Here is a 71,888-nt window from a genome sequence, read left to right as displayed (position 1 = left end):
CTATGCATCTCAGGCAGTAAAGCATGACACAGTAATACCAGGGTCAATTAGGTTTGATTCCCAGGGATTGTATGAATCAATTAAAATCTATATCTTCAATCACTTTAAAAAATATCTACCAAATGTTTAAATAGCACTAGATATATTTATATTCTGGTTATTTAATTAAATCCTGATATTGATTTCTAACATATATGACCAAGATTTAATTATCATTTCACGAGTTAACGCTTACATATAATTAGCTGAGGTATGGTATGCATATTTGGCGTGCTGTCCGGGGAAGGGCTCCGAGCTCGGGAATGGCCCGAACCTAGAGTACCCCCCCTTCCCCATCTATTTATAAAGTGAACTCAAAGTGAGGAGATGGGGTGTAGGAGGGATGCTGATAAACCGTCAATGGATAGAGGTAAGTCAGCGATATTTATACTATGGGATTGATTACTTGATTATGGTCCACCTGTGTTGATTAGGCTAAGTATCTGACGCGCTCCTCCCGAATCTTGTTAATAAAACATCTTTTCACGAGTTCACGCTTACATATAATTAGTTGAGGTATGGTATGCATATTTGGCGTGCTGTGCGGGGAAGGGCTCCGAGCTCGGGAATGGCCCGAACCTAGCGTACCCCCCAAAAAGCAAATGAACAAGAGGACAGCCGCCAGTTTAAAGAACGCCCCCCAAAAATAGCATTGAGTACTGGCGGGGGCTGATTTATATTTTCTGAGAAGTCGTCTTGTTGGCAGGCCGGAAGAGCCTACGTACTGCGGTGGGAGCGACTTAGGCGTTGGAAGGGTAGGCCTTACTGGCTGCTGGTACTGAACTACATGGATGTGGGCCCCTGGTCGGCCTAAGGCTGACCGAGAGGGACCGAGAGGGCTCCGACTGGAGATTTGAGACTCAGGACAACGGACGTCTGGGTCCTCTCGGTTTGGCAGATAAAAAGCTTTAGGCTGGCCGACAAGGAGGACTCTGGCGACATCCAAAGGGAGATCCCAACTCACGGCATCAGATGGATGAGACTCGCTTGTGGCCGGCAAGTATAGAAACCCGACCGGGAGAACTCTTGCCAGACGTCTGAAGGGAGCGCACGCATCAGACGGGTAAGGCTCGCCGGATGGGGAGAGAGAAAAGGAAAACCCAAATGAGAGGGCTCTCGCGGCATCCGATGGGGCATCATACTCAGAACATCGAATGGGTAAGCCTCGCCAGGCAGGGTTAAAAGATGTGAGGATAGCTGAGAGGGTTTTTTTTTTTTTTTTGCAGGATTTGGCGAGAGGTCGAGACTCGTAGCGTCGGACGGTTAAGCCTCGCCTACCGTCAAATGGAAAGGTAAGTTCGGTCGCCGGGAGACTCTTACCGACGTCCGAAGGGAGCACACACATCGAACGGGTAAGCCTCGCTGACCATAGAAATGGAAAAGGTAAGGTTGTCTAACCGGGAGGCTCTTGCCGGCGTCCAAAGGGAGCACGCGCATCGAACGGGTGAGCCTCTCCGGATGTGAGATGGAAGAGGTAACATTAAGTAGCCAGGAGGCTCTCGCCAGCATCCAATGGGGACTTCCGACTGGGTAAGCTTCGTAGGCTATAGAATGGAAAAGGTAAGTTTGTGTGGCCATGAGGCTCTCGTCGACGTCTTATGGGAGTTCGCTACTTACGGCATGGGTCGGGTAATCCTCGACGACCGTTGGATGGAAAGAGGGTTTGTTTGTGTGTTTGATACTTGCTGCATCGGGCGGCGATGAAAAAGATGGAAAAGGTAAGGTTGTCTAGCCAGGAGGCTCTCACCTACATCCAATGGGAGCCCTGACTCCATGCATTGAATGTGTAAACCTCTCCATACGTAAGACAGAACGGCAAGAAAGGTAGCCAGGGGCTCTCACCTACGTCCGAAGGGAGTGCGAGCTCCTGACAATGAACGGGTAAGCCTTGCTGGCCGCAGAATGGAAAAGGTGAGGTTGTCTAGCCGGGAGGCTCTCGTTAGCATCCGATGGGAGCTCGAGCTCCTGGCATCGAAGAAAGAGAAGCCTCGCCGACCATAGGATAGAAAAGGTAAGGTTATCTAGCCGGGAGGCTATGGCCGGCATCCAGTGGGAATTTTTTTTTTTTTTTTTTAACTTGCGATACTGGATGGGTAGATGGGTAGTCCCATCAGAGGGAAAATTGAGATTGTTTTATCTGCGAAGCACCCGTTGGTGTTCGGCAAAAGCTTAATGTGCGGTATTGGATGGGTACATCTCGCCATGAGAGGGAAAATTGTTTTAGCTGCGATGCACTCGTTGGTGTTCGATAGGTACGTGTCGCTGACTGAAAGGAGAATTATTTTTATTTTTTTTATTTTTTTTAATCGGGTTAAACGGGCATTAATCGGGTAAGCTTCGCTGGTGGTCGGATGGAAAGGCCAAGATTGCTTAAGCGGGAAAGCTCTTGCAGCATCTGAGAGGAGTTTAATGCTCGCGATGTCATACGAGTAAGCTTTGCTGGTAGTTGAACGGAGAAGGCAAAGGTTGGCTGAACTGGGAGCACTCTTGCAGCACCTGACCGGGAGTTCAATACTAAGAACAATTTGGTTGTCTACAAGGGTAGACACTGTGAGGCTTACTTGGATAATTGTTTAGCAAATCCAATGAGCTGCTTCTGATAACGAGTCAGAAAATCTTGGTGCAGTCATTGTATTCGAAATTAAGCGTACGAAAAATAAATTGAATTTCCTGTGCCAGTGTACCCCGCATAGGTGCCATGAATCAGCGATATGATGATTGTCGAATCGTCATATTGTCAGCACATGAGATCGATGGTACATAATCGTGCATGGGTGGAGTAAGAGAAAGATTCTTTATTCTTGTCATAGCTTACTATTTGCCATTTTAACCATGCAGTTGCACGAAAAAGAGCCTATGGAATCACCAATAATCGAAAAATATACTTTCAGACATACTGATAAACTGCCATTAAATATAAAATACTATATTTAAAACAGTTAGTTCATGTAGTTCATGAGGAGGTTCAGTTAAAGTAAAATGAAATACCTTATATCTGCAAACGATGTATGTCTATTTGTGGATTGCGACTTCTTCGCCGCCTACAGGCTCAAATCATCCTTTGAGAGCACGGGCGAGTGTGAAATGCAGTGCTGAGATGGGATAACGGAGCAGTTTGATAGCCGAATTATGGTAGGCCGCCTAATAATGATAATAAAAAAAGGTGATGGTAAAAAGATTGCATTTATATAGCACTTTCAACAGACCCCATGGCCATCCAAAGCACTTTACAAGTTGCCTCACATTCACCCATTCACACTACTCATTCATACACTGACGTGTCAGCCATGCAAGGTGCAATCCAGCTCGTCAGGAGCAGCTGGGGTTGGGTGTCTTGTTCAAGGACACCTTGACACTTGGTCAGGTGGAGCCGGGGATTGAACCACCAACCTTCCGGTTTGTAGACAACCTACATGAACCACTGAGCCACTGCCACCCTGCATTAATAGAAGAATGAGCCTAATATCGTCTTGACTATCATCGATATGTGATACTATCACCGCAACCTAGGATGCATGGCATAACTTTGAAGCGGAGGTGATGTCGGTGTGATGTGTTTTTTTTTTCTTTTCTTTTTTTTTGTGGGAGCAGACACTGCTGCGTCAGTGAGGAGATACAGAAAAGGCTCCTGCGGGAGCAGACACTGCAGTGGCAGTGAGGAGATACAGAAAAGGCTCCTGCGGGAGCAGACACTGCAGCAGCAGTGAGGAGATACAGAAAAGGATTCTGCGGGAGCAGACACTGCTGCGGCAGTGAGGAGGTACAGAAAAGGATTCTGCGGGAACAGACACTGCTGCGGCAGTGAGGAGGTACAGAAAAGGCTCCTGTGGGGGCAGACACTGCTGCGTCAGTGAGGAGATAAAGAAAAGGCTTCTGCGGGAGCAGACACTGCTGCGGCAGTGAGGAGGTACAGAAAAGGTTCCTGCGGGGGCAGACACTGCTGCGGCATTGAGGAGGTACAGAAAAGGCTCCTGTGGGGGCAGACACTGCTGCGTCAGTGAGGAGATACAGAAAAGGCTCCTGCGGGGGCAGACACTGCTGCGGCATTGAGGAGATACAGAAAAGGCTTCTGCGGGAGCAGACACTGCTGCGGCAGTGAGGAGGTACAGAAAAGGCTCCTGTGGAGGCAGACACTGCTGCGGCAGTGAGGAGATACAGAAAAGGCTCCTGCGGGAGCAGACACTGCTGCGTCAGTGAGGAGATACAGAAAAGGCTCCTGTGGGGGCAGACACTGCTGCGTCAGTGAGGAGATACAGAAAAGGCTTCTGCGGGAGCAGACACTGCTGCGGCAGTGAGGAGATACAGAAAAGGCTCCTGCGGGGACAGACACGGCTGCAGCAGTGAGGAGATACAGAAAAGGCTCCTGTGGGAGCAGACACTGCAGCAGCAGCAGTGGGGAGATGCGGAAAACAGAGAAGTAAAGGGGAGCATGAGAAGAGGAGGAGAGATAGCTGCTTGGGCCGCCTGTGGAGCTTGCTTTGGCTGCTGTAGATGTTGGCTGCGGGAAGAGTAAAAGGGTTAGTAACATTTGATGGGGCAAGCTAAAAATGAATGGGTACCCTACTATGTTGCCAGCTTAGCAATTGGTTGTTAAATTACTAAATAACTGTCACTGCAACAATGTTGTATCAAAACATTGGTCAAATATCGATGCTAGAGTCTTTAAACTTTCAATTGATGCACAGTTTGTCCAGATCAAGTAAGAGAGTGATGTTTAACGTGCTGTGAAAGTGAAATAATAATAAACTGGGGCCGTCAGCGATGCTTGCAAGCAAAGGAGTTAATTGCAGTTATGTGCTATTCATTTCCAAGTGGTTTCTAAAAATATTTACTTGCCTGCTTTTCGTATTACGGTCCTAAAAAGGCAACAGAAAATTTACTCAAACTTGCTGTCCTGCGTCAAAACACGAGGGCAGTTGCGTTTTAGATGAATTTTGAGTGATCACGCCAGTGAATGGTGAAATAGGTCCCTAAATAAATTGGTCCTGCCAGAATAATTGCATGAAACTTAAGTCTGTATCATCTTTAGGTTTAAACATGCACAGTAAGGCAAATGTAATGTCTTTGGACATTTCAGTGTGGATGAAGACTCTAGAAATAATGCCTTGGCTTCGTGGTTAAAAGTGGCATCGTCATCCGACAGGACTACGTCATGACGTCATTTAACAAACTTTAGCCGCGAACCTGCTTTTAGCGTCTTCGCCTGAAAATGTATTGATTTACGACGCGCGGTCCGCGCCGCTAGAGGAAGCGGCCTCAAACTGTGCCTCATCCGGAAAAGCCGCCTGTTGAGCTCGGGCTTGCACGGTCTATTGGCCACGTATGTGACTCGGCGAGAAGAGCAGCTGTCGCGATGACGCTTAATGGTGCTCAAAAGAATATAGAAATAGAATCACTATGAATCTGAACTGAATCAAGAAATCTTTATTGGTTTCCCTTCGTAAGAATCAGTGTAATCAATCTGAAAATTTTCCTGTACAGCAAGAGAGAAATTCTTTCATATGTAAACAAATTGTATATGAAAACTGAAAACTCCCAAATGAATCGGAATCAAATAGAATCAAAGTGAAACTGAAATGAATCAGGGAATCTGTGTCAACATCCAGCCCATCAATATAAGTTATCAAAACTGAGAGCTCTACACTTTGAATAGCTGAAAGTATAATCAAATTAGCCAAAATACAGTATATATTAAATTCACACTTAAAGTGTTAAATTGTGAGACCACATCCAATTATCTCTAAGAAAACAAGAATAAGTTCCCACCATGAATCCTCAATATTAAATTATAATGCAAGTAGTGAGCAAGCCCTCTTTTTCACAGTACAATTCATCTCTGATAGCAGTTCTGCGAGAGAAAACACACATTTGTGCCTGAAGCAGGCGGGACTTTCACCTGGCCATTGTCTCGCTCAGCGACGGCTAATCCTTACGTCGTACATGTCACCTCTGCTCAGTTAGGGGATTATCGGGTGGAGCTATTTCTGGTGAAACAGGACAAGCTGCTCCATAATCTTAGTCGAAGCTTGACTAACCCCAAAACAGTGGTCACTGAAGACAAGCACACAGGTCTTAACCCACTGCTTTTCAGAGCACAAGGTGACTATTGATTTAATGTGCTTTTCACAGCCGTAATGCTATAGGTGCTAGAACACCTTTCAATAATTGCCTCTGAGCTTGAATAGAGCGGATGTTCTTGTATAAACCAAAGAGCGCAAAGGATTATGAATGAATGCAAGAACAGCTGAATGAAACTAATGGATGAATGAGAAGAGCTTCTCAAAGCTCTCACTGTACTCATGCAATTGTCTTATTCATAGTTTTTTATGAGAAATATTAAACTTAGATATTCTCTACACAGCCTTAAAGGGACACAAAAAGTCAAATAAGCTACTGATCTGCATAGAGATTTTTTGTGGTCTTTCTGTGATTTACAATCACTGACCTTAGCAGAAGCTTCTTAGTTTCATAAAGGCATGTCTTCTGTTATAGGCATATGTGTCCCACGTGGTCTAACCAAAACAAATGCTGGCCAGAGTGGAGGAAAGTGCCTTTGCCATTTGTTGTCCATGATGTGGAAGTCATTTAGACTCTGCAGCCTCCCTCCATATAGGATATTACTGTAATTACGATATTGGCTGGGCTGGGTAATGTCCGCAGGAGAACATCTCTTTAAGCAGGGCAGGGCAGAGGGTGAACCTCAGTGCATGGCAGCACATTAGTGAGAGTGCTCACAAAAGCAGATTAATAAACCGTGATTTGGACCTCACACCCTTTCTCTCAAATTAATAAAAGAAGGGTTGGGAATTGAGAAACAGGGCTTATTCAGGGAAGGAGCTAAAGGTTCTTGCACATGCATTCTTATCCTGAAATGTGAATAAAACACTACTAAAATACAGAGTTTTTTGAAGAAGATGAAGAATAAGAGCCAGTGCTCCTACTATACTAAAAAATAAATGAAGAAGCCTAATTTTAAAAGTGTGATTTATAGACCTGGAAAAGTCATGTAAGTTCATAAAATGAGGATTTTTTTTACATGTTGGATTTTTCTTTTCTTTTTTTTACATTTTATGAATATACATTTTTCTAGTTATGACACCTATGTACAGGCTCGAAAACAGGTTGAAATTGTGAGTAAAACTGTGAGGTAGAAGTGGAAATAACCAGTAAAAACCATACAAACAAATTGAAAAGTCATTGGGCCTTGAATATCATAGTTATGTCATGACAACACTTGGAAGATTTTAGCACGGTAATGGATATGAAAGTTTTAATTTATTTGGCCTTGGCAAAATAGGTCTGCTACGCTGCTGCTGCTGCTGCTGCTGAATTGCTGCTACTGTGGCTGTAGTTGTAGATTATTGCTGCTGCTGCAAAGCAAGTACAGGAACTTGCTACTGGCAATACATATGCCAATTTGCTGCTGTATTTAGGTACTGTTGTTGCACAAATAGTATATATAGTAACCTGTTTTGTTCTTTTTCTATTGTTTTCATTCTTGCTGAAGGTAATGATTAGGAAGTTTGACCTATAGGGTGCAGACATTGTACATAACTGACCGATAATTTTTTGCGAGAAGGTGGTCAAAGCAATGCAAATACACATGCAGGTAATATAGGATGACTGCAATGAGCACTTCAATAGGTAAACACAGCCAAAACCTGGACATTTTGGTGAATTTTGAAATTTTGAAAAAAGAGGACATTTGGTCATCCTGAAGCCAAAAATGTTGAGAACCACTGTTGTAGACTAATTGCAAAATTGAAGACTCATTTCAATTGTTTTTTTTATTTAGTCATATACAGTATAAGTATAGTCAGATTTTGCAAAAAACATTTAGGAGCTGATTCTTTTTAGTGAGTCGAAACATGCAGAGTAAGTGCAATCTGATTTCTGAAGGAATGACCCAAATCATTTTTTTGCAACGAATCAAGCACATACTTAGAACTGTGGTTTTACTTGATGATTTAAGTAACATTATGGGTTTTGTCAGTAGCATTTTACAAAAACAATTCAATATTTTGTTTGTTTATTGTTGTTTGATGCACTCAAAAAAGCATCTTACAACATTTACTATAAATTAAATGAAAAGAGAATAAAGAGTTTGATAATGGTCAAATAATTATCATAATGAGTCACGATAAAGAGTAATGACTTAACATAATGAGAAATGAATGCATTATCTGTAATTTGGTGCCACAAAACGTTCATTACAAAGAAATATGAGATGTCTAACAAATGTACTTCAGTCATAATATGTTGAGAGCTACATCAGAGACATTTTTAAATATGGCAGGTTTGCAATTCAACACGTGTTTCAACATTGCTTGACATCAGGATCAATATTGAGTACCTGACGATTCTCTTCCCTCAGTACACAGATGAGGCGATGACACTGGTGCATATTAATGGGCCATCTGTGACGCTGGAGAAAAACGATGGTCAATTTCTATTGCAATGTCAATATCAGGGTGGCGCCATTCTGGCCATTTAGTGCTAGCCTATAAACAAAAGCAGCCAAACGTTATCAATTACGTTCAGCTTTATGTGGGAATTAATTTAAAGGTAAGTGGTAAGAGCACTTTCAGTAAGACTGTGTGACTTATTAAAGTGTTTGTCACCCCTGCCATTAGCAGCAGATTGCCTTAAAGGACAAATGTTGATGTAATGTTGTGGGAAAACCCTCTGTCACGATATATATTCCACTATGTGAAGCCAAGAAACACTGAGCATCTGCAATGCAGCCCCAGAGTCAGCCTAAAGTCTTGTATAACAGCAGCTGAGCAGCGAGAAACCGAAAAAAGAAAAAAAGAAAACAAAGCTAAATTAATAATGATGGTGGAGCCCACCAGCAGCAGGAGGGTGTTGCTGCAATATTGATGCGATCTGAACAGGAACAGAGTTGAATTCTATGTTTGTGTGTACAGAGGCTTAGAAGCATCATGAAAAGCTTGTTATCGGTGTACTGTATCCTGTTACCTGCTTATTAAGCTACATAGGGCTTCTTTTGACAAGGCCAGGGCATTTACATGCAATATCAGCTCACAGACACAAAAAAACTGGACAATATTTCTCTCTGGTTTTGATGTTAAATAATAAAAAGGGATGCACACATTAAATAACCTGCCAGGATACAAAGGTAAATATGTTTACATGGTGAGTTCAATCATGGTAATGATCTTATTACAGATTACAAATGTCAATTACCTGGTGAAAATAACATAGTTTGAGGTGTTTTCTCACCCTCAAACATTGTTGGGGTATTAAGAATAGCAAACAATGAAAAACTGTACATGCAAATTATTTTACAAAGATTATTTGCATAAAAACTTAATTTTGCAATATTTGCTGCAAAGTTTCTTCTAAAAGTTGCACTTGAATTATTGATTTATACACTTGAATATACAATAATCCACACAAGTACTGAATATCAATTTATTTGCTTGGGTTGCAATCCATATGCACTATCCTTAAAATGAGCCATCAATTTTTGTAAAGCATATCGCTGGTTTATATAACCCATAAAATGCTGAATTATTTATACAGAGTAAATGGATGAAACTGTTGATATACTGTAACAACTGTGAAAAGTGTTGAGGCAAGTAAGTAGCAGTTTGTGATTAAATACAAAACTTGCTGCTAAGACAGAGACATTTATGAAGGTTGATTAAGATGAACGATGGTGTCTAAGCTGTTTCCTCTGATTTACTCTCTTGAGTCTTTTGCACAGACCCAGAATGTTCCTCATCAACTCTATTCCTCACCTATTATCATTCAGACACACAGTGGCCGTTTTACTCAAATGGGTTTCTCACAGGAGTGAAAAATGGCCACCTGGGACAATGATTATTGATGCTAATGAATACAGTTTTGACGTGGCAGTTTGTTTCCCCTGTTCATTCACACAAAGACACTAATCAGAACAAACCCCTCATCAACAAAAGTCACATACACACACCCACAAGAATTCACTTAGCAGTCACAGAAAATGAGAGGAAATGAATCAGGTTTACTGGCACATATAGACTTATTTTTTGTGTTTAAAACAGCAGAACACAAAAACACATTAGAAGATCAGATTAGTAACTTCATGATCATATCTGATTCAGTCAGTGGCTCTCTAATGTTGGGTCACGACCATCAAATGGGTTGCAGGTCTTTTTCTCTGACAACAGGGAAAACACTGAAAACTGGCAACAACAGAATGCGATTACATATTAACAAAATAAAACAATTATAAAACAATATATAAAATATATAAAACAATTAGATAAAACAATTATCTTTTAAGATTAATATTAAATTATATATAAGTAATTCTGCATAGTTACACTGCTAAATGTGATGAAAAAATATGATGAAATTTTTTTAATTATTTAATGTCACATTTTGTCTTTTTACTGTAAAATACTGTCAAATTTAAAGTAATATTTCTTGAAGCCCTGCATGACACATCATGTGAGCATATTTTATTTAAAGGTTTTAAATCATTTATTTTGATTTTTGTCATTAGTAATGCACATTAGGTGTTTTGTGTTACATTTTATGTCATTAAGTTGATGTTTATTGCATTATTCTAGTGTCATGTGTTAACCTGAAGGAGTTTTGTCTTTGTGTGTATGATCCATCTATATAATTGTGTTTTATGATTAATTATCAACACTATAACATTTTATGTTAAGCGTTTTATTGTGAGTTTAAGGATTCTGAGAAAATAAACTCTCAACTTTATAAAACTGAGATTATAAAACTCATGCTTGGTTGACATCAAAGGCTGTGCCTTCAGAAAAAAAAAAAATTCTTCTGTTGCTTGAATCAGCCAAAATGGACCAATCATGTCCTCATCCTAAAAACCATGAAGGAGTTTAATTAAGGTAAGAAAAAACAACAGCAACAACTCTAGACATGAACCCTGAGCCCAGAAGGAACCACCATCTCCTAATCCTCTGGAAGACCTAAAACATCCCTAATCTAAACCCATTACATAACACAGTGAAGAAGAACATCTGAGTCGGGAATAAAGTTTTCAACAAGAGGTATAAATTTATGATGATAATTCAGTTCTGAAATGTCCTTGCAATGTGAATTATTTTAAAAAGAATCCTTAAGCATTATTTATAACATAAGATGCTCATTAATAAGAGATTTGTCCATTTAATTAAATGTACAACCATAATGCATAAGGCAGAAATATCCAGTGCCACTCAGAACATGTGAAATCTTGTCTTCTAAAAGTATCATGACCAATAAAAATCAGTAATTTCGAGTTCTTCAAAGCCTCCTCTTTTCAACTCTTAATCAAAGTTTCTTTCCTTTCCAGCAACTGTTGAATCTACAGAGACTGAAGCTATTATCAGAGCACAAGTGACATGCACAGAGCTGCCCTCTTGCTATTGAAGATTATGGCTGGATGTCACCAAGCACTACATTTGACTACTTTCTTATGAAAAACATGGTGAGGATTCATTTGAGTATGCATAAATGTAAATCAGAAGGCTCGCTATGCAGCAGACACCTACAGTACACCAGACTAGTCCATTTGTTTATGGCAGTAAATCTTGTTAAGGTGATGCTTTAGTGGAGTAATTGGCTTGATGTCTTCCCACGACTCTGGTGCCAAACTGTGACGCTCCGCTGATGCAGTACCTCTAGAGAAATTCACTGAGGTGGGTTAATGTGCTCAGAAAGGAATCTTCTTGTGATGGGTCCCATGACTCATCTTCTCTCTGAAAGGAACTTTGTGTTCAGATCAATATTCAATATCTTGTGTGGATATAAGAATGTGTTTCAGTAGTGATTTTTTACTGGGAAAATCATATCTCTTTACAAGCAGAGTGAGTGTAACATAATCATCTATTATGCATGGGAAGTAATGCACTCTTAGCCTATACACTGAAAAAAAATAACTTTGAGGTGTTGGAAAATATATTAAATTTACCATATTAAAAATCAAGAAGAACAACAATTTTCTAAGTAAAATGTACACATGTAATTCATATAATAAATTAATGGATGAGAAGAGTAGCTATTTTTGTAGTATTAATATTTGTTTTATAATCATTGCACATAAATCTAGAGATATTGAGTCAATTTTAATCTAAAAGTACAGCGCGCTTGAATCCGCGCATGTGTGTTTGGACCCCCTCGCTCTGAATCAGAGGGACGGTTGGGCTTGTCAAGAAGGCGACGCATGGTAATTTTGATTTTCTGTTTTAGATTTCTGATTTGTAATAAATTGGTCCATGTGCATTTAATTTGATTCTTGTTTATGTCTTTTGACTAATTATACATTAATGTTTATATTAATCACATAACCTTAAAGTTATCTTGCATGTGGTCACAGTGATTGATATTTCAGCGAAAATATTTTTAATAGTTTAGAGATTCACAAAGCAATGTTTTTGCGTAAGAACTTGAAATTAAGAATTTTGCAGTTTGATGCTGTTTACTCAGAGGACTTCACTGTGAAATCTGCTGTACAAGGATCTCTCACCCTTTCACCATATTCACCATCACATTTCATTAGGAAATGTAAGTGTTGTGGAGTAAACGTGTTGCACAATGTATTTTATATTGCATGATCACATTTTATTGCTGTGTTTTCTTTTGTGTGAGTTGCTGTGTTTTCTTTTGTTGATTGCTGTGTTTTTGCAGGCAGTATTCCTATAGCCACACCTCTATTTTGTGATAATTCAATGAACTAATCAGTGATGGATTTTGGGGTGGAGCTGTGAATATGTTCCCCTATAAAAATGTAACCGTGACTGAGACTGGTGGCAGCATTGCGCATCTGTTAACTGAAGTCAACAGCGAGAGTGAGAGAAGGAGAAACCACGTTGTGCTTGCATCAGAGAGTGAGTGTTTCACTTGCATTGAGACGGCTTATGGCTATTCGAGATTGCAGCACATTGTAGACGAGTAATCACAAAGTCGGTGATTCGCGGAGCACTATTGGAGGAGCAGCGTGTGAGACGGGTTGATGACCGTATGTGAGAGACTACCGCGAGTGCTGAGTAGACGAGTGAATGATTGACGTGGTTCTTCTGCCGTGAATACATTGGACTGGATAGCAGGCTTGCTGTCCAGTCATGCTGTGAGTACATTCTGATTTCCACTTGCGGGGTGCCTATTAAATCCAGATTATTGCCTCCTAACGGATGAGAATGAGCCTACGTTGTATAATTTTGAGTGACTTTTGAATCGGCCGATATTTTAAAGAAGTTCCAGTTTTATTTAATAAACTCATAAATGGGTTATACGTGAATTGATGTGAGTTGGGCGTCGTATGCTGGCAGTCTCTCTTTTCTGTGTTCCAGCATCGGGCTGATACTGGCCTCTATGAAGGACTCAGCGTGAACGGACGTCGGCTGTAACATAGATGTCTAGTCAAGACTGAGTTGAACTTTGACGGTCGCTTGGATTGGAGATCTGGACTTGGACTTGCTGCCCTCTTTTTATTTGATTCATTTTTCTGGCAGACAATTTTATTGTAATAAACTAGTTTTTCTATTGCTATTTTTGGGTGTTGTTTTCCACTGTTCCCTTCTCCGTTAAAGAACCTGGTTTTAATATTGAGTTCCTGGGGTCTCAGTTTCAACTCTAGGTGGAGTAGTCGGCTACAAAGTTTAAATGTATATCTTAGAGTTCCTTGGCCACTGACATAATTTTGGCGTAGTCGGCAGGGTCGGATACGGGAACGGTGGAACAGCACTTGATAGAATTTTAAAAAAAAAGGCTTAAAAAATGATGATGCCAGTGTTTCCTGGTGCCCCTTGGGTGCCAAAGTTTACGGGTACTGATTGTGATTTGAAGTATGGAGACTGGAAAGAACAAATGCAAGGGCTTTTAGAAGCCCAAGAAGTACCTGAAGCAAAGAAAGTTAAAATTGTAATGGGTGCCCTGGGTGGTGATGCAAAGCGGGAAATAAGTGTTTTGGCTGATGGAGATAGGGATAAGGCCAATAAGATTTTTAAGCAATTAGACACTTTGTATGCTGGAGAAATACCTCTTCCTGTCCTTAGGTCACATTTTTTTCAGTTGCAGACAGAGGCAAGATGAATCTTTTAAGACATTTGTGTTGCGATTACGAGAGCTTTATTGTAGGTTGCGGCGACGTAGTCCAGAAGGGGCCCTTGTGGAAGATCAACTAAAGGAGCAGTTGCTGTTGGGGTTGGAGGATGGACCTTTTCTGAGAGCCCTGAGAACGTATGCACGCCGAAACCCAGAAGGAACATTCGCAGATCTGCATCAAGAGGCTTTACTGTTGGAAGCAGAATACAGTCAACCAAGGTATGAATTGGCTTGTGCTGCGGTTAGTGGGCCTGGTAGGATTGATTCTCGCTCACAGGGGACTGACTGGAAAGCTGAATTAAAGCAAGAAATTTTGGAGTAAGTTAAAGGACAGATGCGAGAATTGACACAGGAAGTGATGAAGGATCTGAAGTCGTCTAGTCCAGTGGCGCAAGTAAATCATGCACAACCTAATTATGTACCTTTCCAGCCACAAAATGTTTCTTCTGGGCGACGAAGGGGGCAGTCTTCCTCGAATATGTGGGATGCAGAGGGGAGGCCGATCTGCCGGCGCTGTCAACAGTCAGGACATATAGCAAGGTATTGCAAGGAAATTGTGCTGCCTAATGGAGATTTAAACTAATTTGCCCTGCTGCAGAGGTCCAGGCGGTGGGGCCAGTAAGACCATTAGAAAATTCAAGGACCATTTCTTCTTTCATTGGTGAGTGTCATGATTCAGGACATTGAGTGTACAGGACTTTTGGACACTGGGTCTCAAGTCACTCTGATGCAATGGAGTATGTTTGAGGAGAAATTCCCTCAGTATAAGATGGGCCAAGCCCCTGTTTTGACGTTAAGAGCTGCAAATGGCCTTGAAATCCCCTATATTGGGTATGCTGTGTTTGATTTTAATGTTGCTGGAGTCCAAGTTCCAGAGCGGGGTGTCGTCATTGTAAAAGATGAATTTTCTACGAACCCTTTAATAATTGGTATGAATGTGATCTCACAATGTTGGAGTGCTCTCTTTCAGAATGAGGGGCATTCTTCATCGTTGTTTCAGAGTACCCGAGAACGACAAGCATGGCAGCAGGTTACGGCAGTTTGTCAACGTGTTGCGGCACGCATTCATGAAGATGGCTCACTGGGAAATGTGTGGCTGGCTAACAGACGAGGTGTACGTGTTCCACAAAGGAGTGAAATCATAGTCTGGGGACGTGCTCGAATGGGTCTGCGACAGCGTGATTACTGTGGACTGGTGGAGCCTGTGTCTGAACAACCTGTGGCTGCTGCACGAACAATTGCCATGGTAAGAGATGGTAAAATGCCTGTGAGACTCTGTAATATACATCCATACAGTGTTTTTGTAGGAAAATATCAGAAGCTTGGACGGCTATATGAAGTACATAGCCCTGATATTTATGGATGCAGAGACCTTGGATTAACGTTGGATACTGAAGGCATTGTGGAGGTGAGTCTTACTGAAGCTAGCCCCATTGTAGAAGATGGATTTTCCCCTGGTATATGTCAATTGTCTCAAAGATCTGATTTGACCACACAGCAGTGCCAAGACCTTGATGCGCTCTTGAGAAAATGGTCTAAAGTCTTTTCTGAGGGTGAAGAGGATGTGGGGTACACAGAGGTGGTACAGCATAGAATTCACACTGGAAATGTGCCTCCCATTCGGGAACGGTTTCGACCATTGCCTCCTATGATGTATCAAGAAATGAAGGCCTTGTTGGCTGACATGTTGAATAAGGGAGTCATTTCGGAGAGTGCTAGCCCATGGGCAGCCCCAGTGGTGATGGTGAAGAAAAAGGATGGGAGTTGGCGATTCTGTGTGGATTATAGGAAATTGAACGCCATTACCCACAAAGATGCTTTTCCTAGAGTTGAGGAGACTCTGACCACTTTGAAGAGGGCTGAGTGGTACAGCACTCTGGATCTGGCAAGTGGATACTGGCAGGTGGGTGTAGACCCAGAGGATCGTCCCAAGACTGCCTTCGCCACCCCTTTGGGGCTATACGAATTTCAGCGTATGCCTTTTGGTCTGTGCAATGGACCTGCCACCTTTCAGCGGTTAATGCAGCGTTGTTTAAGTGGCTATCTAATAGACTTTTCTCTGGTATACCTGGATGATATTATTGTGTACTCATTTGACTTTTCTACCCATCTTAGCCACCTTGAACAGATATTCCAGCGACTGTCCCATTATGGGTTAAAATTAAGACCTGACAAGTGCCGGCTCTTCCAACAGCAGGTGAAGTTTCTTGGCCATGTGGTGGAAAAGGCTGGCGTACATCCTGACCCTGAAAAGACAGCAGCAGTTCAAGACTGGCCTACCCCTATAACAGTCCGGGAGGTGAGGGCCTTCCTGGGCCTTGCAGGCTACTACAGGCGTTTTATTGCTAATATTTCCAAAATCGCTCAACCTTTAAATGCTCTCTTGGTTGGCATTCCGGTAGATAAAAAGTCTGGTACACGTCAGATTGAGTGGACTGCTACATGCCAGGCTGCATTTGAGACCTTGAAGTCCTGCCTAACGAAAGCCCCTGTACTAGCCTATGCAGATTTCGCTTTACCATTTGTTCTGTATACAGATGCCAGTCACCAAGGGTTAGGTGCAGTCTTGTCACAAGTGTATGACGGACGGGAGCATGTGATCGCTTATGCTAGTCGAAGTCTTCACCCTGCAGAGAGAAACGATGCAAATTATAGTTCCTTTAAATTAGAGTTACTAGCATTAAAGTGGGCTGTAACAGAGAAATTTAGAGATTACTTGATTGGATCAAAGTTTACAGTGGTTACGGATAACAACCCCGTGGCCCATTTACAAACCGCTAAGATCGGGGCTGTGGAACAACGCTGGGTGGCCCAACTAGCCAGTTATGACTTTATAGTGAAATATCGGGCGGGGAGGGAAAATGACAATGCCGACAGTTTGTCCCGATTCCCTGTACCCCCAACAGAGCAAAACCCTGTACCCCCAACAGAGCAAAACCAGTTTACAGAGGTCCAGCAGATTGATGCCAATGGAGGTGCCACCGCTCTTGGTGCTTTGGGGATTGAGTGGCGAGAGGCACAACAAGGGGATGAGGATCTTCAGGTGGTCATGCGGTATGTAAGGTCTGCCAGTGTACCAACTACCCTTGAGAGAAGAGCATTACCCCTGATTACACCGCAGTTGCTTCGCGATATATCACGACTTGTAATCCATGATGGAGTGTTGTACAAAAAGATGATTCATCCAAATACCCATGAGTATCAATTGCAGATTGTTTGTCCCGCTGTCCAACAAGAGGAGGTGTGGAGGCGATATCATGAAGCATTGGCCCATGCAGGTGTTGAACGTACACTAACCAAAGTGCGGTCCCACTTCTACTGGCCCAAGATGGAGGAGATGATGCGAGGGTTCCATTCTGGGTGCGTCGCCTGCAGCCTGCAGAAGGGTAGGGATGGTCATAAAGCGCCCCTTAATCCTATCTCAGTGTCATGTCCATTAGAGGTGGTGGCTTTAGACTTTTTGTCTTTAGGACGGCCTAGTGATAGCTACCAAAACATATTAGTTATGGTAGATATGTTCACGCGTTATGCATGGGCAGTCCCAACAAAAGATCAGACTGCCCAGACCACAGTGGGGCCCTTTGGACTCATGTGGTGCAGACTTTTGGTTGCCCCTTGCGTTTCCATTCAGACAGAGGACCAAATTTCGAGTCAGAGTTGGTGCAGGAGTTTTGCCAGATATATGGGACGGTCAAAAGTCGAACTACTTCCTATCACCCTGCAGGAAATGGTAGGGTAGAACGAGTTAATCAGACTTTGTTAAATATGCTCCGTACTTTGGAACAAGAGAAACAGGATAGGTGGCCTGACTTCCTCCCTGAGCTGATGCAAGCCTACAACAACACTGTACATAGCGCCACAGGTTTTGCTCCATCATACTTGATGTTTGGCCGTACAGTGAGGATCCCTGTAGATTTGGGGCTGGGTGTAGTGGTTGATCAGCAGAAGTGGGATCATAGAGGGTGGGTCCAAGATCATTACAAAAAGTTAAAGTGGGCCTACGCTGTAGCTAAGAGTAAGATGAATCATGTTGCTGAGAAGATGAAACAGACTTATGATCGTGGGGCTAAGGATGTACCCTTGTTAGATGATAAGCGAGTTTGGGTTAGGGACCGAAACAGGCAAGGTCGTGGAAAGCTATGTGGCTGGTGGGGTCCAGTGCCCCATGTTGTAATAGGAACATTGGGAGAGACGGGGTTGGTGTATCGGGTAAGACCTGAAAAGGGAGGGAAGGAAAGGGTTCTGCACCGTAATGCACTTAAATTATGTGCTGCTTCTGAAGTGGAAGTTTTAGCACCCCCTAGTACTCTGAATACTGTGCCTATAGTCATGGCTCAGGACCCTGTACCATATAGTGTTTGGGTTGCTCCGGCTTCTGAACCTGTAAATATGGGAAATGAGACTGTAAGACGATCTACACGTACAAATGTTGGACAGCGACCCATGAGATATAGAGAGTGAATTGAATAACTTTTGGCAGGGACTGCTTATAATTTACTGTGGGGGGGTGTTGTGGAGTAAACGTGTTGCACAATGTATTTTATATTGCATGATCACATTTTATTGCTGTGTTTTCTTTTGTGTGAGTTGCTGTGTTTTCTTTTGTTGAATGCTGTGTTTTTGCAAGCAGTATTCCTATAGCCACACCTCTATTTTGTGATAATTCAGTGAACTAATCAGTGATGGATTTTGGGGTGGAGCGGTGAATATGTTCCCCTATAAAAATGTAACCGTGACTGAGACTGGTGGCAGCATCGCGCATCTGGTAACTGAAGTCAACCGCGAGAGTGAGAGAAGGAGAAACCACATTGTGCTTGCATCAGAGAGTGAGTGTTTCACTTGCATTGAGACTGCTTATGGCTATTCGAGATTGCAGCACATTGTAGACGAGTAATCACAAAGTCGGTGATTCGCGGAGCACTATTGGAGGAGCAGCGTGTGAGACGGGTTGATGACCGTATGGGAGAGACTACCGCGAGTGCTGAGTAGACGAGTGAATGATTGACGTGGTTCTTCTGCCGTGAATACATTGGACTGGATAGCAGGCTTGCTGTCCAGTCATGCTGTGAGTACATTCTGATTTCCACTTGCGGGGTGCTTATTAAATCCAGATTATTGCCTCCTAACGGATGAGAACGAGCCTACGTTGTATAATTTTGAGTGACTTTTGAATCGGCCGATATTTTAAAGAAGTTCCAGTTTTATTTAATAAACTCATAAATGGGTTATACATGAATTGATGTGAGTTGGGCGTCGTATGCTGGCAGTCTCTCTTTTCTGTGTTCCAGCATCGGGCTGATACTGGCCTCTATGAAGGACTGAGCGTGAACGGACGTCAGCTGTGACATAGATGTCTAGTCAAGACTGAGTTGAACTTTGATGGTCGCTTGGATTGGATATCTGGACTTGGACTTGCTGCCCTCTTTTTATTTGATTCATTTTTCTGGCAGACAATTTTATTGTAATAAACTAGTTTTTCTATTGCTATTTTTGGGTGTTGTTTTCCACTGTTCCCTTCTCCGTTAAAGAACCTGGTTTTAATATTGAGTTCCTGGGGTCTCAGTTTCAACTCTAGGTGGCGTAGTCGGCTACAAAGTTTAAATGTATATCTTAGAGTTCCTTGGCCACTGACATAAGCAGTTCTTGTCACTTGTTTAGCAGAGTGTCTCTTTTCATTCAGGACTGAACTGACAGATCACAGCCTGGACCAGTTTCACATCCCTCATTATGACAAACAATGGTTTTGACGTAATCATGTTGACTTTCAATAAGTGTTAATCTCATCACTACATCCTTTTATGCACAAATACTTTGTAATTTGTTCGGTTTACAAAGTTATCAGTCTCAGCCCTAAATAATTAAATGAGGAATGAAAGAGGATTTGAAATCAAACCACATCTTATGGGCGAGTCCCTGATGTGCTGTGCAATATATGATCCAAGACCATCTATTTAAGAGGCTCATGATCAAAGAGCAGAGCACAGCATAGGCTCTATCTATGTAAACATCAAACACATTTGCACCAGTCCTTCGATTTAAGTCCAATTTGAGACCAGCTTCACATGGGAGCGATTTTAATTCATGTGGATTGCCCTAATTAGCCTCTTTGTGACTGTCTTAATTACCAGGATAAAAAACCGGGACACCCCAGTCTGAATTAGCGTCATGCTAGTGGATTCTGAGTTTTATTTTTATGCAGCAAGGTCAAATGTTTCCGTTCTGCTCTCCTTGCATTAATGAGACTGAATTTGCATGTGTATTGAATCAGATCTGACAGATTATCGTTCCTCTGCTAATGTCTGCCTTTGGTATCCAGGGAATATTTTTTCAAAACAAAACTCGAGACTCCACTATTAACATATTATAACAACAAAGTAACCAGAGGATGGAAATGCCACAACTTTGCCAATTCCCAATGGGAAAAAAACTATTTTACGTTTACATACACATTTACATTTAGTCATTTTGCAGACTTTTTTATCAAAAGCGACTTACAATTGTCTTTTTTTTTCAGGAGAAAGTATGGAAGCCGGTTATCACCTTAGAGTAAAACTTCAAAATCTAACAAATAAGATATATAAGTAAAGTTGAAATGACAAGAAAAGAAGTCACACTGTGAAATACAATGTCATACAAATTTGAAAGATAAAGTTGCATTAACAATGAAAAGTCACAATCATACAAAATTCACTATTACTAGAAATAATCTCTAAATATAAAGACAAAAAAAGTTGCCACTGTGAGATATACATTTGCAATGACAAGAAAAGAAGTCATACTGAAATTACACACTGAAAGATATATATTTCCCACATAAATTTGAAATTTCGACAAAAAAGTAGCAATAACAACAAGTCACAATTACAAGAAATGTGCAAGTACAAGAAATAAAGTCCAAATATAATGACAAAAAATAAAGACAAGGTTGCAGCTATGAAACATACATTAGCAAAGACAAGAAAAGTAGTCACTGTGAGATAAATTTGGTCAATTACAAGAAATTTTGCAATTACAAGGAATAAAGTCTAAATATAATGATAAAAAAATAAAGAAATGGTTGCAACTGTTAGATAAAAGTTTGCCATGACAAGAAAAGTAGTCACGCTGTGAAAAATAAATTAGCACAAAATTGCAATTACAAGAAAAAGTTGCAATAACAACAGTCACAACTACAAGAAATTCACAATTACTAGAAATCATTTACAAAAATAAAGATGAAAAAATACACCAAAAGTGTGCCACTGTGAGATATAAATTTGCAATTACAAGAAAAGAAGTCATATAGTGAAATGTCACACTGTAAGATATAAATTCGCACATAAATTTGCAATTATGAGAAAAATTTGAAATAACAACAAAAGTTACAATTACAAGATTTTTTATTACAAGAACGTCTAAATATAAAGCAAAAAAATTATAAAAAGTTTGAACTGTGAAATATGAATTCTCAGTGACAAGAAAAGAAGTCACTGTGAAATATAATGTCATTCTGTGTGATATAAATTCGCACAAATTCACCATTACAAAGAAAAAGTTGCAATAACAACAGAAATTCACAAGAAATAAACTATAAATATAATTATAAAAAATAAAGAAAATTACATGAAAATTATGAAAAAATCTCAAGATATAAGAAATAGTCACAATTATGAGAAAGTTGCAATTTCTAGAAATACAGTCTCAATTATCATATATGAAGTTGTATCTATCAGAAATAAAATCCCAATTGTGAGACCCTAAAGAAGAAATTATGTAAAATAAGGTTGCGATTATGAGTAAGTTTTGAAATATGCCACATTGTGAGATATAAAGTCTCTGAGTTTCCATACATAAGTGAGAGACTGACGATGACCAAGAATAGAAATGAAAAAATTACAAATTCATAAAAATTTATTGAACAGCAATAGATGTTCTATGTACAATGAATACATATGGCTTTACACACCATATTTATGAATTTCAGTTGCATCCTTGGTCCTCAAAAGAGATGAGAAAACATTCAAAACCCTCTGAACTTCAGAATTCCCAACATTGCCTGAAGCAGGGGATTTGCTGTGTTCCCGAAGTTTGATGACCACGTAGCAAGAGTCAAAACAAACATGACTTGACAGAGCTGATGTACTTAAAGCCGTATGCCTAACAGCATTTGGCAGCTCAGGAGCCTTAATTAAATGGAGATTGAAGAATGAGAAGCCTCACCAAAAGGATTGAGCTTCCATGGCAACAAAGTTGGGAAGGTTTAATTTATGTGTGAGGATTTTCTCTCTCTCTTTCCCCACATTATGGGAAGTCTCAATAAAGCACTGTGATATTGTAATAAAGAGTAGTGATGACAATGCTTCTGTTGGAAGGTCTTGTCACCCAGGGCTACTCATCGGTCTGAAGCTACAGCTCATCAGGCACTGTGTATTTGGTTATTGGTATGGCCTAAATATAGCACCATGGCCGCTAACAGATGAGCGCAGACAAATTGTCCCTGGAGAAAAGAAGCATTTACAGAGGCATTCAGGCAGTGGACATCTAGCAGACATGCATAAAATGGAGGAAAACAAATTTGGGTTTGAATTTCATTTAAAAGCCATATTGTTGAGAGATTTTCAAATCCAACATAATGCCAATCATTGATTAAACGGCCAAAAGAATGAATCTCAAACAGTGCTGCTCACGCTTTCTGAAAATATATTACTAAGACAACAAATAAATCAGTGAGTGAATGTCTGAGGCCTCTAGAGAAAATGCTTTTGTTTCTATTTTTTTTTTCTCATTTCTTTTTTTTATCATTGTATTTATGTTATTTGAATGATCAGCATGACAATTTTAATAAAAAGTTGCAGGATTTATATTGACTTATTTTGGGTTACACGTTATTTTGATGGTCCACTTTAGCGCTTTAGGCTATAAGTAACTTTGCAAATAACTCTCATTAGAGTATTAGTAGACTGCTAGATAAGAGTTAGTAGACGAAGCTGACATGTAGTTGCAAAGTTACTTATAGTTAACCAAATATTTAAAGGAGACCATTAAAACAAAGTGTATATGTAAATTTATACAACAGTTCTCTCGTGTTCTCGAATCTTTTCCAGCAGTGCTATATTCTACTCGTAACAGCACTCCAACCTTTTCACTGTTTGTACCACTCCACTAGTATTTCTCACAGCGAGTGTCATGCCGAATGCCTAAACGCACTATAAGTTTAAAAATAATACTGTTTTTGTGTGTCACGTGTCAATGTAGTTTTAAGGGGAGAATACGCTTCAGATAGGCAGTTTGCTAATAAAGATAACGTCCATTTGAAAATACAGTAAAACAACAAGCTTTTAATGAAGCAACTCAATGTTTATTCGTTCCTGTGGCTTCGTGCCTATGGCCAAATCACAGCCGTACTGATATACAGTCATATCGCACTGATACTCATGTAAGTCGCTTTGGATAAAATTAGCTTGTATACTGACTCATTTGTGAGCCACTTTGGGTAAAAGCATCTGCTAAAAGCATTTACTGTGTAGGGTTAGGGTTAGGTTTAGGGTAACACTAACCCTCTGTTTTAAATTTTCCATAATCTTAAAACCTTCTTTTTACTTTCAGGTTCAAACTGGTCTCTTTTTGGAGCCTACTGGATCTCTGAACTTCAGCACCTCATTTAAATATGATTTTGTAACACTATTGACCTGCTGATTGTGGATGGATTTGTAGATTGTAATGCAAATATAACAATCGCTCAGTCTAGCAATGCAGCATCACTTGTGAAATACTATGTTTAGTTTAACATTTATGTAAAATTCCCCAAGAGTGGCCCCATAGCAAAGGTATGCTGGAGGTCTTTATCTCTGACTCATGTTGACTCACCATGGGAACTGGTCCTGTTTGGGTTAAGTGAGATAGGAAGGGGGATTTTGATGTAATGCATTTGACATATTTTATTGGCATCCCTCATATAGAGGACTAAACATGGTATTATTTACATTACACAGTGTACTGTTAGCCAGTACTTTCTAGAGGGTCCGTCTAAACAGATTCTGTGAATGAACCTCACACCATACGATCTGGAAGCAGCCCAGTGCACAAGTAGGTTGCCATGGTGAGCAGTGGAAAGGTTCTCCCCATGGAGACTGACTCAGACAAATTTGAATCGGGCAAAAAATCTGTTCCATTGCTGTTTGAAAGATGTTGAGTCTGGGGGACTAATTAATTTACAACAATGCTTTGTCTTGTGAAGAAGAGAAAATCTACTTTAGCCTGCAGCAGGATTAATCTAAAAAACTAAAAGCTTAGAGTGACTATCCATGTATAAACGCAACATAAGTCAACAACTCTGCCAAAATGTAAAACTAAAAGGTAAAAAAATGTTAATGTCAGTATATTTTAATCTATAATCCTCTATATGCTATCTATATGCTACTCCTAAATACTGACAAAATTATGTTTTAGTAGAAACACATTACCATTCAAAATTAGTGGGGTTTCAAAAAAGACCCCAAATGTATTTGTTTATTTATTTTTGAAAGAAATTAATGCTTTTGTTTAGAAAGAATGCATGAAATTGATCAAAAGTGACAGTTAATGCATAATGTTACAAATTTGTTTCCACATGAACATTAGTTATAACTGTTTTCAACGTTGATAATAATAATGTTTCTTAAGCAGCAAATCAGCATAATATAATGATTTCTGAAGGATCATGCAACACTGAAGACCGGAGTAATGATGCTGAAAATTCAGATATGTCATCACAAGAATAAAATACATTTTAAAATATATTCAAATAGAAAAGAATATCTCTCAATATTACTATTTTTACACTAGTTTTGTTCTGGTAAAATGGAGCAAATACACAGAAACAGTATGGGGTATTTACAGTCAAATTCTCTGCTGAATATAAAATAGGTTAATAGTCAGTTTCCATTTTAGGGAGATAAAGGTTCAAATATGATTCAAATACACATTTTATAATTTAAAAAAAAATCATGATTTTATACGAATTAATGTCTTTGGCTTAACAACCACCTGCCTGCCTTTGGAAATCAGGTTTAATGGGGTATTGCTACTAGTAATGATGTTATGGGTGGTTTCTCCATTTGACTTTGTATGTATGAGAACATAACTATTTTCAGTTGAGATATACATTGAGGCCTATTAAAACAAATCAGGAAATGTCTGAGAACAAAACTCACTCAAAGTGAGTTTATCCTGTGGTTCTTAATCATCAAATGTGTAAAACTGGAAGACTGATCAACATCCAGTTTCAATATTAACTCTCTAATGACTCAGTTTGAAGATTCTAAATGATGGCTGGCTTAAGGAGCATAATCCGCGTGACCTTAGAGACATGTCGTGTCTGTGCACCCAGGGTCCCTGTTATTACATTACTGTAATAAAGTCACAGAGTGGGAAATGAACATGGCCATTTGAGGCCAGCGGTGCAGCCTGACGGAGTGGAGATCAACAGCGTTGGGGAGGGACGCCTGTTGTTCAGGATCAAACTGACAGAGACATCAAATAACCCTGATTTCCGGGAACAAGCATTTCACACATAGAGCGAAGTGTGACTCAACAATTAAAATGTCACTGGGAGGTGAACAAGTGACCTTTACAGCACATTTTGGTTCTAATAAAAAGCTACTAAAATTAGGCCATCAATATAACTGTTGGAGGACAGGCGCAGGCGTACATCTGGAGGCAGTTGGCGTCTATCAGCTCCTTCCTTTATGAGGCCAAAGAGACCGTTTGGGTTTTATTTGTTTAGCGCTACTCTCATCTCATTCCTGACTTTGGATCATCATATTAATATGCCAGCTATAAAAAATGTATATAAAAAGACAATGTCAAAGACAACATTTGGCAAGTGTCACTGGCTTTGAGATACAAATGACACACATCTTTACGATTTTAAAGACAATACAAATGTGTCTTACAAAATCTTTCTCTGTAAAACATCCACCATCATGACAGATGCAAATGAAGGAATTCTTCCATGTGGATGAATGTAATCCTGGGGCACTCGATCAACTAGCTGCTGAGCGTAACATCTGGAGATGTTGCTGACGGCTGCAGTTAACTCCTGCTTCATGAATAGATGTGGAGAGCGATTTGAAATCGGTGAATGTTGTAATGTGTTTTCTGGCCATTTAACAACAGAGAGAGGTATTGATAACTCAGGTAAGTTAACCAGAATTTTCACTCAAATTTCTGAAAGATCTACACAGCATGTTTATTTAGATTGAGTGGAAATCACTGCAGAATGGATGCACACTGGAGACCTAAAAACCCAGAGCAAGCCACCCACCACTGCCCGTCCGCCCACAGCCTGACCGCAGGGTTACATCAAGGTGTCAGCGATGTGTCCCAGTCAGGCTTACTTTGCAGTTCAGTTACACTTTACAATAAGTTATATATGTTAAATATTAATTCATGCAATAATCAAACCGCTTGCTGTAAAGTATTTCTTGCTACAAAATCTCATTATAAAACATATTGTAAACATATTTTCAGAGAGTTCTCTTAGACTTTAAAAACCATGTGTTCACTTATAAAGATGTTGATTAATATAAAGAACCCTGCTCTTGTGAGGAGCCCAAGTTAAGTTATGCATGATTGCTTTAATGGTGCTACTTGGGCTCTGGTTACTATGGATACAGCAGTAAGCTGTTTCTAATTTAATAAATACTGTAAAGATTGACCATAGATTGCTCGCGCCGAGGGACAACCTCATCCTGTTGCCATGGATACCTCCTGCCGACCACTAAGTCCAGGTTCAGCACCAGAGAGATGTTGAAATAAATAAATGTACAAATTTGCATTATAATAAAGGATACAAAAAAAGAGTTTTGATGTTACATGAAAAGTCTAATAACCATCATATAAGCTTGTAACCAAGACCACAGTGTTAATTAATTACACAAACACCTTTCTGCCTCCATGAGGCTCAATTCAGTTCCACAATGATGTCTGTGAAAAAAAAAAAAAAAGAAATTGCTGTTCTTTTTTTAGGCACAGGTAGAAGAATGCGTCTAACTGTTGCTTTTAGTCACAACGGAAAATCAATGGCTGGCAGTGTATGAGCTTATTGATTATATCTGTATGCTTGCTGAAGAAGACATTTCAGTAGAGCTGTCGCAAAGGGAGCGAGGCTTTCTACCAATATTTGGCTCTTTCCAGCTCACTGTCATCTATTCTGGCCTGTCATCCCAAACTGATGGCTCTGGCTGATCAGAGGCATTTTGGTGAAGCTTGATGGAGCCGTCAGGACTCATTCACTCTCAAATTAGTCTATTGTTCTTGGGCTAGGAGTCAAAACACTGGTCTAACGAAAAAAAAGCAAGGAAGAACTGGAAGAACTAGGACTAGGAACTAACTACTTTTTTACACACATAGCTTGGCTGATGGTTGGCTTTTAAAGGATTCTGGGTATTTCTCATCCAGTCAGGCTGGGAGACTAGCTTAGACCAGCATAAAACAGCTAAAATCTAGCAAACCTTAGACTGGTTTAAGTTTTTCTTTCATTAGGGATGCTAGTAGATATGCATGCAGAAATATTATCTCTTGATTAGAGGAGTAAATACATAAAATAATGTATTACTCAATTGGTAGTGTTCCTGTAGCTCAATTGTTAGAGCACTGCACTGTCAAGTGCAAGGTTGGGGGTTCAACACATGATATGTAAAAATTGATAGCCTGAATGCACTGTCAGTCACTTTGGATAAAAGGGTCTGCTAAATGCATACATTTAATTTAATTTTTAAATTTATTCGTAGTAGCAGTTTAAAAAAAACATATTTCTAGTAACAAGTGATGTGGGAAGACGAATTGTTGAATAAAGTTGTTATTTTTCTGATTCTTGTTTATCTAGATTTAGAAAAAAAATTTTGGATTGTTTATTTTTTTCTTTTTATGAATGTACATTTATAACACTTAACTTTGTATTATATTACCTTTGTACCAAATGACACAAAAAAACTAGTCAATGCTAATGCAAGGGTTTTTCTAATGAAGCGCCTATGGGAGGGACGGTAAATTTGACATCTTTTCTAACTGCAGCTATGCAGTCTCTATCACTTTGTTTTCCTTTTTTTTGTTTGTTTGTTTGTTTTTAAGTTGTAAAAACACTGTTGTGGTGTTTTTCTTTTGCTATCTGAGCAAATGGGAATGGTATATATATATATATATATATGGGCCTATATATTTGTGATACTCTCCCATTCACTGCTTTCGAAGTTACAGAGCTTAAAAATGAGTAGCTTGTAATTTGGAAAAAATACAAAGTTGCCTCCGTGCTACCAAATCTCTGATACAGATATTTACAGTACTCATTAAAATAATATTAACAAGAGGCACCACTTTTGAGCACATTTTTGTTTACATTTTGATTATTTGTAATTATTTATCTGTAATTTTATGATGGCGTATGTTAATGTAGAGAAAATCATAAAGAATAGGGCGAAAACAACAGCAAATTCCCTTTACAGCCCAATTCTGTGATCAGTCGTGGTACTGGATTATCATGATGATTAACTCCCTGGGGCCATACCCCGTCCAATCTCCCATATTTTCCCTAATGAATTCCCGCAGATGTTGATAAAGACTAATTATTGTTATTAGTTCAAAGTCTGGCAATTACCTCATTATTGCCTCATTACAACAAAGCCCAATTCATTGGCTGCCATCAAAGGGCCATGAGGCTATCGATTTTAGACAGGATATTAAACATTAGGTGTATACAGAACCTGCTGCCTTTCTGATGAGAAGATGATTTCCTGTGGAATATATTTGCTAAAACATTGGTCTGAATACATATAGACACATCAGCAGTGGAGGCTGCATGATTAACTGAAGCGAGGCCATGCTGAGCAAGAAGGCGACCCTGCATTGTGGCAGGCAGATCATATGAGTTCATGGCACTTTTCGTCATCTGTCTGAACCAGGTTTACAGTAGACGTGGCTTCAGCTCACTAGCTCGTAATAAATCGGTCTTAATCTTTCACCCATCAGATCACAGCTTGTTCAGTCTTATTCTACACAGGATGTTAGGGTACAGCAAACTGCCAAATGTACACAGTACCGCTAACATCTTGCAACTAAATAAATGCTTTTATGCCTGCATTGTGCATTTTTACAGCCACTCTAATTAGCCAATGTCATAACAGAGCAGCTGTCAAAGGTATCTATGTAGTGAGCTTTGGTTTGTTTGGATTTGTGTGCATGCTGACCTAAGGTTATTCTAAAAAATTCCATGCTCATTATTTCAACATAAAATGCTATTTTAATGTCTCTGACAAAACAGGCATAATCAAAAACCACAAATTTGCCTTGACTTGTTCCACTCTGTGAGACCCTTATCAAGCCAGTGCACAATGACCCAACTGCAGAAGTACAGGAAGGAAGTAAAAGTGTTATGAATTTATTTTCCTGAGTGCATAACAGCAAGCAAACAAAACAGTTTCAGTATCACCATCGATTTGCAGGCAGAATTCAGTTTTTGTGAGCTTTATCACACATAATCAGTTTGAAGTGCCTCTATGGGAAATGCATCCAACATGCATCCTCATTCATTTAAATTTGTCAGAAGAATTGAAAATTATGCCACAGCAATTCTACCTTTTGTTAAAGGAATAGTTCACCCAAAAAATATCATTTGATGAAAATGTCCTCACCCTCAGGCCATCTGAGTTGTAGATGAGTTTATTTCCTCATCGGAACATATTTGGAGAGATGTATGCAGTGAATGGGTGCCGTCAGAATGAGTGTCCAAACTGCTGATAAAAACATTGCAGTAATCTATAATATGACTCCATCAATTAATGTCTTGTTAAGGGAAAAGCTGCATGTTTGCAATAAAAAAACCATCAAGACGTTGCTTCAGTTAAAAAGTTAATCTGTTGTCCTCTCACATCCAAATCCACCCACATATTTGTATATTTGTTTATTTAGTACTGGATGTCTTTGACTACATATTTATCTGTATCCATGGCTTTATTTCTTACAAACATGCAAGATTACTATGATGAACTGGACTTGTGTTGGACTTTGATTATTGAGATGTTTTTATCAGCTGTTTGGACTATCATTCTGACGGCACCCATTCACAGCAGAGGACTAATTAGTGAGTAAGTGATGTAATGCTTAGTTTCCCCAAATCTGTTCCAATAAAGAAACAAATTCATGCACATTTTGGATGACCTGACAATATACCTTTTCAGCAAATTTTCATTTTGTGTGAACTTTGCCTTTAATATTTCATTTGAAAATTCAAGTCCAGCTTTGCAATTGAAATGAAGGTGCTGTTAAAATGCATCCTGAATTGTTTTTTATTAATCAATCAGTTTCAAATGACCGTTTTATTGGAATTCTGTTTAGCCGCAGACTTTCATTTGCTTATTTACAGAGTGTTTGAGAACAGTGTATTAATAAAGTCATCCAGATGGCAGAAACCCCTCCCCAGCACTTCTCCAAAGTAATAAAATGGAAACGATATCTGATCAATCACTTCACATGGGGTGGACAACGATGGCCTCATTAACACGATGGCGCCTCAGAGGCACAGTTGCTTGATAGCCCTCTAGTTTATCTGCGCGTGCAGTTTGGTGAGGCTTCTGGGTAATTGGCACCAGCAGCAATGATCAACAGAGAAAGCATTAATTTCTTCTCTTTTTAGTTTCAAAACCTCACTGAGCTTAACAAGTGTTTGGACTGACAAATTTCAGTCCTGTTTTTAGACTCTCGCACTGCAAACTCCAGCAAATCTGATACATTATATAAAGTAGGATGATACACAACATAATAAACGTCTAAAGTATATAAATACTCCTTATTCACCAATGTTTTAAGAGTTTCATTTTGATATTATGCTAGCATTAATCATGTTTTTGAGGTCTTCAGCTTCTAGATCTTCTGCAGTCGTTGAGGATCACAAAAAGCATTGCTGCCACCTAATGTGATGCTGAAGAGGTGCATGCCAGGACTGCAAAAACATTTTGTAACATTTTATTCTTTGTACTGAACAAGAAACAGCTAAAGGATTATTATGCAATTACTCTTTTGTCTACACAGCATTTGCAGGGGCAATATGCTGACAGTGAAACTGATAAGACTTTTTTTGTGCCACGTTGCACATGTATACAAAAGTTCTGTGTCGTCATAAAATTGTGCATTCCTTGAAATTTTTCCTTTTGTATCAAGGTAGATTTTCACATTAGTTTCTAAAAGCAAAAGTCATTTAAACATCTTCATTCAGTCAGAACAAAATGTCCTGTATACTCTACTATATGTAAAGTTCAAGGGAACAATATGTTCTCCATGTCCATCAGTTGCAATTATGATTATAAAGAGCACAATGAAAGCTGAAATGATGTTTGCTTCTCTGAGTTAATGACTTAATTTTTTTCTACTTTGTACAGTTTAATGAGTAAGGTTCATTCAGTGTTGGAAATGTCTTTGACTATCATCATGACATTAGCTGATAATTTAAGAAATGACATTAAAAGTTATTAGGTGATCCGAAATCCGAAAATGGCTGTAAAATATTGTTCGACAAAATTACCAAGCCTTGGTTTGAGTGTGTTTCATTATTGTGCCTACAAATAGGATACAAGAGGAAATAGAGCTCTCTTTTGACAGCCATCATAATTGTAAAAGTAGCATAGTTTGCCTGAGTATACCTCAAATCACATACATACACATGCAATCATAATTATTGATTTATATTTAGAATTATAAATGCAATCATAATTATTGCATTATATATGTTTTGTCCTTGATAATATTGACATTCTGAATCAATATTAGAATAACTGTACAGTGGAACATCTCTGTAAAATGAACAATTATGGAGGAGGCAGCTAGTCTGTCACATTTTGTGTAGATTTAACAGTGAGAGGTGGATTAATTTAAAGAGGCAGACTAAACACTGATGTCAACACAATTTTTTCCAGTAATGTTTATAGCACAGGATGACAAGGCACGGGAAACATGTTAATAACAAGCAGGAAATCATTTCTTCACTACCTTAAATCAGACACAGTTCTGGATTGAAGCATAATGATGATAACTTTTACTTGTGTATTAGATGTCAAGCCAAAGATTGTGTGTAAACAAGAAATGACATTAACTGCATGACAAGTGTATCTGCAGAGAAAGAGTGGCAGGTAATGAAGCTCAGTACAAATACTGCACAGTTTTGTTTCGACAAAATTGTAATCTTTTATGCTCATCAAGGCTGAATTTATTTGATAAAAAATACATTAAAACATAATATTCTAAAATATTATTACGATACAAAAAACTGTTTTCTATTTTAATTTAATTTAAAATTTAATTTATTCCTGTGATGCAAAGCAAATTTTTTCAGCATCATTACTCCAGTATTCAGTGTCACGTGATCCTGATATGCTGATTCTCTGCTCAAGAAACATTGACTATTATCAATATTGAAAAAAATTGTGCTGCTTAATATTTTTGTGGAAACTAATGCATCCTTGCTTAATAAAATTAAGAATTTCTTTCAAAATATATTACTAACTCTAATTACGAAACTTACAGTACAGTATACAACAGTAGTGTATATTGAATGCAGATGAGAAAAAAAAAAAAAAAAAGTACAGTGTAAAGATGAAATATACAATTCACTACTCATGGCTTTCTATAGATTCTGGGTATTTCATCTTCTCATATGTAAAATATTATGGCTTCTTTTCAATTTTGAACATTATATTACAGACTAACACTCCTTCCATTATAGATGACCACATACGTTAGATTACATAGAAAAATACGGTAGTTTTGCTAACACAATACCATCTACAGCACAAAACAAGAACACCCTTCAAAGTCCATTGCTGAATTACACAGTGCAGTTCAAAACACACACTGTGTAAACACCATTTCAGTATCACTCCTTTTCCTTTGTCACTTCACATATTCACTTTACATATAAGAATAGCAGCACACATTCAATTTAACAGTAAGTTGATGTCACGTATAATTCGACAAACCATCGCTGAGAAATGTACAGATTTACTGGTGTTGAGGCAGTGCAGAAGAACAATACTGGGTTGAATCTTTAACGGGTGAAATGTTGTGTCTGTCCTTGCAAAGGTCACAGAAAAAGGCAGAGAGAATACTGAGGTCCTGATCCAATGAGTGCACAACTGAGTTTACAAAATAAAGATATCTGCAACTTGAACGTCGCTTCCAAAATAAGAACATAATGCGCCTCTTTATATTTTCCCCTTTGTTATTTTCCTGCATTGGTGCTTTTAATATGAGGGTATTTCTGTGCAATCCCATAGGGCACATGGGCGGCAATGGCACCCATCTCTGCAGCACCCTCCACGTGAAACATCTGGTCATCAAAGTAGATGTGGGGCCGGATTTTCTCCAGCATGGGGCCTTTTGGTGCCCCGGCCAGGAAAAGAGCCTCGTCCATCTCCAGTCCCCAGGCACGGAGAGTCTTTAAGGCACGGATGCCTGAGCTGGCTGCGCTGCGAGCCGTCACGAGGTAGGTGCGGATGGGACAGTCCAGACGGTGGCCTTTAGCATAGAACTTCTTCTGAAGCTTCCCGAGCACTTCCAGGAAACCCTTCAGTGGTCCCTGTGTGGTAGACAGATATATTAAACAGTATGTCTATTGTAGCATCTACTACATTAAAGAATAAGGACACTCAGTCCTGTTTTTGGAGATTTACCCTTATATAAAACATTACATATTATATCTGCTAATCAAAGGTGAAGTGTGTATTTTTTTTATTCCAGTGGGACCAAATGCAAAAAAATTATAATTGGAATAAAGGAATAGTTCACCTCAAAATGAAAGTTTGCTGAAAATTTTAGTTTCTTCATCAGAAATGATCTGGATAAATTCAGCATTGCATCACTTGCTCACTAGTGGATCATCTGTAGTGAATGGGTGCCGCCAGAATGAGAGTCCAAAAAGCTGATAAAAACATCACAATAGTCCACAACTAATCCACACAACTCCGGTCCAGCAGTTAATGTCTTGTGAAGTGAAAAGTTGCGTGTTTGTAAGAAACAAATACATAATTAAGATGTTTTAACTTTAATCCATTACTTCTGGCTAAAATATGAGCCCTCTAATTATAACATATTCTCCAGTGAAAAAGTTGTCGCATCTGAATCAGGAGAGAAATATGCACAGATCAATATGTAGATTCTCATTCTGACGGCACCCATTTACTGCAGAGGATCTATTGGAGAACAAATTATGTAATGTTAAATTTCTGCAGCTCTGTTCCAATGAAGAAACAAACTCATCTTCATCCTGGATGAGCTGAGGCTGAGTACATTTTAAGCAAATTTTAATTTTTGAGATAACCGTGCCTTTAAACGTTCATTTTGCATTTACTCTGTATCATACTTAAAATATAATCAGTTCACATGGGTAACAAAAACAACGCTTACATGGTCTAGCAATCTGTTTTCATTTTCCCTCTCATGCTCGAAGAACTTGTCCAGGCCGTGGGCTTTAAAAATACGCTCAGACTCATCAGAGAAAAGAACAGCGTCGCCGTCAAATGCCACTCTCAGCTGGGTCTCGGACACCTCGATTTGTTTTTCTGACATAAACATGGTGGCAGCTGCAATTCCTGTAAGAAAAACACAAAGATAAAGCTCACCAACCTAAAGGAAAAAGCAGTGTGATGAATGACATTTAAAGGGTGTCCTTTAAAGACATTAGGACGCATTAAGCCTCAGTAAAACACATAGGTCATTGGATTAAGTCGATCTGTTAGTTTTATTTAGCTTATTTTACACAATTATTTCTGCAATAATCAATATTACACATTGATGACTGTTATATATGAACAAAGCAACATACAATAAGGTGCCATGGTTACTTTGGAATCACCATGACCACTAAGTAATTTGGCACTTTTCATCATTCAAAGTCACTGACAGGTTACCTTTCAAACACTAAATATCTAAATATACCACAAGACTAATGACTGTAAGGCACACCTGTTCGTGATTTTTAAACTGGTTTCTTGATAAGTTCAATTCATATGGTTTTACTATACTTTGTATGTCACTGAGACATGTACCAATTCTGCATCACAACTTTTACTCATTTGAATTCAATTTGATTAAAACATTTTACGCAACCATATTTGTCCAGAAAAACTCCTATGAATATTGTATTTATTAGCATAACATAAAAGGTCTTTTGTTAGCACTTTGTGTACTGTTTGTTGCACAAAAAAAGTCACAGTATGCCTTTGATTTACTGAAAGTAATTGTGCTACAAGATGAAGTACTAGGCAGTTGCATGTGTTATCAGATATTTACTGTGTACTAACCTTCAACGAGGGCTTCCCGAACCTTTTCAGCGTCAGCAGACAAATACAAGTTTGTATGCCATGCTTTCAGGTACCCAATAGGGCTGCTTCCTCCTGTCATGCAGAACCGCTCAATGAATAGATCTGGGGACGAGAGAAGAATATTAAACAGCAATTAACATTTCATGAGAGCCAGATATTATTACATTTACATTCATGCATGTGGCAGACCCTTTTATCCAAAGCAACTTACATTGCATTCAAGCTATTGTTACATATTTGAACAGTTATTACCATATCCAGCACCCAGGGTTTTTTTTTTGTTTTTAGAATAGGCCTACACTCTCAATTTATTTTTTTTTTTTTTACAAAAGCTGTTCTGAGGCAGTACCCTTCAAAAGGTACACCTCTGTACTTTATTTGCCCATAAGGGTGCGTTTTGAGAAGGTATGTGTAATTAAAAAATAGAGTTGATCTATAAATATAAATGTGGCTGATTTGGCAGTCTGTGGTTTATAGTGACACCTAGTGGTGTGTTTGAGTTTGTCACCAGATCTCAAAATGGTTACTCTTTTTTCCATATAAAATAAAACAGCTTTTATATGACTGGAGTCTATCTTTCACGTGAGCATACATTTAAATACATTTATCAAAAGTGGTATTTGCTCATTTATCAATAAATAATTATAATGAATAGCCGTTAGAAAAGAAAAGAGGTTTTCCTCAAGTTATTTAAACAGTGTTTAAAGGTCACAGTGTTCATTTAGAAGATTACACTATTTTGACACCTCAGTTATGAACTGTTTAACAGATGGAAAGCTTAGACTACTGGGAAATGTTGGGGTAATGTGCTCCTTTTAGCCTTTGACACATGGGTGCCAGCTCAGTGAGACATCAACAGCAGGTTTGATTTACATGAAATGTCAAGCCAAGTTTGCCCAGGAGTAAAATAAGGGATAGTACAGTCAGCTGATCAGTAGACCTATAGTAAAAAAAAAACCCCATCAGCATCCTGGTAACTCTTTAAATCTAGCACTTAAATCTAGCACTCTCTATTGTAATTCTATTCTATTGTAATTCTATTATTTAAAAAAACACTAGCTTCTCTATTCTTTTGTATTATATTTGTTTTCTTTTAATTTATTAATAAATAAATAAAAATTGTTTTGTGTTCTGCTTTAGGCTAACTGAGAGTATATTCATTGCTCTTTCATTGCTCTTTTGTTGATTTTGATTGCTTCCATTTTCTTCTTTTGTAGTTAATTTATCACTTAAAAATGAAACTGCTGAGTGCAGTAGGAGACGTGTAAGGATAAAAGAAACTCAGATACATTGATCTCCTGAGAAACAGACAATACAAACATACACGGACATCTTTGAGACACCCCACATTCTAGAGTGGAGGTGCAGGAGACCTCCTTCCCTTCTGTCCATTTGTTTCATTTTAAATCCCTTCACCCATGCTTTCTTCAACTGAGTCCACTCAAAATGATTACATGAAATGTCAATGCAAGTGAACTAACAGTCATGTCTGGTATCAGTTGAAAGGTCTCAGTGCAACTGGTACAATGGTTCCAATCTTACAAAAGTAGACTAAAAGATAATACAGATCCTAAGAGTTAAGAGATATTTTGATTACTGTAATGGGAGTGCCCTTTACCAGGGTCCTCCATGTAAATTACCTTCTGTTCCCATTGAGTTGTAAACCAACCAGGTTTGGGACCTGGGTTAATGCAAACTCCAAGCTAGTTCCTGTCTCCATTTGGGGGGATGTTGTCTTGGTCTGAGATACTTAAGGAAATGTTGCAAGAGGATCAGGGTCTTCTGTAGCAAGAATGAGCCCATAGCATGAAGTGTGTCCACACACTTCATACTATGAACACACAAAAAAAAATGTTTTGTCTAAATTAGCATTTTATGTAATTCAATTACATAACAATTCTCCATCCATTTAGATTACATAGTTTTAATGTAAAAAAAATCAATAAACTTAATATGACTCACATAAGTCAGTCAAACGTAAATGAAACAGGTACATTTTATGTAGCCATTTCAGCCATATCACCCTGGAGCCCAAGACAGGTTTCCCACTGAAGCTAAGCAGGGCTGAGCCTGGTCAGTACCTGGATGGGAGACCTCCTGGGATGTGGGTTGTGTGGGTCCTAGCGCCCCAGTGTAGTGATGGGGACACTATACTGACAACAAGCACAGTCCTTTGAATGGGACGTTAAACCGAGGTCCTGACTCCCTGTGGTCATTAAAAATCCCAGGATGTCTTTCAAAAAGAGTAGAGGTGTGACCTCAGCATCCTGGCTAAATTCACCCATTGGCCTCTGACCATCATGGCCTCCTAACAATCCCCATATCCGCTGATTGGCTTCATCACTCTGTCTCCTCTCCACCAGTAAGCTGGTGTGTGGTGGGCATTCTGGCGCAATATGGCTGCCGTCGCATCATCCAGGTGGATGCTGCACACTAGTGGTGGATGAGGAGATACCCCCTTTCTATGTAAAGCAAAGCACTATATAAGTGTAAGGAATTATTATTATTATTATTATTATTATGTAACGACATCTGACAGAAATAAAGTCAATCTGGTTAAAAATGAGAGGCTGATAAATCTGTTTTAGGAGTTGTTAAAACAGATCTTGAGAGATTATATGTATTTTTTTTTTCAGTTTATTTCATCTTTGTCAGTGACTGAAGTCAGTTGTAATTCTTGTGTTTCTCTTTCCTTCAAAGATTCTTCTTGTTAACAGCAGCTGCCCATCATTAACGGTCGATCATCTCATAGTTATCTTCTTAACTCCAGCACTGCTCCAATGCTACTTTAACACTCTGTAGTGTGGAAACACATGAACACTGAGCAGTGTGAGGACTTTGCTGTGAACTATTACATAAAACATATCTGTTTCATTCACGTATGACTGATGCATATGAGTCACATAAAATGTATTGATTTAATTTAAGTTAAAACTATGTAATCTAAATGGATGGAAAATTGTTATGTAATTGAGTGTATTGTTCTAAAAGTCAGGTATGGATCTTTTACTCTTAGATTAATCTTTGAGAATTTGATGTCTTGTATTGATTTGATGTCTATGAATTGGCTATATAATTGGCATAATATTTACCTGACTGGTAATAAATTGTTACGTATGTTACCACAAATCTGCGTCCAGGGTTAGTACATACTAAATCTCAGGTTAGATGGAGCATGAGGGACATCAGGTGAGATTATAGATTCCTGACTAACTGCTTGACTTTAGTTAAGTTGTTATGCAGTTACATTAACCATGGGGGGCTAGAGAAAATACTATTGGAGTATTAGCATGGTTTGAGCATATTTCATGGTACTAACCATAACCTCTGGTTATTGTCTCACTATATTCAAGTTGTTATATAATTGGATTAATTAAAGGGGGCTAGGTAAAACACAACTGGAATAGTAAATTTCACAGTGCTAGCCATAACCTCTGATTATTGTTGGAGCTTTAACTAAGTTGTTACATAGGTGACTGTGAGGTGCTAAACAGAACCACTATTTGAAGAACGACAAGCATGAGGCGGTCTATTAAATAGTTAGTCATAACCTCTGTCTAATGATCAGACTGGAGAGTTTGTGATCGTGGGGTACATGTATACATCGGCTGGCATGATACACACTGAGCGACATAGATTCCTAATGAACGAGTAAATATAAAGTAGAGTAAACTAGAATAATAAAATGTCAGAATAATAATAATAACTAGAGACAGAAAATCAACCAATTTGCCTTTCAAACAAAATTCAAGGTCATACTAAAATGGAGTCAGATAATAAAATGGAGTCAGATTTGAGTTTAACCTAAACTGAATAACTCTGCGCACTGAAAAGACCGAACATGCAGGAAACCTTCAGCCAGCACCGGATACCTTCCTTGGACCGAGTGCGTGGACCTTACACATGAAACTAGCACCAAGAAGGAAACTGGAAGACAGGAACAAAGTCACAGGCATACAGTTTAGCCTCCTTGTACAAAAATGTGACTTTTGACCACAGGATGCCATGACTGACCAATCAGAATCAAGAATTCCTGAGAGCCATTAAATAATGAGATATATGCAGGTAGTGGATGTAAAATGAAGGTCAATTAGATTTAGGTGGGGGGGGTGCTCAGGTGAGAGGAAATGCATTGATCTTAATGCTGTATGATTGGCTGATGACACCTACCTATGACATCAAAGAAATCAGTACAAATATTTTCAGAATATTAATTGATATTGCTAAATAATTATAATATGTTTTAATAAAGTATGAATCTGATTATTAGTGAAGTGTGTATGATTCTACAGGCTAACAGGGTTATTGTTCTCTAGTGAGATTAGCAAAGAATCATGAGAGACATTTTCAACACTTTTGATATTTTCAATCAAATAATCCTTCATGTAATATGATTGGCTCTTGTTTCGAAAGACCCCCCCACACCCCCCCCCCCCCCCCACACCCCATTCTTCGCATTATTTTTTCTTTCTTCTTTGCCGTGATGGATTTTGGAACTATGCGGCATTAGACTCACATTTATCATCTAACAAACATCTAATATTTTCATGGTTCAGGCTTCTGACTTCAAATGTTTCTTGAAACATCAGTTCATATCCGCATATTTGTTGTTTTGTCCAAAGAGAGGCCAAAGGATGGAGAGATGTTTGTTTTCTCTTCATTCAGCCACCGAAACGAACAAAACCAGTCCAGCTGGGGCACTGCAGGGAACTGAGCAGGAAGTGACTGGTTTGTGATACAAAGGTTAGTGGTGTCACATACATCTCTGTGGGAAGATATGATTGGCCAGCTGGAGATTTATCTTCTAAGAAAACATTTGCATTGACAGTTTTGTGTCCTTAGAATCATGTCGTTACTTTGTATCCCATGCCTTTGACTTATTGATTAACAATAATATAGCACAGCAGTGTACATTTTACTGTTTTGTGGTTTATGATTTCATGATGAGGCACCTTCATGTCTTTCTTGTTCTTTTTTTAAACAAGTAAATGATGACAGTTTTCATTTTTGGGTGAACTATCCCTTTAATAATTAGCCTATCATCCATTGTCAACACCGATCACCCAAGGGTGGCATTTTTTTTTCAAGAATGGACATTTCTGACCATGTACATGTTTGGGGAAAGCATCCAGGTTATTAAAAGGTCCGCAAATTATACTTACTGTGGTAGTTGATGGTGTTGATGAGTCTGATGCCTACATGAGCATGGTTGTAGGTTACCAGCACAATATCAAACAGCTCCTCGCTGTCTGGATAGAGCTCCCGCAACCGGCTATTTACTGCCTCCAGTGCCTGAGAAAACACGCACAATAATGTGTCTAATCAAATGAAGTAAGTAGTAGACAGTGAGAATATTGCAGTCAATGCTGATAAAGGAATAGCTCACACAAAAATGAGCATTTGCTGAAAATGTACTCACCCTTAGGCCATCAAAGATGTAGATGAATTTTTTTGTTCATCTGAAAATAAATTTAGCTTTGCATCACTTGCTCAGCATGAGAATGAGAGTTCAAGCAGCTGAAAAAAAACATCACCATAATCCACAAGTAATTAAGTTCACAACATTTGTGTTTATAATAAATTAATTCACCATTACAATGTTTTAAATTAAAACTGTTGATTCCAGCTAAAATAGCCCTCTAGCCATAATATTGCTTCTCCAGTGAACAAGTAATCTTGCCCATCCAAAACCATCCTAAACAAATGTTGGTGGATATTGATGTGAGAGGACAGCAGGGGATGAACTTTTTACACTGGAGGAAGCATTATTATGGATTGTAGACTCTATTATCAGAGATTATTATGTTTTTTTTGGACAGAAGTGACTATTTATAGTTAAAGCATCTTAATTATGTATTTGATTCTTACAAACACACCGCTTTTCACTTCACAAGACTTTAACTGATGGACTGGAGTTGTGTGGATTACTTGTGGATTATTGTGATGTTTTTATCAGTGGTTTGGACTCTTATTCTGATGGCACCCATTCAATGCAGAGGATCCATTGTTGAGCAAGTGATTTAATCACATCTACATCTTGGATGGCCTGAAGGTGAGTACATTTTCAGCAAATGTTCATTTTTGGGTAAACCATTTATTTAAGGCAATGACAAAAAAATAACTTGATAATGCATGATATTTTATTGTGCATTATTACCTTAACAAATGGGAATGCTGGGCCCGGAGCAAAGGGCTCATTTTCGTGCTCCACCTGATACCTGAGGTACTCCTCTATTCCTTTCTGCTCAAACACCTTCTGCTCTTTCTCTGTCCGGAACAGAACCCGCGATGACACAGCAATGGTGACCGCATTCTCTGGTTTGGGCTGAATAGAGATGGTGAAAGAGTGAGACATTCGCTGTGAGACATTCATTACAAATATTGGACATACAAACACAAGTAACTGATTCTTCTGTTTGTTAAAAGCATGTGCAATGATTTCATAAAAGTGGTCTATGACTTGTGACCTGTCGCAAATCTTCTGAAGACAAATTATATCTTTGTGAAAAAAAAATTTTTTCATTATAATAATCTTAATCTCCACCATTGCTCTTGAATTCCGTTTGAATATGAGTATATTTACATCTAACATATTGTATACTGTTGATTTTAGTATTAAATTTTGTAGTTTTTATTACATTTATTACATTATTTTGTAATTATATTTATTTAAATGTTAGTTATATTTGTACTGTAACTTAAATGTATTTTATTTCAGTTTTTTGTTTTATTTAACTTTATTACATTTAAGTTTATTTTTTATATATATATGAATATATATATTTAAATATGTAGATAGTTAGTTAGTTAGTTAGTTAGTTAGTTAGTTAGTTAGTTAGTTAGTTAGTTAGTTAGTTAGTTAATCTTTACTTTACTTAACAAAAAAAAATATATATATATATTTTTTTTTATATAGTTTTACTTTTGGTGTACAATTACAACACTGTTCACTATAAGAACCAGTGACATTTAAGATCATTGATTTAAAACCTGGCAAGACATGTCAAAACCGATAGTTTACCCAAAATTTTTAATTCTGTCAGTTTTCACCTTCACCCACCTTCAAGTCATTTTTGGGTGAACTATCCATTTAATGCCCCACATTTTAATATACATAAGCACACACGAAGGGCGAAATTATTGAATACAAATGCCACTATATCACATAATTTCAGATGACTTAAAATATAGCTCAGAAGTCATATTGACCACTCGTTACAAAAAACGATGACAGTTATTTTCATTTTGGGTAAATCATCCCTTTAAAAAGAGCCAGCAAGAAATAAATTCTGTAGAGTGCATATAGAGCAGCTGAAAGAACAGTATGAAATGCAATAGTCATCTCTATACAGCAAGCAATCATGCGTCAATTACAGATTATCTCTTAAGGTGAGAAGGTATGAATAGCGTGATTAATGAAGATCACATAAGGATCTACGGTTTCAGAGTAGATCGGACAGGACTGGATAATTTGAGATTATCATGGTCAGTCTTCACAATTGCCATTTTCCCAATTTTATTGTTCAGTAAATGTTTCATATGCAGCCACACAGACCACTGTACCAAAAGTGATCCAGTGATTATACAAAAAATCATTTCCAAGTAATGTTGCCAACCTGTGTTATGTAATTTAGTGGAAATTGCCGGTGATGCATCAGGTGGTATATAGACAGTAATGTGATTCCCAGCAGCAGCACAGCCTATGTATAGTCACATGGCCACACATCAGCTGAGTATGTCACAGGAAACCACCAGGAAGAGCAGGGCTAGTTAATTTTGGAAAGGGGCTACCGCATGACGCAGAACTCTGTTCGTGCTGTTCAACACGCCCTCAAGCGAGCGACAACCCTCCAACCCCAGACATGTACTGCCTGGGGGTTATGGGAAAAGGACAAGCCTGTGTAAATTGATCTGTGATGAGTTAACAGTCTCTTTCCCCAAAGAACCGGAGAACGATTTGACATTTCAGATGAGCCATGTCACATCGCGTCTCTCCCTCATGCTGGGAGATCCTGAGAGGTCTGAGCAGGACAGGGAAATGTTTGATGATATTATACAGGGTATGTCAGGTGGTTGTGGAAATGAGAGTGGATGAGTGGCCACTGTATTACAGAGGGAATGGGGCCAGATTTGAACTATTCAGCACATTGTAGAGGGAACATTTACTCTAGAGCCCTTGACAGATTAGGAAAAGTGAACACTCACCTGCTGTTTAATATCTGTCCTAATTGTTTAAATTGCAACTTTGGTGCCCACTTACCAGCTATATGTGACATTTTACTACATATAGAGTTTTCTAAATCAGAAACATAAAGGTAAAACACATGGAAATGAGTAAATGTTAAGGAGGGAAGTTGTGAATATGCAAACAATTACAGTGTTTCAGGAAAAAAATATGTTTTATTTTAATTTAAGAAAGAAAGAAAGAAAGAAAGAAAAAGGTTTTGAGAGGAAATGAAAGAGTCTGAAGTGTACTATAACACACACCAAATTCAAATCATGATTTGACATTTTTCATATTTATTATTATTCAAATATTGCCACTCACTGTTTCTAAATAAAATAAAATGAAATGATAGCAGACGTACCTTGGAAGGCCTTCAAATATTGTCTTTGACGAGTGGAGCCATAGATGCCGAAAGGTCGAGAACCGTTCCTATAGACCATATTTTAGTGAATTTTTTTAATTTATTTATTCAAATTTTTATAATATATTGTTTTTTTTTTCAAATGTTTCATTTTTAAATTTCAATTTCATATTTTTATTATACACTATTTCTAAGTCACTAAACAAATTCATACACTTGTGAAATTCATGTTAATTTTTTCTGACTTTTTCTAATTTATATTATTATTTACAGTACTGTACATTTGTGCAAAATATCCCCACAAGGATGGTAAAACTTGAATTTTTTTGGCATTGTGGGGACTGGCCTGCGGTGTATGTGTCTTTGTGTGTTTGATAAAAATAAAAATAAAACATTAAAACGGATTTTCACTTTCACTCTTCGTCTTAGATTTTCGTGTGTGATATTGTGGTTATGCTACTTATTCTAATTTTTCATTCTGCCATTTTCTGCCTTTCATGTGTGGTCAATCACAATTTCTAATGCATACAGCAAAAAATGTTGAATGCAATACAGGCACATTGCACAGTTAAACACCTCTGGCAGACACAATGACATATCTACTGAAAGACAGAAATGGATTTCGAAATGAATTTTCTTTGCAGCCAGACTTAAACAGTCAAGTATACTAAAAGCACCATCAAACTGAGCTCTTTAAATCCATTAATGTGTTCATTTGTGTAAGTCCGTATTGTGAGTCAAAAGGTCATGCGTTTAGTAGAGCAAAAAAGAACAGATTGTTAATGAGATGGCAGAGATGAAAATCTGCATGACCCTTTGAAAATACTTACAAAGAATATGCCTCCCTCCACCTTCCTGGCCCGTCTCACAGGTCCCTTCATAAAATATTATAACATTTCATATCAACCTCCACATCACAGGCAAACAGATTTGTCTATTATTTAATGCATATCACAATACATATATGTTCATATGGATGAGTTTGCCATAGTTAGAAATAAATAGGAAAACACATAGGGCAGAAAGCAAATAACAGACAAGCTTTGTTGAGAAACGAACCACCAAACAGTCCTATCATGTTGATTAAAAAAATAAGACTGTATTTCACTAAGACCCGGGTAAGTGATATTGTAGTGCTTTGGAGGAGATTTTCATATAGATGGGGTTTAGTTCTCCTGTGGAGGTGTGTTGTATTAACTGGGTGCTTGAAAATGCCCCCTAAATGCTTGCTCAGTAGTATGCAGTGTTATTAATGGTTCAAACTCTCGATATAGAGACACTTTAATTATACTGTCACAGATACAGTTACAGACACCACAGGGGCTTCAAGATTGAGTGTTAGTAGCAGCTCCCGGTAAATAAACTAAGTAAACTGTGTTTTCTTTCCCTTTGACCAAGCGGAAACTGAAACCCAAGCCATACACTGAGCATTCCTTAAAAATATGAAGTGAGCATAGAAGATACCAGCCCTCTTCATAAAAATGTGGTTTTCTGTTATAATTTCCAGCATCATTATTTCAGTTTCACTTGATCCTTCAGAAATCATTCTAATATAACTGCTCTGGATATATTTCTTCTTATTATTTATTTAATGTATATTTAAGATTCTTTCAATGAATAGACTGTTCAAAAGAACAAAATTTGTTTAACTGAATTATATTTTTGTCATAATTATGTTAACGTCTTTACTGTCACTTTTGATCAAATCAGTGCATCCTCGCTTAATAAAAGTATGAATTTCTTTCAGAAAGGAAACATCTTACTGACTCCACACTTTTGAATAGTGTCTGTTGTAATTTGTAATTTTACTTAAAAAATGGATGTAAATATTTAAATGTATATGTTTGTATATTATCATTTATATGAAGCTGTTTAATGGCAAGTTCCCATTTGGACAAATTACACTATAGTGTACATGCAGTAAATAAACTGTAACGCCTCTAGCCAATAACGCTGGAAATATTTAACAATTTGTTCCTCTTCAGGAACCCAAGCTGCGTTGAACGCTATGGGGAACGCCCTGTGCGTGACCACGATCTGAATCACATGTGTAATCAGCCCAAAGGAAGGCAAGACATCATAGGCGGGTGATGCCATCGACCAGAAAGCTTAAAAGCACATGCGGCAGTGCCGGCATTAGCCTTCTGTCATTTCAGCAAGCACTCTTTGTGTTGTCAGTCTCAATTTGTGTTGTGAGTCTTATTTACTGTTTTCTGTCAGGTTAGAAAGGAAAGAAAAGATTTAAAGAGGAGAGAAGACAGAGTCACGCTATAAATTATCTGTTCCTCCCTGCTCACACCTCATCAAGGGTTGGGATACAAACAGTCTATGCATGGTTTGTTTGGGAGCGGAGCATGCACTCTCGAGGGGGTCGACTGCTCGCATTCCGAGTGTCTCCCACTGCATTTGCTTTGTTACCGGAAGGCTCTCTTTGAGGAGGGAGCCTTCACCTGCGTTCCTTGCAGTGCTGGTGGTGGCTGCACTCGTGGGGTTCGCAGTTAGATCTGCTGGAGGAAATGGAGACGGGCACGTCCCTATTTCTTTCCTCACCCGCCAGATCTGCCCGATCTCTGGGTTTGGAAGCCCGCATTGCGGCTACTTCCTCCCGGGGTGAAGGCTCAATGCTTCGCCTGTCTTCCTCTGAGGAGTATGATGTGGAGAGTGTCGATGAGGTCTCACCCCCTCTATCGCCCCAGTACGAGGAGCTGTTGGAGGTGGTAACTCGCACAGTAGCCAAATTAAAGACCGATTGGCCCGCTGAAAGTCCAGCCGAGCCGCAGCGAAGCAGGCTTGATGAACACTTCCTGTGGTCGAGTCCACCACCTCCACAGTGGTGTAATGTAACGAAGTAAAATAACTTTGTTACAGTACTGAAGTATTTTTTGAGAGCATCTGTACTGTACTTGAGTTTTTATATCTTAGCCAACTTTTACTTTTACTTTTAAGAATCAGCCGTTTGAATGAATCTGTTAAATCTCAATGACTCAGTCATTAACATTCACTTGCTCCTTGTCCAGAGAGGCACAGAAACAGAGCGAAGGCCGAAGTAACACCCTGGGTCAGGGACTTCCCAGCCTAAGCCAGATCTGAGGATCGTACATCAGGGTAGGAGGTCCTCAGCCAAAAAGTCCTGATGTGAGACGGTCAGGTCTTCAGAGGGCGTCCCCTACTGGGGTAGAGTGGCATACACCGCATAACATGGTGCCCATCTCGCCTCAGTGCCCTTGAGAAGTCGGTCTGCCAACCCTGCCATAGTTCCAGGGCGTAGTGGCTTCCAGCGAGCGCTGCTCTCAGTTTCTTCCACCCGGGAGCGTAGCAGAGCTGAGAGGCTCGCCACCCCTTCGGGGGTCAATAAAACAGTTTGCTCGGTTGCCCCAGGCTGATCCTCCACTTCAGAGCACTAATCTAGCTGCCTCTATATCACCAGAGGTCAGTCTCGAGAGACCGAATCCCTCAGTAGATTATTTAGCAGTGTGGAAACTACTGCCAAATGTATCTCAATGGGTCCTGAACACAGAAAAAGGCTATAGCATTCAGTTCTGCTCTCCACCGCCGAGATTCAAGAAGGTTATTCCGACTGTGGTCAGACCCGAGCAGGCTCTGGTTATGGAACAAGAAGTGAATACCCTACTGAGGAAGGAGGCCATTGAGGTGGTCCCTCCTCAAGAGAGGGAATCCAGGTTTTACAGCCAGTATTTCATAGTTCCAAAGAACGATGGAGGGTTGCGTCCGATCATAGATCTGCGTCAGTTGGAGTAAGATGCTCACCATCAAGCAAGTTTTATCTCAAATCAGGTCCGAGAACTGGTTTGTCACGATAGATCTTAAAGACACGTACTTCCATATCTCCATCCTTTCCCCAACACAGGACGTTTCTGAGGTAGCTGCTCGCATTGCAGCCTGTCTGAGTGACATTTCTAGCTGGATGAATGCATCACCTTAAGCTCAACCTTACTAAGACAGAACTGCTGGTGGTTCCAGGTAACCCATCGTTTCATCAGAACTACTCTATACAGCTGGGTTCATCAACCATGATGGATCATCAGTTAAGCTTCATAGACCATATTGCTAAAATGACCCAGTCCTGCAGATTTGCCTTATACAGCATTAGGAAGATTAAACCCTTCCTGTCAGAGCAAGCCACCCAACTTCTTGTCCAAGATCTTTTTCTCTCAAGATTGGACTATTGTAATGCTCTACTGGCTGGCCTTCCTGCATGTACTGTCAAGCCTCTACAACTGATCCAGAATGCAGCAGTGAGGGTTGTATTCAATGAGCCAAAAAAAGCTCATGTTACTCCTCTCCTCATCAGTTTACACTGGCTAGCAGTAGCCGCTCGCATCAAATTCAAGGTACTGATGCTTGCATACAAGACGACCACTGGCACAGCACCAATATACCTAAACTCACTTGTTGAAACTTAAGTGCCCACCAGAAGCTTGCTTTCTGCAAGGGAAGGACGCCTTGTGGTGCCATCCCAAAGAGGTTCAAAATCACTCTTACGGACTGTAACAATATAAAAACTTCCTAATCACGGGAAGAAGTAGGCGGGATCCGGCAGACATTTAAATAAAACTTTAATAACCAAATAAACACAACACAGCGGGACAGCCCCTCACGGGCGACTACTGCGCACAAACAAAAACCAAAACACAAAATAAAGCCCAGGCCTGGTCCTCTCTCATCCTTCACTGTCGTAGCTCCTCTTTTGTATGCTTCCGATCTTCTCTGTGGGACTCGAGGTGAGTGGCGCAGGTGTCACTCATTTCCAAATCACCCCACCGGCCTAGCTCCGTTCTCACGGCTCTCAGCCCCATCCCACTGTGCTCTACTCCCCCCCCCCCCCCCCCCCCCAGGGGAACCGCCTACGGTGGCCGCGGGTACCTGGCGGTAAGGACAGACAGACAAGAGAAAAGGAGATGGAAGGATGAGGATTGACAGTACTATCGAGTACTTCCATTCCGTCTTACACTCTTACCCGCACGTTTAAGAAGTGTGTAGATGCTGCTCTGGCTCCACTGCGACTGCAGGACACCCCATACTAAAATATATCGACGATTGGTTGATTTTAGCTCAATCAGAGTAGATGGCAGTTTGACATGTGGGAGCTGTGTTTGAGACTGAACGCCAAGAAAAGTGTACTTTCTCCATTACAATGGACCAATTATCTAGGCATGGTGTGGGATTTGACCACAATGCAGACACGTCTGTACCCTGCTCATATCGAGTCGATCCTCACATCAGTCAAGAGAGTCAGAGAAGGCCCCAGGAAGTCACTCACTGTCAAGCACTTTCAGAGATTGCTGGGTCTCATGGCAGCTGCATCCAATGTGATACCTCTTGGCCTGCTGTACATGAGGCCCCTACAGTAGTGGCTCAAGACCAAGGGGTTTTCCCCAAAGGGGGAATCCACTTCGAACTATCAAGGTCACGTGGCGATGCATGCGTGCCTTAGACATGCGGAAGAAAACATGGTTCTTGAATCAGGGTTGGTGCTGGCTGGTATAATGCTAGCGACGGATGCATCCCTCACCGGCTGGGGTGTGGTCATGAGTGGCCACCCAGTCTGTGGAGTGGTCGCCATCTGACATGGCAAATCAATTGTCTGGAGATGCTGGCTGTGTATCGAGCATTATAACACTTCCTCCCAGACCTGAGAGGTCACCATATGTTGTTGTGCACCGACAACATATCAGTGGTCTCTTACATCAAACACCAGGGAGGTCTGCGTTCACCACCCTTGTACAAGCTGGCACACCAGATCCTTGTGAGGTCCCAGGACAAACTCCTCTCACTCAGAGCAGTATACATTCCTGGATATCTCAATATGGGAGCAGACATCCTGTCGAGACAGGGGCTGAGGCCCAGGGAATGGTTGCTTCACCCCGAGGTGGTGAAGCAGATATGGAGAGATTTTGGCCAGGATCAGGTGGAGCTCTTTGCGATTTAGGAGACATCAATGGGAGTCACTCCACACAGAGTATGGTGGCCTCCAAGGCCTTCTTAGCAGGTGTATCCATGCAGGACATCTGCAACGCTGTGGGATAGTCCACCCCATTCACCTTTGTGAGGTTCTATGGCCTTGACATGCAAACCACTCTGGGCTCTTCTGTTCTCTTGCCTTAGCTGTACTCTTTGGATAAACACTAGGCACGGATGTGGAAGTCTGGTGGCGTGGGCACCTTGTTCCCCATAGCATTCAATGCAGCTCCTGAAGTTGCAAGTTCCTGAAGAGGAATGACTCAGGTTTCGTATTTAACCATGGTTCCTCGAGGGAACGAGATGCTGCATCTCGAAGCCATACTCCTGGCACCCCTGCCAGCTCTTGCTTCATTCCTTGAGTTTAATGCCGGCACTGCCGCATGTGCTTTTAGGCTTCCTGGTCGATGAAGTGACCCGCCTATGACATCATGCCTTCCTTTGGGCTGATTACGCATGTGATTCAGAGTATGGTCACACAGAGGGCGTTCCCCATAGCGTTCAACATAGCGCCTCGTTCCCTCGAGGAACCATGGTTACATACGTAAAACCTGAGACTTTTTTTGTAATCAAGACTAGTGTTCATTTCGTCAGACGAGACGAGACGAAATATGTTCGTCAACAACCTTTTTTTTCATGACTAAGATGAGACGATGACAAGACTGCACCACTGTCCAAAAACGCTGACTAAGACTAAATTAACATGCATTATTGTTGACGAAAAAAGACGAGACGAAAATGTTTTGCATAAAATAAAAACTAAGATAAAATCTCTCTTCATTTTCGTCTACAATCGTCTCTGCTTTTTCATCAACTGTTACGCCTTTAAAAATTCAGAACGAGTTTGCGGCTTCACGCTGTTGCTCAAGTTACAGGTCTCATACTCCTGTTGCTGCCAGCCTGTGGCTGCAACACCAAACTGCTGAACACACAACACCTGAAGCGAACAAGAGTGACGAGCGCCGACGACATGCTATGTCGAAGGAAGAGAAAAAAGAATAAAAAGAATTTGTCCACACGCCGCTCAAAAAATACAAAATTAAAAAAAATTCCTGAGCGCAAGTCCACCGTCTAGGCAGGCTTTTTGTGTTAAATCATATTCCCTGTTGCTGCGCAGGCTCTTTTATTGTATATGACAGCTTATGTCCCGATGACCGGTCTTTGCATTACGATTAAAAGCAGTATCAATAAAGTAAAAAATTGTGATCAGGTTAATCATTTGTGAATGTGTCTCCTAAATCAGAATTTGAAAACCAGACACATTTAACATTTGCGTCCAACAAAAATCATTCAACAAGTGTATTTTGTCAGGTAATTATGACATTTAACCAATGTTTGAGATATGTGAAACACTTTTTTTACTGAAATGTTTATCAGTAATAATGTGTTATTTAAAAAAAAACACTAAAAATTTTGGACTAAAACTAGACTAAAATTAAAAGACTTTTAGTCGACTAAGATACCTTGAGTTTTCTTTTGACTAAAACTAGACTAAAATGACGAGACTTTTAGTCGACTAAAACTTGACTGACAAAAAAAGATATGTGAATGACTAAATATGACTAAAACTAACAAGGACATTTGGCACAAGACTAAGACTAAGACTAAATTAAAAATAGGTGACGAAATTAACACTAATCAAGACTTTAGTGTATGTACTGTACGACTGTAATGTAAGATTTTAATAAATCTGTACAAGAACAAAAACAGTCACTCATTCAAATAATATATTTTAATATAATTTCCATTACTTGGCTAATGTGGGTTCATTCATACAGGTCAAAGTGGCAGACTTTGGGGTGGTAACTTTCTATACCCACAGTGCAGGGAACAGGAACCATGAATCACTTCTGGGTCAGTCTGGGGCAAGCAGTGCAAGTGTTGGAAATGGGAGAATACAAGATGATAACAAAGAGGAGAATGGCATTGCAGGTTATTAATAGATTTAGAAAAGGCCAGTGACGCTTAGAGTAAGTATAGAGCTAAAGGCTATGGCAGAGAGGGAAATTATCCACATGGTGTTGACCAGCTGCCTGTTGCACACACTGAGCTGTTTTTATGTCTCTATTCTCTAAGTTACAAAACAAATGCACTAGGCCAGACAAAATCTCATATTATAAAGCTCTGCCCTTGACAGCAGTGTCACTATTTTATTCGCCATGCACAACGTATGACATATGGCATTTCAATATCTTTACGATGGTGTTAGCAGTCTAAATAAGCAGTGGAAGACTTAAAATGAGCTGCATCTGCTGTACCTACGATGGCATTATCTCCTTACATATTAGTACTGTTACCTAATAGTGTCATCACCCCCCTCCTTTCCCATGAAATCTGCTCTGTTTCTGTTTAACAAACACTGACACCACAACCAGGTATCAAGACATAAAAGACTATGCTCCTCTTGTAATTATATTTCATGTAATTATGCTGTTCTGACAAGCTACAGATCAGCATGAAGGGAAAGTTACTGGAAATGCAGCTGGTAAAAAGGCACTGAAAGATGTGCACTATTGTACCTAAACATTCCATGCACTAAATAGCCCACAAAAGTGTGACCTCACCAGAAAAAGGACAGAATGTTAGGAAAATTCAAATCACAATGAATGTTAGAGTTGTCTATGCAAATATAATGAAAAAACTGAATGTGAATTCACATATGGGACACTTACTGATTTGGGCTTCTTTGTAGAATCTTCATTTTCATGGATATCCTTGCTGTCGTCCCAGGATGCTTGGCTATCACCGTTTGAGGCTGATGGGCAGGTGCTGGGCATAGGGTCTTGCACCTTCATCACCTGAACAGGGTCAAGACTCATTCTCCCCAACTCTTCTCATTAACAACACACTTATCCAGGGATGTTCTCTCTGTTCACATGCACAGCCTCTCTTCCACACACAGTGTATGTCTCCAGCTTCAGGTAGAACTTTATCCGATGCTATACTCCTGATTCAGTGTCTAATGATAGTGTTGGCTTTGGTTCTATGCGTCAATATCCTCTCTGCTCTGACGTTCTGCCTGCTATCTGCTGCTGTGACGTGGTATGTGTTAATATCTACCCCTTCTCTCTTTTCCTCCCTCCCCACTCATCCCTCACTCAAGCACAAGCCACCCTCCTCGCTTTCACTCTATTTGCTCTAATCTATCTGCATGTGCTCTCTCTCCCTCTCTCAAAATATAATATTCTGATTGGATCAGCATTTTCCAGCCAATGAATAATGGGCTTCCCTGACAGACAGCTAGATCTTCCCCACTGACACACAGACAGATGGACGAACAGATAGACAGACAGACAGATAGATAGATCTGATAGATAGACCCTTAATGCCATTGTAATGGGACAAAACAACCCATAACCCAATAATCAGTTGCTAGGCAGCACTTTGACCCCATGTACAACCTTGCCAGGGATTGGATGTTTAGTTGGCATCCTGACAACATCCCTGGGGCCCAGAGTGACAAACTGTCCACAATGTCCAGTGGTTGGCTGCCCTCTTCTGGGTGAAGGAGGAATTATATTCTCATTCAAGTATTCCACAATAATAGAATGACATCTAGATATTCAGCATTGCAGAGTGTGAATGTGATATTGCTTACTATAAACAATACTGGTAGCATAAGTTTTGGCCAGTTATTTTTGTGTATTTCCACTTCCCATTCATCTACAGAGTCACTCTGGGCTTTCCATTTCCCAATTTGGTGCACAAACCAACTCTAGGTAAACTTTGCTCCTGGTTCTCTATATAAGTTACTGCTGGTTTATGAACAAGTGGAGTGATAAATAGAGAAAGGGCCCATTGTTGTATTCTGAAACACTGCTCAGCCAATCATAAACAGTCAGAAACTAACCAAGTGTACAAACTGAACACCATTAGGGTATATGTTTGAAACTGCATACATCAGCCTCATTTCACCCCATAGGAACAAGTGCAGAGGAGACTTGTGTTTGATCTCTCTGATGAACATTTTAACAACATTAAATAGCTGTCCATAAATATGAAACTAAATTAAATCTACTGAAACTGTCAAACTGGCCATTGAATTGATGCATGGTATTAATGTATAATTTATTTTTTGCTGCAACACTGTAAATGAGAGTCACCATTATTGCAACCTCACTGAGCCTCTGCCTCTGCAATTTCAAATTTCCCTTTCTCTTTGGAGTGTTACAAGCTAGTGTTCGTGCATAGATAAAATCCCTAATGTTGCAAAGACTAAAGTCTCAAACCGAAAGATATATTCTTTATAAAAGTCAAGACTTGTCCACACCCTCCTAAAACGCCTCGTTTAAACATGCCCCCACATAACACCCCCCAAATGTTCACACAAAGAAAGAAGAATAACTTTTATTCTTGCTGTACAGTCGTGGCCAAAAGTTTTGAGAATTACATAAATATTAGTTTTCAAAAAGTTTGCTGCTAAACTGCTTTTAGATCTTTGTTTCAGTTGTTTCTGTGATGTACTGAAATATAATTACAAGCACTTCATACATTTCAAAGGCTTTTATCGACAATTACATAACAATTATGCAAAGAGTCAGTTTTTGCAGTGTTGGCCCTTCTTTTCAGGACTTCTGCAATTCGACTGGGCATGCTCTCAATCAACTTCTGGGCCAAATCCTGACTGATAGCAACCCATTCTTTCATAATCACTTCTTGGAGTTTGTCAGAATTAGTGGGTTTTTGTTTGTCCAACCGCCTCTTGAGGATTGACCACAAGTTCTCAATGGGATTAAGATCTGGGGAGTTTCAAGGCCATGGACCCAAAATTTCAAATTTCCACTTCACTTTTGCCTTATGGCACGGTGCTCCATCGTGCTGGAAAATGCATTGTTCTTCACCAAACTTTTGTTGGATTGTTGGAAGAAGTTGCTGTTGGAGGGTGGTTTGGTACCATTCTTTATTCATGGCTGTGTTTTTGGGCAGAATTGTGAGTGAGCCCGCTCCCTTGGATGAGGAGCAACCCCACACATGAATGGTGTCAGGATGCTTTACTGTTGGCATGACACAGGACTGATGGTAGCATTCACCTTTTCTTCTCCGGACAAGCCTTTTTCCAGAAGCCCCAAACAATCGGAAAGGGGCTTCATCGGAGAATATGACTTTGCCCCAGTCCTCAGCGGCCCATTCAGTATGCTTTCTGCAGAAGATCAATCTGTCCCTGATGTTTTTTTTTGGAGAGAAGTGGCTTCTTTGCTGCCCTTCTTGACACCAGGCCATCTTCCAAAAGTCTTGGCTCACTGTGCGTGCAGATGCGCTCACACCTGCCTGCTGCCATTCCTGAGCAAGCTCTGCACTGGTGGCACTCCGATCCCGCAGCTGAATCCTCTTTAGGAGATGATCCTGGCGCTTGCTGGACTTTCTTGGATGCCCTGAAGCCTTCTTTACAAGAATTGAACCTCTTTCCTTGAAGTTCTTGATGATCCTATAAATTGTTGATTTAGGTGCAATCTTAGTAGCCACAATATCCTTGCCTTTGAAGCCATTTTTATGCAACGCAATGATGGCTGCATGCGTTTCTTTGCAGGTCACCATGGTTAACAATAGAAGAACAATGATTTCAAGCATCACCCTCCTTTTAACATGTCAAGTCTGCCATTCTAACCCAATCAGCCTGACATAATGAATACGTTTACATGCTGTTAAAATTCGGGTTATGGTCGGGTTAAGGTCACTATTTGGGTTTCTGAAACATTCGGGATAACCCGTTTACATGCGTGAGCAGAGAGAGTTACTCCTGTATGCATGGAATGTGTAATCAGTCGCCAATCCCGATGTAAACGGCGATGTACGGTTAGCGTCTGGACGTACGGACAACAAGATGCAATATGCGTCATTTCCGATTCTTCTTCCTGTATCCAAAGACAACAACAACAACAGCAGCAGCAGGCGGATAATGAATAGTTTGGGGCAGATAGCGATAGTCTTTGTTTGCGCTTTGGCGCTGGTACTGATCCACCAGCAGCACTTGACACTACTGTGCCTCTATACTGCACGCGGGGGTTTTTTATGCGCCGTCTCTACTCAAAAGACCAAGATTCCTTGCGAATGGAACATGTGCAGAACACACATTTTGATGGGGATATGCCGAAATGCGTTTACAAGACCAAATATTCGGGTTAGAAAAGGGGTACCCCAGGTATAATATCCCGGTTTTTAAAAACCGGGATATGAGCATATCCGGGTTTTTGCCGGTGTTTACATGGCCGTGCGCGACCGGGTTATTGCTAATATCCCGGTTTTGAACGGGTTATTGGCTGCATGTAAACGCAGTCATTGATCTCCAGCCTTGTGCTCGTCAACATTCTCACCTGAGTTAACAAGATGATTACTGAAATGATCTCAGCAGGTCCTTTAATGACAGCAATGAAATGCAGTGGAAAGGTTTTTTTGAGATTAAGTTAATTTTCATGGCAAAGAAGGACTATGCAATTCATCTGATCACTCTTCATAATATTCTGGAGTATATGCAAATTGCTATTATAAAAACTAAACAGCTACTTTTCCCATTTCCAATATTTATGTAATTCTCAAAAATTTTGGCCAGGACTGTAGTATTGTTGTTGCCCCAGCAGCCATGTTGTGGAGACACTGTGTGTCAAACACACACTGTGTGTTTGAAAGCAAAACTACTTTGTTACTAATATTCAGATGTGTGGAGCGCATCTTATGGAGGACCGTTTCCTGAACCTGCAGAGTAGCCTACAATGCATCTACACCGAGCGGCAACCTTCCGATCTCTCTTGTGAACCAACACAGAAGTGACTAAAACTGCAATTCATCAACTAAATGGATGAGTTATAAAAAAAAATTCGCTCACAGTTGTCATGAAGGGCAAAATTAGCTACATAAACATAAACCACTTTTTGTATCAGGCTGTAAGTACATTTATCCTAAGGGGCATAATATTTCTGTCACACACTTGAGGTATTCAGCCAATCACAACGCACTGGATAGGCGGGCAACAATAATGTACATTATGTGGAAACTAATGTTTTTTTTTTTAACCTTAAACCGCATAATCACATTGCATTACACCAAATACACAACATAATGTTCTTTGTAGCAACTTATTTTGACCCATTTAACGATGACGCTCATAGGACTTTTATTTTGAAGTGCAGTTTATGACGGAAAATCCCACACGTCAGCTCGCTTCGCGTAGCTGTTAGCGGCGGCACGGAAAGACAGATAGTGCTTCCTGAAAGTCCAAACAAATCATGCGTTATTGCTTTATTTCTTAAGTTTCGAGTAAACAAAGTGTGTAGGAAATTAATCGAAAATTACCTGATCATTAGAATCACAAGAATGGAGCATTCGGTGCCCAAAAAGTAAGTGGAAAGATGAGCTTGGCTAACCAGCTATCAGTCAAGCTAATATTTACAGGCCTCATTTTACTAACCAAACTGAAACGGCAGATCATTTAACGAACTAGAATAGATTATTGAGTTAATATCTTAATGTTCGTAATTAACTAAATCTACAAGACCAGTTGTTGTTATGTTTATAGGTGTCTGGACTCGTGACGTTTTATGCATTAAATAAACTACGATTGTGTTTATTAATGACAGTAAACTGAAGAAACTCAGTGAAGACAGTCTCACCAAGCAGCCAGAGGAAGTGTTTGATGTCCTTGAAAAGCTTGGAGAAGGGTGTGTATTAACATTATACTTCTAAAGTGATGTTGTGTGCATAAGTTGTGTATAAAAATGGCATATAATTAATGATTTTTTAAAATATTTTTTTTACTTCAGGTCATATGGCAGTGTTTTTAAAGCCATTCACAAGGAATCAGGCCAGGTTGTGGCCATTAAACAGGTTCCTGTCGAATCAGACCTGCAGGAGATCATCAAAGAGATCTCTATAATGCAGCAATGTGACAGGTAAAACAGTCTTTTGATGAATAAAAAGTAACGTGTTACTAAACTCTCATTACTGGAAACGTTCCCAATGCTGCAGGCACTGTTTTCTTGTATTTTAACAGTCCTTATGTGGTGAAGTACTATGGCAGCTATTTCAAGAACACAGATCTGTGGATTGTGATGGAGTACTGTGGCGCTGGATCGGTTTCTGATATTATCAGACTGCGTAACAAAACGGTAAATAAAATACAACTGTGAATACGCTACAGAACTTCATTGCATGGTAAATAACACTTTTATTCTCTCTCTCTCTCTTGACAAGCTCACTGAAGATGAGATCGCCACAGTCCTCAAATCCACCTTGAAAGGTCTGGAGTATCTCCATTTCATGAGGAAAATCCACAGAGACATCAAAGCAGGGAATATTCTGCTCAACACAGAGGGCCATGCTAAACTAGCTGATTTCGGAGTGGCTGGACAACTTACTGTGCGTATTGAAACCATCTTGGTTTAATGTAGAACTTGCATAAACTACAAGTTAAAGGTTTGAACATTACTAAACATTTTTCTTAACATATTTTAAATAATAGAAAAGGTCATATAAAACTTGGGCATTTTGCTTGTTTGACTTTTTTTTTTTTAAGAAGTGTAATTCCATAGTGTGGACATGTGAAAATCATGTTGGTTTAAACAAATACATTTTGTATTTTTAGCTTTTTCAGAAAAAAAAGAAGGCTTTTTTCTTTATTATTGAGCCCAAGTCATTCATTAAAAATGACAATTTAGTTTTATAAAACAAAACATAATTGACATTAAAATTCTAAGTATCCAAATGAATTTTTTTTTCTCATCCGTGATCATCTAATATGAATTTCGGTCAAGTGTATCCAAACTGGTCGTATTTATCATGTTTCATGAACTAATCGTGTTTATTTATAATGACCACAAAAGGACACAATGGCGAAGAGGAACACGGTTATAGGAACACCCTTCTGGATGGCCCCTGAAGTAATCCAGGAGATCGGCTACAACTGCGTGGCAGATATTTGGTCTCTCGGCATCTCATCCATAGAAATGGCTGAAGGAAAGCCGCCTTATGCAGACATTCATCCAATGAGAGTGAGTGGAACATGCTCGTTGTGAGAAGTCCTTGATGTGAAATTACAACAAAAGAAACTGATTGGTGATGGCGTCTTGTCTTTTTGTGTCATCAGGCTATTTTTATGATCCCCACAAACCCTCCACCCACTTTCCGCAAGCCAGAGCTGTGGAGTGATGACTTCACAGATTTTGTGAAGAAATGTCTGGTTAAGAACCCAGAGCAGAGAGCGACGGCCACTCAACTGCTGCAGGTATAGGAAGAGCCAAAGATATTGCTATTTACTAGTGCCTGTTTATGATTCATACTGCTATTCATTCATTCCCTGTTTTATTTTGGGGCTTTTCGGCAGCATCCATTTATAACCAGTGCAAAGCCGGTGAGCATCTTGCGTGACCTGATCACAGAGGCCATGGAGATGAAGGTCAAGAGACAACAGGAGCAGCAGAGAGAGCTGGAGGAGGATGACGAGAACTCTGTGAGATGATTTACCAACGTTGTATATTAGTTCTTCAGGTTACGTCAGCTGATGTCGTATGTGACTGCATTGTGCAGGATGAGGAAGGGGAAGTGGATTCCCACACCATGGTGAAGTCTGGTTCAGAGAGCGCTGGCACCATGCGAGCCACAGGCACCATGAGCGATGGTGCTCAGACCATGATCGAGCACAGCGGCACCATGCTGGAGTCTGACCTGGGCACCATGGTCATTAACAGTGATGATGAAGATGAGGATGATGAGGTAGATCTCGGCTCGATGAGGAGTAAGTATTTATGTCTTTTTCTTTACGTTAACACTATTGTGCTGATTTGAGAAACGTTTAAGCTTTTGTTTTGTTTTTTCCTTGAAACAGGAAATCCTACATCTCAGCAAATTCAGCGTCCATCCTTCATGGACTACTTCGACAAACAAGACTCAAATAAAGCACAAGAAGGTTACAATCACAACCAGCAGGACCCGTGTTTAATTTCCAAGACTGCTTTCCCTGATAATTGGAAAGTGCCACAAGATGGAGATTTTGATTTTGTAAGTGCTCTGATGATGATCTTGTTTGTGCATAAAGTCGAATCAAATTAATCACTGTGTGTTTCTGTCTGTGAAGCTGAAAAACCTTGATTATGAGGAGCTCCAGATGCGCCTTACTGCTCTGGACCCCATGATGGAGCGAGAGATTGAAGAACTGCGGCAGCGCTACACAGCCAAGAGGCAACCCATCCTTGACGCCATGGATGCGAAGAAACGCCGGCAGCAGAACTTCTAACCGACTTCACAGATACTGAAGCTTCAAAGCTGGCTGGCCAGATCTTTGTTCAATCTTTGTACTGATGCGTCTTATTCTAGACCCCCGCTGTTTGTCCCAGTGGATGTATTAAACATAAAATCGCGATTTGTTAGTTTATTCGAATTCAAAAGTCACAATATTAGGAATTCACTTTAAACGGAACAAATTATTCACACTCTTAATCAGTCTTACTCTCTCTCTATTGTTATGAAGTTTATGCTTTTCTTCTTTAACTTTCAAGCCATCTCTACATCCATGGTTCATACAATGTAAATTAATCCAAGGTGAAAATTACTGTGAAAATGTGAAGTTTTGTGGCTGAACTCTTAAGAAATGCTGGTTGGGCTGCTGCAAAGTCATTTTTAGTGTGAATGGATTACTAAACCAAAGACAATCAAAAGTCGAGAATGCCTTCGAGAGCTTGATAACCCTCTTTTTGAAGTTTGCATCACCAAGCTATGGGTTAGTATTCTGTTAATGTGGGACCATTTTAGAGTAGAGATGCCACAGTCATCATTACTGGTATTAATTATGAAAGAAACAGGACCGTTCCTGCAGCTTTGCTTTCCATCCCATCAAAATTCCTTGTTGGAACAAAGTGAGGTTTGAAACATCGGTCCACAGTTTTGTAAATATGCATGGCTTATTTATGCTGAATGTCACTTTCTCGGTTTCTGAATGTTTGCGTGTGACGTCTTATGTTCTCTTCGCTGCCACTGGCTTTTTGATAACTTGTGGCAAGTATTTGTGAGGAAGTGAGAACTACTTTTCCTGTGCCCCATTTTAAAGTTCTCACTTTATCTCAGGGGTTGCTTGGTTTTGAACGCTCTCTCTCTTTCTTCTGGTCTTTTTCAAAGATTGATTCATTTCAATGCAGTGATTTTGTGTTTCTCATTATGGTAATGGTACCGTCATTACTAGGCCTATTGAGTCTTCATACCTACCAAAAGCAATACAGCAACTCAAGGATATAGTAATGTAACAATGCCAGTAATGTAAATGACCTAAACCAGTTGATGAATCTTTTCAGAAAAGGATGAGTTGTTTTAAATAGACATTAAAATGACTCTCACAATGTTTATGCCCTGATTGCGGACTGATGATGTCTACAAATCTGAATTCATTTGAAGTATAGTCTGCTAATGATTTTTCTTTCTTTTATTTACAAAAGCTTATTCATTAAATAGTTAGGGATGTTACCAATGCCTTAAATTTCCTGCAGTTGTGAATTATATCATTTTATTTCAGACTCTGTCATTCACATAGGCACATTTTTACTGAACACTCTAATTTATTGTGTTATTCACAGTGTATGTTATTTTTGCACTCTGCATAGAGTTATTGAATAAAGGTCTGTTACTTGTCTCCTTAAACCCCATGTGGACTTATTTAATATTAGTAAATATACAGAAAACACTATTAAATACACAGACAAACCAAACAAAGGAAAAATTTTAATGATGAATTCCAGTCCTAGAATTTGTAAAAAAAATAAAAAAAAATCTGTTTTTTTTTTTTTTATAGAAATGTTTCTTTTTGAGAGCAAAAAACAAACTTTTTCATAATTAAACTTTTTTTAGTCTGAAGTTACAAAAACATAATACTTTTGGTTGGAATGTGATTTTAACATTTACCACTTATAAAAACTACAGTAATTAAGCTACTATTCATACAATTATTTTTAGGCCTTCGACCTTAAGAAAACTGAAGATGAAGATACTGACCTTCTTGACTGGTTACATGAATTACCGTAATCACTCTATTACACAGCTCTGATTTATTCTGTCATGTGACAACTACTATAGTTATGCATAAAGACCTGTACTATATTGTTTAACCATAGATGTTCTGTCGACAATTCATTTCCTTTAACTTTCTTCTAAATATAGTTCCATACTGTGCGACATGGTATTGAATGATAGTAAATACACGTGTAATGTCTCTATATGTGGGTCGTTATGGTAGGAATCGCTGACGCCTTCTGGAAGTGAGTCCCAACAAACCTGGTTTACTCTTCAAATTCATTAACTCGAGCTGAAGTTTACTGACGGTTGTGCTTCACGGCGGTTGTCGTCGGGATCTCAATGTTCAGAGATGTCTGCTGTTATTAGGAAGATCCTTCACACTGCAGCTGCTCCAGCCGCCATCGGGCCCTACAGGTGAGAGAGAGTCTGCTGTCCTGTCCTGTCCTGTCAAACCAGCATCTTTACCTTCCTCAGCAGACCACCACCAGCTATGCATTGAGCAACAAAAGAGCTGACATAGGCTGCAATGTAATGTTTGCTCGGGGCGTGTCTTTACAAAGCGCACTCAGCAACTTTGCAGAGATTTGGTGCGACTTACATTTCATAAACTGTTTGGATGAGATGGCTTTTATTCAGAGAAAAATCCCATATACACCTAAAGCCCCTATTAGACAAGGCATATACAGGTAAGCGTCTTCAAGCATTAGCAATAGCGTTTAGATTCAAAACTGTTGTAAACTGTAAAATAGCAATTTTATGCATGCATTATGATCAGATTTCTGTAATGCTCCATAATACAACCGTTTTATCATTTTTAACATGGGGCTTCAACCCCCTTTATAAAAATATAAAAAGGTTTCTCCAAAAAAAAACATTTACAGATGTGAGAGCTTTTTTTTTTTTTTAAATTTTTATTTATTTAATTAATGTATGTTTTAATTTATATATTTAGCATAAAATGCTATTGAAAGCAAGTATAGGTCTCTATAGGAGAGTAATAGGAGTTACTCGATCAGGGTGTTTTTAGACCATGATACCTGATTGGCTGACGTCATAGTGATAGTAGGTTTAGGGGTGGGGTTAGGTAAGGGGGATCATTTTGATTGCATGATTTAGAAATACCCAGCAGTTTGAAAACACCCACAAGGTCATAAATGCCCACTTTTGCACTGCAGAGACCTAAGTCTCATTGAAAGTGGTTACAATGGGGGTGTTGATGTTTTAACCAATAGACTGAAAGAGGAGGAGGTGTCAAGTTCATTGATTTGACCAGAGGTCAATGTGGAAAGTATTTCTGGCACTAGATTAGTGTAATGTTTTTGCATGTAATTTCTATTATATGCAATGCACTTTATGCCCAGCGGATTACATGATTTAAACCAGCATGAATCAATATTGATGAGATTAAATGTATGAGTTGACCTATTAACTTGCAGTTGTGTAAACGTTGTGCTAAAACAACTGCCATTAAGCTTTGCATTATATAATTCATCACAGAGTGTCATATACACATACAAACACAGATTTGCCTTACAGTTTCAGTAGTCTTGCTAATGTAGAAAACCTCATAATTGGGAATGACATTGGTGTCCTTCGTTGTGGAATTAAAAACAATCATGACATTTGTGTTCCCTGTATATACCTTCCCTAAAATAACTTTACTACCCATCCTGCACTTCAGTGCTAATGCTTTATTGATTATTCAAATGTTCCTCTGTGCATCCCTGGGTATTTCCTCTTAAACACAAAGCTGATGGGTAATCCTATCCTGTCTGCGTGTAAAGGGATACAGTGCAGTTCTGTGAAACTAAAGCCTCCTCTTTACGAGGACAACCCATCATCACTGCCTCCTGCCACACAGAACTTTCCGTGATGAGACATGCAAACCTGCAGCGTCAACAAATACTCTGAGCTGAATTCATGTCATTCTCTCTTTAAAACTTATGATGCAATTAATGATGCATATAAACACAGACATAAGAGGCTGCTTTTCATTATCACAGGTAGTTAATTATCACTACAGTAGTTAAGATTCAAGATTTGTATTTGTCACATACATCGTTGTATGCAGAGCATATGACCAGCAGTGAATAGAAGTAACTACACCAAATGAAGATTATATCTTATAAAACTCAACTTTACTGGCAGTTTGATTTATCTTTGTCATCAGTAAAGAACACCGATATTCCCAAAGTCTTAATTTCTGTTTTTTTCTTCTCAAGTTTTCAAGAGCAATTTCCCAGCTAGAGCTGCCTATCAAGTAGCTGCCCTGCCCAGAGTGAGTATTAAACACGGACTAGTTAGTGCTGTTTGCTAAGGTAAATCAGCCTATTAGAATAATCATGTGACACTGAAGACTGGAGTAATATGCTGAACATTTAACTCATTACAGGAATTATAAGATAATTAAAATAGAAACATTTTATATTGTGAAAATGTCTCGCATTATTACTGTTTTTAATCAAATAAATGCATCCTTAGTGAATATAAGAGACTTCTTTCCAAACATTTAAAAGTCTTACTGAGCAAAACGTTTGAACAGTGGTGCAAGTATTAAACTTGGGACACAATCCATCTCACACTGTTTGAGATATGGAGATGAAGTATACCTCAAATTATGGGACTTCTTGGGGAGAGATGTGCTGTTACTTTACTGAAAGTGATCAACTTTAGTTAAAAAGCGAGGGAAACCCTTTAATTCTGCATTGTGTTTATACCTCTTTTTAACTTCACTTTGTCTTATACAGGGGGGACTTGTTGAGATTGAAGCGATCGCTGTGTTGGGGCCCATCACGGATGCCTCCTGACTACATGAACCCAGCATGCATCACAAGTCATAAATACAGTTATAGGAAACAAACCATATGCCAGATTACAAAATCAATCAAGACTTTTATCCTCCCATTAAACTGATAACAGGGAATTCACTTGTTGCCCATTTTGCTAATATTATATATAATCTTTCACCATTACATGTTCTGTAATAGCAACGATTCAAAGCCAAGTTCAGTTCAACTTTATTTTTAAACTCGTCATTTTCACATTAAAATCAAATCACAACACAAAAACATTACTTCCATTTGTTGAGTTTAATCTGTCATGTTTGTTGCAAGAAAATATAAGCATACAATAAATAAAACCAAAAAGCCTGTTTTTCAAATATTATATCCATTGTCATTTTCAATGCATGTAACATTTTATTTCAGTTTGATCAAATATTACATAATAATATAAATAGCCTTCCACAATTTTTCAAAGTCTCTTTGGCTTTTTGCATTTTTTTATAGAGGGGTTAAGCCACTAAAATAGGCACCAATATTAAATATTGAAGGAACTCTCTAGCTAAAGTCAGCTATTATAATTCACTAAACTATAACTGGAGTGGGATGTTTGTAATCTTTGTATATAAAGACAGGCACAGAGTTTCTGATGACCAGTTGGTCTATGTCTTGGCAACGAACAAGCAATATCTATATAATAAATAAGCTAATGTTCCACTGTATGTTTAAACTATGCATATGAAATCTTAATTTTATTGAAAATAGGTGGTTGAGTCTGGATTCTGTAGTAACTGTGCCAAATGATGCACACTTAACCCTCTCCACCAGAGGCTGAAAAAGAGTGGTAAGGGAAATCAGACAAGACATTTATCCTCAGGAGAAGATGAACTTTTTAGGTCTGTCTTTCATCGTATTATCCTACTTACCAGGTGCTTCCACTGGTGGGGAAGATTCAGCCTGGGCCTCAGTTGTGTTTTCTGTGGAAATAGAGATGCATGAAATTATTTCATTAATTTAGGCTCAATTAAGGTTTTTTTCTTCATAATGGTTGAAGTAGCCAAATAAATGACATCATCTTCCAAAAAAATAAGTTACACTCATAAATAAATTTAATTAAAATGTCACACCCGGTATCTTTCTCATGTTTCTCTTACTTAAACTAATAGGATATATAAAATTAATATTTAAAATCAGTTGCTGTGTCCAGCAGAGTAATAGTTCTTAATGTATTCGGTTCTGTGGTTAGTCATTTTGTTATTTGACAATGTCAAAGGTTTTTTTTCCACATTGCACCCAAGGCATTTGCATCCGTGGATAAATTGTCATTTACATTTAAAATTTAGGTAGTGAGGCATGCTGTGGCCCTCGCCACATTTAAGATCTGGCCAAACAAACTACTGTTAAAGATGAAAATAATTCACTACTCCCAATTCCATTTTTTATGGTGTATTCATAATCCTTAAATGAAACCAGTCCATCTAACTGGAACCTGGTTTCAGTAGCTAAAAATCATTTGTTTCTCAGGTGACTTTGTCACCTCAAAATCAAGGTTCAGTTCTCCAAACCTGCTTGAAACCCTTAGTAAAACGTATAGTAACAGGGCTGGAAAGGGGAAACTAAGCAGGGCAGTGTTGTACTCCTGGGTCACCGAACAGTTAGTAGGACACTTGTCAGGTTACTTAAGAGTTAAACAAACACACTATTACCCATTTAAACTAGTGCCATCCCCTTTCACTTAAGTATGATTGTATAAAATGGTGCTTTAACTTCTTATAACAAAACAAAGGTATTCCAGGAAGTCTTCATTGCAAAAGAGATTGTGCAAGGTGTTTTGCATCAAGAGATACGTCCCTTGAAAGTACCAAAACCATTTGCATGCACAAGCCCAAAACACGAGGTAATATGTACTTTAATCTTGAAGAACTACTGAGCCAGTTTTTCAATGAGACTTTGCTCACTGTTCCTTTAAGTTAAAACTTTAGTGCTGTTGTCTGTAAATGTGAAACGTACCACTCGGTGCTGGTTCGTCTGTATTCTCAGCTGTCGTGGAGGGGCTGGATTCAGGTTCAGCAGGCTGGTCAGATGTAACGGCCTCAGCAGCAGCTGCTTCTGGTTCACTGTGAGCTACAGCAGCCGCAGAGCTCTGGATTTCCTCCGAGGAATCAGGAGTTGCACTGCATGTCTGTGGAGATTCCTCAGCCTGGGTTTGGTCTGGAATCGTCTCACTTTCTGCTGCAGGACCACCATTTTCATTACTTGTTCCTTAGAGATTAAGACAAATGTTTTCACCAGGGTTATTAGCGTGAACTAAAACTAAAAGCATTAAAAGAATTCATTACTTGAAATAAAAATGTAATGAAATAATAAAACAAAACTAAAAATGAGAATTGTTGCATTGGTAATTAGCAAAAAATAAGCTGAAGTTGAAGGACTTAACTAAAACTAAGTTTAAAAATAAACATAAAACATATTCAGAAATTACAAATGAAAAAAATGACAAAACCACAATTTTAAAATATCCTACAACCCGAATTCCGGAAAAGTTGGGACGTTTTTTAAATTTTAATAAAATGAAAACTAAAAGACTTTCAAATCACATGAGCCAATATTTTATTCACAATATAACATAGATAACATAGCAAATGTTTAAACTGAGAAAGTTTACACTTTTATGCACAAAATGAGCTCATTTCTATTTTGATTTCTGCTACAGGTCTCAAAATAGTTGGGACGGGGCATGTTTACCATGGTGTAGCATCTCCTTTTCTTTTCAAAACAGTTTGAAGACGTCTGGGCATTGAGGCTATGAGTTGCTGGAGTTTTGCTGTTGGAATTTGGTCCCATTCTTGCCTTATATAGATTTCCAGCTGCTGAAGAGTTCGTGGTCGTCTTTGACGTATTTTTCGTTTAATGATGCGCCAAATGTTCTCTATAGGTGAAAGATCTGGACTGCAGGCAGGCCAGGTTAGCACCCGGACTCTTCTACGACGAAGCCATGCTGTTGTTATAGCTGCAGTATGTGGTTTTGCATTGTCCTGCTGAAATAAACAAGGCCTTCCCTGAAATAGACGTTGTTTGGAGGGAAGCATATGTTGCTCTAAAACCTTTATATACCTTTCAGCATTCACAGAGCCTTCCAAAACATGCAAGCTGCCCATACTGTATGCACTTATGCACCCCCATACCATCAGAGATGCTGGCTTTTGAACTGAATGCTGATAACATGCTGGAAGGTCTCCCTCCTCTTTAGCCCGGAGGACACGGCGTCCGTGATTTCCAACAAGAATGTCAAATTTGGACTCGTCTGACCATAAAACACTATTCCACTTTGAAACAGTCCATTTTAAATGAGTCTTGGCCCACAGGACACGACGGCGCTTCTGGACCATGTTCACATATGGCTTCCTTTTTGCATGATAGAGCTTTAGTTGGCATCTGCTGATGGCACGGCGGATAGTGTTTACCGACAGTGGTTTCTGAAAGTATTCCTGGGCCCATTTAGTAATGTCATTGACACAATCATGCCGATGAGTAATGCAGTGTCGTCTGAGAGCCCGAAGACCACGGGCATCCAATAAAGGTCTCCGGCCTTGTCCCTTACGCACAGAGATTTCTCCAGTTTCTCTGAATCTTTTGATGATGTTATGCACTGTAGATGATGAGATTTGCAAAGCCTTTGCAATTTGACGTTGAGGAACATTGTTTTTAAAGTTTTCCACAATTTTTTTTACGCAGTCTTTCACAGATTGGAGAGCCTCTGCCCATCTTTACTTCTGAGAGACTCTGCTTCTCTAAGACAAAGCTTTTATAGCTAATCATGTTACAGACCTGATATCAATTAACTTAATTAATCACTAGATGTTCTCCCAGCTGAATCTTTTCAAAACTGCTTGCTTTTTTAGCCATTTGTTGCCCCCGTGCCAACTTTTTTGAGACCTGTAGCAGGCATTAAATTTTAAATGAGCTAATTAAGTGGATAAAAGTGTAAAAATTCTCAGTTTAAACATTTGCTACGTTATCTATGTTCTATTGTGAATAAAATATTGGCTCATGTGATTTGAAATTCCTTTAGTTTTCATTTTATTAAAATTTAAAAAACGTCCCAACTTTTCCGGAATTCGGCTTGTAATTCAAAATATAAAAAAATTAATGTTTACATCAGTGATAAATGTATAATATTTTATATAATTTAATTTATTCTGATTATAAAACATTCAAAATAATAATAATGGTTATACAGTAGTGCAATGACCCCCCCCCCCCCCCCACTACTGTTTCCCTCATATTATTGATCATGTGTTTAGGTATATACATATTTTAAAAGGGGTACAACTAGGCCTGCACGGAGAAAGAACTTGTGATATATTGTGTCACTTCCGCTCTTTCTATCTATCTATCTATCTATGATTTACTTTTTCAGACCGGTTTCTGCAGCACAAACGATCTCAATTTCAAAACCAATCATATCATATCAAATTCGAGTTCAGTATACTTAGCCTGGTTCAACACATTTTAATATATTTAAATCTTTTCCACAGAATTCACATTTCATCAATAAGAAATATGAAAAATATGTAATGTCCTTTCTCTTTTCCCATCTTCTGTATCAAGTGTCAGTAAGGTCGAAGACAACTCTTTCTGAGACCTACTTTTAATTTAACAGAACACCTTAAACTAAAGCTCGGTCCAGTCTATTATAGAAGCTACACTACTAGTAATTATATGAAGCTGAAAGCAATACATGGACATTCTGGTTAAATAATATAACCTAACTTAACAACAGGTGTTGAAAGAAAATGGATGTATTAAAACAGGCAAACTAGCAGAGCTTTATGGCATCGGACATCTGTGATCTAAAGCACACAACATTTACATAAAACCTTCTTCTCAGTTCCATAAGCACGCACTTTGTTTAAATGTCACCGCTGGCAGGTTGACACGCATCACCACATTTGAGGAAGCTCCTGATGTGAGGAGGACCTCCTCTGATCACCAAAAATCTATTTCTTCAAATTTCAAGAACTCACCCACTGTGATAGCTCAGGACACAGACATGTAACATCAACAAAGCAAAATACAAATTTACTTTATTTGTTTGACAAATTTTAATTAATACAACCAAACTCAAAATTATATTTACATGAATTTGTTCTTTGCATTTTTTCAAAACGCATTATGACTGTTTATGAGATTGCCATCAAGATCAAAATTTTATGTTAAAACACTTTAATGTATAAAAGAAGGTGTGTTTTGTGTGTATTTTAGGTGTTCTGACCAGTCACCATTTTAAGCGTTTTACACTTTCTAATGACATTTTTTTTTAATGCTGCAGTGTGACAAATTATTTTTTAAAGTACAAATATTTTAGCTCAAATGAGCATGATGATACAAACATCATATTCATGGGTTTGTATCCAATAATTGCATTTTGCCACTATGGATTAAAACATGCCAAATACATGTAAATGTAACATGGCATCATAAAAAATGCAGGCATGCTGACTATAAAAACCTGTATAATACACTTAATGTTTCTCTGAAAGAATGCTAATAAACGTAAAAGCAGTTATCAAAATGCAATTCAAAATTGTCAACTAAACAATAAAACATCATTTTTCTTGTAACTTTCAATTAAAGTCTTATGGTTTAATCTCAGGGCAAGCCGTTTAACTTTAGGTTTCTCCATGGGGACTTTTAGTGTAATGAATACTGTATGTTTCTCGATGAGAGACGCTGGAGTCAAGTAGATCTAAACTGTATGGTGGACTGATGACAGCATTCTGGATAAGGATCTGGGAGCCTTACACAACATTGAGGGTTCAGTTTCAAGTTGGTGACCCAGGATCCGAAAAATAAGATCACCATCTTCCTCTATCACTCAAGGATCTACAATGCATTTTAGCATTGATGTCTACATTATGACATCTATATCACATTATGTAGGCTACCAAATGCAGTCAGTGCCCGCTTAACTAAAATTCTTCCCTAACTTCATGAAACACCTTGCAAATCAATATTTGACAAATATAGCTAATTTGTGATTTTTTTGGGCTGTGTATTCTTACCTGATGTGCTCCCATCCTGTTTGGTGTTGGTTCGTGTTGTGTCTTGAGCTGTAGTCTGAGTGCTAGAAGCGCATCCCATCGTGTCTTCCTCTGACAGGAGTGAAGTCAAGCACTTTAGTGAGTGTTGTTGTGCCCAGACCCAGAGGCGCACATCGACTTCAAGTGCAGAAGGAATGTGCTAATTTAATGCGCAGTTGGTAGATATAGCACTCATTCCCTGGTAAGGGAACACATTGGGTGTATCCGAGTGTGTATGAGCGGCGCCCATATGCAAACCTGCTCTTATCCCCGGTAACTTTACAAGTCACAGTTGAATTTGCAATGCGAAATCATCAGCGACGGTCTGACTGTCCTCTCGGATTCAAATGCTAAGAACCTACAGGTGACACTTTGTCTTAAACTTAAGTTCTTACAACCAAAAATAACGATATAAATGCGATAACAGGTTTAAAGAGTAAATTTATTCTAACTTTAAAATAACATCCCGTAGGCTACTTTGTGTCGGTTTGGCGACATCTAGAGGTGAAGGTGACTTTTGGAGTAGCGCTGGCCAACCCGAACTAGACGTCATAGAAAGTACTGTACATAGGCTACATCTCAATAATTATTCATACATCTTCAACTATGGCACATCATGTCTGTGCGCAGAGAACGCCATACATGCTTATGAAACTCACTGCTAATATGTTTATGTTCAGCTGTACAAGTAATTTAACCTTTTCTTTCGGAAAATACTTTTGATTTTATAAAAGGGGAAAAATTGCTAACTGTAGGCTACTGCTTCTGATAGACAACTAAACATGTGGCCTGACACTTGAAGCGTTTAGATTCAGATGAGTTTGGTCTCCTGAAAAGAAAAATACATTGTTTTTACAAAGTTTAAATGATGTGCAAGACAAACGTTTTATATGCCTTTTTAATACATTTCATATAATTGTGTCCCTCTGTTTGATCTCCATAATAAGGAACACATAGATATGGAACATAACACATAGAATGTTAAGCATTTGGAAGTACATTAGTAAATGCAAGAGTAACTTCATAATGTTGGAC

At 39.0% G+C, this 71,888-nt stretch overlaps 3 protein-coding genes and 1 long non-coding RNA gene across 5 annotated transcripts; 2 read left to right on the top strand and 2 right to left on the bottom strand.

Annotated features, from left to right (window-relative positions):
* Positions 1–32,129: 32,129 nt before the first annotated feature.
* Positions 32,130–53,088, bottom strand: LOC132145483 (cytosolic 5'-nucleotidase 1A-like). 2 transcript variants are annotated; one of them, XM_059556560.1, is made up of 7 exons: positions 52,675–53,087; positions 44,854–44,898; positions 41,593–41,760; positions 40,598–40,727; positions 35,415–35,537; positions 34,519–34,703; positions 32,130–33,691 (listed from the first exon to the last, which is right to left on the bottom strand). In XM_059556560.1, the coding sequence occupies exons 1-7, from the start codon at positions 52,819–52,821 to the stop codon at positions 33,335–33,337; spliced, it is 1,155 nt and encodes a 384-aa protein (XP_059412543.1). In that variant the 5' UTR covers positions 52,822–53,087; the 3' UTR covers positions 32,130–33,334. The 2 variants fall into 2 exon arrangements, with proteins under 2 accessions (XP_059412543.1, XP_059412544.1); XM_059556561.1 differs by lacking the exon at positions 44,854–44,898 and having other exon boundaries at positions 52,675–53,088.
* A 4,053-nt stretch (positions 53,089–57,141) lies between these two features.
* Positions 57,142–61,400, top strand: LOC132145482 (serine/threonine-protein kinase 3). The gene is made up of 11 exons (XM_059556559.1): positions 57,142–57,333; positions 57,574–57,654; positions 57,757–57,885; positions 57,987–58,101; positions 58,187–58,351; positions 58,816–58,983; positions 59,079–59,216; positions 59,316–59,441; positions 59,519–59,726; positions 59,817–59,989; positions 60,066–61,400. The coding sequence occupies exons 1-11, from the start codon at positions 57,311–57,313 to the stop codon at positions 60,222–60,224; spliced, it is 1,485 nt and encodes a 494-aa protein (XP_059412542.1). The 5' UTR covers positions 57,142–57,310; the 3' UTR covers positions 60,225–61,400.
* Positions 61,401–63,492: 2,092 nt separating this feature from the next.
* On the top strand, positions 63,493–65,150 carry LOC132144745 (uncharacterized). The gene is made up of 2 exons (XR_009434395.1): positions 63,493–64,268; positions 64,738–65,150. It is a non-coding gene; the product is annotated as an uncharacterized LOC132144745 (long non-coding RNA).
* A 17-nt stretch (positions 65,151–65,167) lies between these two features.
* Positions 65,168–71,319, bottom strand: LOC132144744 (nematocyst expressed protein 3-like). Its single transcript, XM_059555317.1, has 4 exons — positions 70,836–71,319; positions 66,781–67,032; positions 65,697–65,747; positions 65,168–65,601 (listed from the first exon to the last, which is right to left on the bottom strand). The coding sequence occupies exons 1-4, from the start codon at positions 70,912–70,914 to the stop codon at positions 65,582–65,584; spliced, it is 402 nt and encodes a 133-aa protein (XP_059411300.1). The 5' UTR covers positions 70,915–71,319; the 3' UTR covers positions 65,168–65,581.
* Positions 71,320–71,888: the final 569 nt, after the last annotated feature.

Source organism: Carassius carassius, chromosome 8 (assembly GCF_963082965.1).
Source record: "Carassius carassius chromosome 8, fCarCar2.1, whole genome shotgun sequence".
NCBI classification, from domain to species: Eukaryota; Metazoa; Chordata; class Actinopteri; order Cypriniformes; family Cyprinidae; genus Carassius; species Carassius carassius.
The sequence above is the reverse complement of the archived record's forward strand: the minus strand, read 5'-3'. Positions and strand labels throughout refer to the sequence as shown.

Excerpts from the sequence above, each read along its gene's own strand:
- LOC132145482 (XM_059556559.1), top strand. The coding sequence starts at position 57,311 with ATGGAGCATTCGGTGCCCAAAAA. Across the intron at positions 57,655-57,756 it reads CTTGAAAAGCTTGGAGAAGG|GTCATATGGCAGTGTTTTTA; the intron begins GTGTGTATTAAC and ends TTTTTACTTCAG. Across the intron at positions 58,102-58,186 it reads TCAGACTGCGTAACAAAACG|CTCACTGAAGATGAGATCGC; the intron begins GTAAATAAAATA and ends TCTCTTGACAAG.
- LOC132145483 (XM_059556560.1), bottom strand. The coding sequence starts at position 52,821 with ATGAGTCTTGACCCTGTTCAGGTGATGAAGGTGCAAGACCCTATGCCC. Across the intron at positions 41,761-44,853 it reads TGGAGGGAGGCATATTCTTT|CCCAAACCAGAGAATGCGGT; the intron begins GTAAGTATTTTC and ends ATCTCTATTCAG. Across the intron at positions 40,728-41,592 it reads CAGCATTCCCATTTGTTAAG|GCACTGGAGGCAGTAAATAG; the intron begins GTAATAATGCAC and ends GTGTTTTCTCAG.
- LOC132144744 (XM_059555317.1), bottom strand. The coding sequence starts at position 70,914 with ATGGGATGCGCTTCTAGCACTCAGACTACAGCTCAAGACACAACACGA. Across the intron at positions 67,033-70,835 it reads ACAGGATGGGAGCACATCAG|GAACAAGTAATGAAAATGGT; the intron begins GTAAGAATACAC and ends TTAATCTCTAAG. Across the intron at positions 65,748-66,780 it reads AGACGAACCAGCACCGAGTG|AAAACACAACTGAGGCCCAG; the intron begins GTACGTTTCACA and ends CTATTTCCACAG.